This window comes from Bidens hawaiensis, unplaced genomic scaffold, assembly GCF_021521415.1.
Source record: "Bidens hawaiensis isolate Kalapana, Puna unplaced genomic scaffold, B.hawaiensis_p1.1 tig00013539_1, whole genome shotgun sequence".
NCBI classification, from domain to species: Eukaryota; Viridiplantae; Streptophyta; class Magnoliopsida; order Asterales; family Asteraceae; genus Bidens; species Bidens hawaiensis.
Window position 1 is genome coordinate 306,681 of NW_027492149.1, and position 60,948 is coordinate 367,628.

At 37.6% G+C, this 60,948-nt stretch overlaps 2 protein-coding genes and 1 long non-coding RNA gene across 3 annotated transcripts; all 3 read left to right on the plus strand.

The window, feature by feature from the left end:
* The first annotated feature begins 22,646 nt into the window (after nucleotides 1-22,646).
* On the plus strand, nucleotides 22,647-24,345 carry LOC143544355 (uncharacterized). Its single transcript, XR_013137242.1, has 4 exons — nucleotides 22,647-23,295; nucleotides 23,380-23,481; nucleotides 23,833-24,157; nucleotides 24,216-24,345. It is a non-coding gene; the product is annotated as an uncharacterized LOC143544355 (long non-coding RNA).
* Nucleotides 24,346-30,571: 6,226 nt separating this feature from the next.
* Nucleotides 30,572-38,245, plus strand: LOC143544371 (uncharacterized). The gene is made up of 18 exons (XM_077036494.1): nucleotides 30,572-31,082; nucleotides 31,626-32,169; nucleotides 32,621-32,860; nucleotides 33,030-33,121; nucleotides 33,307-33,517; nucleotides 33,691-33,872; nucleotides 33,965-34,162; nucleotides 35,143-35,258; nucleotides 35,359-35,452; nucleotides 35,555-35,611; nucleotides 35,695-35,829; nucleotides 36,255-36,323; nucleotides 36,754-36,867; nucleotides 37,020-37,181; nucleotides 37,251-37,379; nucleotides 37,526-37,627; nucleotides 37,736-37,815; nucleotides 37,900-38,245. Exons 1-18 carry the CDS (start codon nucleotides 30,579-30,581, stop codon nucleotides 38,192-38,194), a joined length of 3,324 nt encoding a protein of 1,107 aa, XP_076892609.1. The 5' UTR covers nucleotides 30,572-30,578; the 3' UTR covers nucleotides 38,195-38,245.
* Nucleotides 38,246-40,623: 2,378 nt separating this feature from the next.
* Nucleotides 40,624-46,150, plus strand: LOC143544372 (pentatricopeptide repeat-containing protein At2g41720-like). The gene is made up of 10 exons (XM_077036495.1): nucleotides 40,624-40,976; nucleotides 41,784-41,956; nucleotides 42,041-42,146; nucleotides 42,813-43,922; nucleotides 44,016-44,121; nucleotides 44,188-44,392; nucleotides 44,479-44,611; nucleotides 44,698-44,802; nucleotides 45,579-45,696; nucleotides 45,780-46,150. Exons 1-10 carry the CDS (start codon nucleotides 40,629-40,631, stop codon nucleotides 45,827-45,829), a joined length of 2,454 nt encoding a protein of 817 aa, XP_076892610.1. The 5' UTR covers nucleotides 40,624-40,628; the 3' UTR covers nucleotides 45,830-46,150.
* The last annotated feature ends 14,798 nt before the right edge of the window (nucleotides 46,151-60,948 follow it).

Genomic DNA, 60,948 nt, shown 5'->3' on the forward strand with positions numbered 1-60,948 from the left:
TATTTACAAATGTGGTACCAACTATGAGTCATACTCCTAGGCCTAAGATAGGGGTGTGACATATTCCGCTTAAAGTCGGGGTGTTACAGATTGGTATCAGAGCCGTGACTATAAGATAGGTGATTAGACGTAACGACCTAGTATAGTTATAGTTTATTTTTAGGGTCCCGATTGCATGTATACTCTATGTGTTATGTGCCCGCATCTTTTAAGATTTTTCATATGCTTCAAGTATATTTATAATATTTTATAACGTCACATGTACACTTACTCACAAACAAACTCTAAGGCTTATGCCTAAGCAATTTTGAAATCTTTTATATTTTTCTACGAATTTTTAATGTTTAATGTAATAATTCATGTTTCGATATTTCGATTTTTCGTTGTCATTAATGATGGTTTCACGTGACGGGTATGTAATAGCTGGAAGGTTACACTTGTTTTTTTTTAAACCTTGAAACCGAATTATTAAACCTAAGGATAAGCGATACGTATAAATCACAATCAACCGCGAGACCTGGTTGCTTACTTGGAGGGTTCAGGAAGGTGCTGAAACTTATTAGGCCAAAACATACCATACCATACCAAACTTCATACGAACTACTACTTTAAGTTATCAAACGTGATTTTTCCTTTGTGAATAGAAAGTGGTTTCATCTTACTCTTAAAAATTGCATACAAGTCACGGTGGTATATGCAATGTATGATTCCGAAGACTCAATTGTTTATATTATGGTGTTGATTGAAAATTCAAAAAGTCATGGTAATACATGAATAGTCGAGTTTTCAATTCGTTTTCTTTAGTTATATATTCATTTATTATTATGGTTTTAATTGAAAATTCGAAAAAATCACGGTAATACATAAATAGTCAAGTTTCATTTCGTTTTCTTTATTTATATATTCATTTATTATGGTTTTAAATGAAATTTCAAAAAGTCATTGTGACACATGAATAGTCGAGTTTTCAATGCGTTTTTCTTTAGTTATATATTCATTTATTATTATGGTTTTAATTTAAAGTTCGAAAAATTATGGTGATACATGAACACTCAATTTTCAATTCGATTTTACTGTTTATATAAGTTTCTATTGAGATACGAAAATCTATCGTGGTTCATGGATATTCTGATTTCAAAGTTGATATAGTTTTAATTCTATTATTTATGAAATTCTTACTGAATTGTGAAAACTCATGTTGGGTCATGGACATTTCAAACTCAAATTCAAATATTGTTTCATGTAACTTTATTTATTTATTTATTTTATGATTTATACAGAGTAATTAAGATTTCTGAATGTTTCATGTAGTGTTTCTTTTGGTTGGTAATTCGAATTTGATATTTACGTCCCGTGCACACAAATAATTTCCGCTTCGCAGCATGTCTTCTCATTTTCCTCGACTTCGCCCTCGAAACTTAACCCGTAAAGTGACAGCCCAAATTTTCAAGCAATAGGCAGTCGTTACCCCACCATGATGACCCATATGCATCATAACTCATCAACACCAATGACAACAATAATCACAAACACCAAATCTATGTCCTAACCAATCTCAAACCCAACACAAACCCAATATACCCAAAGCCAACCGAACAAAAAAAAAAGCCTTGCACATAACACACAGCCTTGGTATAGCTCGTTATACGTCACCACTTAATCACCTCACAATATCGAAATGCTTCCCAAGACCCATTACTCAACCATTTACCACACCTTATGTCTTACCATATGCTCATGTTGCGAGCCTATTACATTATATTGGCCCAAACACACCAACAATTCTCAGGAACGCCTAACTTGTGTTTTGCCATGCAATACCCTAAACCGCATTCACTGGCCACTTGAAGCTCACTCTTAGCCTTGCGCCAATACTTAGTCCATTCCTACTCATCAAACATACCAATTTTTTTTTAAAACCACACATGTTTCTCTACATTCATTTCTTTATGAATACATTACACTTATAATTTCAAATCATCGACTCTTTTAATATATCTAGTTCCTTTCGTGTACTTTGAGTTGACGAGAGGCATAAGCGATTACCTTCTTGCGTTGAATTAGTACACATCCCAAGCCGGAATGAGACGCGTCAATAAAGACAACAAAATCCTCAGTACCTTCTGGCAAGGCCAGTATAGGTGCTTGGGTGAGTTTTTGTTTAAGTATATCGAATGCCTCTTGTTGCTTCGCTCCCCATTCATACTTGATATTTTTGCGAGTCAAAGAAGTTAGGGGAACAACAATTCGGGAAAAGTTTTCAATGAACCTACGGTAATAGCCGGCCAAACCTAAGAAACTTCTGATCTCGGTTGGCGATTTTAGGATCTCCCACTTAGAGATAACTTCAATCTTAGCGGGATCGACTTGAATACCGTTGACGTTGATGATGTGACCAATAAATTGTACCTCGTGTAATCAGAACTCGCAGTTTGAGAATTTAGCATACAACTTCTCGGTTCTAAGAATTTCAAGCAAAGTTCGGAGATGGTTTTCATGATCATCCTTTGACTTAGAATAAATTAATATGTCGTCGATGAATACGATCACAAATTTATCCAAATAAGGCTTAAAAATTCGGTTCATCATGTCCATGAACGCAGCTGGAGCATTAGTAAGTCCAAACGGCATGACCGTGAACTCATAATGTCCATACCTTGTTCAGAATGCAGTTTTCGGGATATCTTCGGGTTGAACCTTGAGTTGGTGATAACCGGAACGACGGTCGCTTTTAGAAAAGAAACTAGCACCTTGAAGTTGGTCAAAAAGATCATCGATTCGAGGGAGTGGATAACGGTTTTTGATTGTGACTTTGTTTAACGCACGATAATCGATACACATACGCATAGATCCATCCTTCTTTTTGACGAATAAGATTGGCGCTCCCCATGGTGACGAACTCGGTCGAATGAAGGCTTTCTCAAGCAGCTCATCTAGTTGTTTCTTTAATTCTTTCATTTCAGTTAGAGCGAGACGGTATGGTGCCTTTGCGATCGGAGCAGTACCGGGAATAAGATCGATCCTAAATTCTAATTCGCGATCGGGAGGGATTCCGGGAAGTTCATCAGGAAAGACATCAGAAAAGTCGGAAATGACAGGTACGTCCTTTATCTCCTTTGGCTTTGATTCTTCAGTGACGTAGGCCATGAATGCTAGGCATCCTTTATTTAAACATTTGTTAGCCCTAATCATGGAAGTTATGCTAACTTGGCCAGCGTCTTTGTCCCCTTCAATTTGAATGGTTCGTTTATCGGGGGCTTGAAGTTCAACGGTTTTGTTATTGCAGATGATACAGAATGGTTGTTGGATAACCAATCCATACCAAGTACAATATCAAAACCAGCAAGTGCCATTGGTAAGAGCTGGATAGGCAGAATATAACCAGCTAAATGAATTTTTCCGTTTTCAATAGCTTCGAAGATTTTAACGATTTCGCCACTAGCAGTCTCGACGCCTAGAGTTTTATTTAACTTTGTTAAAGGTTCATTTAATAGACTACAAAAGCTATAATCTATAAAACTCAAATTGGCACCCGAATCAAACAAAACTCTAGCATAGGTGTCGTTGACTAGAAATGTACTAGTAATGGTTTCCAGCATGTCAGCGGCCTTTTTTGTGTCGAGTATGAAGACTCTAGCATTTCCCTTCTTGTTCTGGCCACTTCCACCCGCACCACCAGTCGTGGGTTTGTTCTTTGGGCACTCGAAACTCAGATGTCCCATCTCATTGCAGTTGTAGCACGTCTTCTTCTTTTTCCATCAGTCAGCGGCAGCATGGCCCGGTCTTTGACATGATTCACACACGGTGATTGAGGCATGTCGGCATTGCCCTCGGTGGAATTTTCGGCATATCTTGCAGAATGGAGCGTTTGAGTTGAAGCCAGATCGTCCTTGGCTTGAGCCTTTGCTTTTATAGTTGGCGCCTCCACTTGTTCTTCCTTGAGCGGTTGTTGTTGTAATCTTCTTGTCCACTTCTTTGTTGCGGATCATTCCACCCATCAAGTAACTAGCTAACTCCATCGCGGAGTCGGCAGTTTGAGGTAAATGAGACCTCACCATATCGCGGATTTCCCACGGCAGTCCCCAAATATAGCGTGTAACTTTCTGGGTTCAGGATTAACCAGCTGGGGAACCAAACGACAATACTCATGAAACTTGGTGTTGTATTCTCTAAGATTTGTCCCCACGACCTTGTGATTAAGAAACTTAGTTTGGATTTGGTCAGTTTCATGCATGGGACAAAACTTTGCCATTATCATCGCCTTAAATTCATCCCAAGAAAGATCGTATAGAACTTGACATCCTCTACTCAAGATTAGTATGTTCCACCCCTCCAGCGCTTCGCCTCTAAACATCTGTGCAGAGTATTGCATCATTTCTTGTCGCGAACACTTGCTTATTATGACAATAGATTCCATTTCCTCAAGCCATCTTACGGTTGTGATAGCTCCTTTATCTCCATAAAATTCCTTTGAGCCGAAATACTTGAAATCTTTAAAAGAACAACCTCCAATATTCAGTTTCTTGAATTCTTGGTGGATTCCGCCTTCAGCATTCGATTCATGGACACTTTCTTCGATATGGGAGGGTTTTGGATGAGACTTAACGGACTTAGGGGAAGGATTAACAGATTGGGAATGTTTGGAATGTTTTGATTGAGATCTTGCCATAGATTCTTCCCTAACCGCATCCTATATCATCTTTTGTATTTGACTCATACATTTTTCGGGGATCCGTTCATCTTGTTTATTTATGGGGTCTTTCCCCTTTTCTTTTCTTATTTCTTTTTCTTTTCGAACGTTCTCAATGTTGTTACTTTGTTCAGTCATTGTTCTTTTTCTTTTTCAATTAGGTATTTATATCTGAAATTTTAACAAACTTTCCTTTATTAAACATATATTTTATTTCTCATTCATATATATATCACGAAAGGATATATATATTTATTTTACAATACATATATATATATATATCGATAAACCTATCTTTACATAAGAATGCCTCAACGTTCTTTATTACACTTTTAAAACACATAACACATACGATTACATTACACACACAACTTCTCCATCACATTCTTCTTCCATCTTCAATATCTCATGAACTTTCTCACCACTTTGGTTAACTTGTTGCATTTGCGAAGAAGCGTCTCTCCCATCTTCTTCTTTTTCTTCCCGTCAACAGCCATCTTTTTCCTTAATTCATCCGACTCATGCAAAGCGCGGTCCAAGTGTTCCTCTTGTGACTGCGGGATTTCGTTGGGGTATCCATATCTCGGAGGTGGGTCGCGGTAACCCATCGTCACCATGTCGTAATGATTTCTTGGTTCTGGATACGTGGATGCTGTCATGTCGGATGCATAGTGGAAGAAAGCTTCGGCAGCTTTGTTTTGTTCTCTAATCTCATTGGCTTGCTCTTCTTTCGTCGGGATTACGCCTTGAAAAGATGGAAAACTTGATGAAGCTTGATTATTGAGTTTCTCGAGGTATTGAACGTAGGGGTCAACAGAACCATAGCTTGCATTTTAGGAAGTGAGTGATTCCTCCATCGGTGTTGATTATTCGTTAGGATTATCAGGGTACTCTTCTTCCGGTTCTTCCTCAGATTATTATTCTGGATCTTCCTCTTCCTCCTCAGGTTCCTCTTCTTCTTCAGGTTCTTCTTCTTCCATATGCTGGGTGGTCTCATTGATCATTGGGGGCATTTGGAAACTTTCATAGGGCATCATCACTCTCATCCTGGGTTTGCGGGACGACCCTTCATCATTGTTGAGTTGAGAGTTAAGTTCATTGAAGGTAGAGCTTTCGGTATGCCATCTTCGTTGATCTGAGTGGCATTGCATCCAGTTGGAGGATGGAGACCTTGGTTCTTCTTTGATTGGTCGATTTGAGAGGAAAGCATAGGATGGGTGAGGATTTGGTGGTAAATATGTTGGATTGCTTGATGGGTAGTAGGGTGGTATCTCCGATGGTTGGTATGTGGGAATCTCTGATGGATAGTATGTGGGAACCTCAGATGGATGGTACATGGGTATTGTTGGTGGGTGGTAGCTGGAGTGTCTCAGTGGTTCTATTCTTTGTTTCGGTGGGCTGTCGGGAACATTTATGGGTTAGTGTTTGCTTCTGGGGTAATATACGGGTTTGGTTAGATCATGTTCTATGTCTTGGTCGAAGTATGCTTCATAATAACCTTCACTCATATTGTCCTCGGGGAAAGGTTCTGCGATTCCAGCCTCTTTAGCCTTGCGCACAAAGTTTTCCATCATATTCTTAAATGACATCTAACAACTTGGGTGGTTTAGAATGAGGAGGGAAAGAAAATGTTTACCAGCCTATCTTATCTCTATTTTAAATAAACAATTAATTCATATACTTTGATCGAAGCTTTGGTATTATCTTGTAATACCTAATTCGCTAAGATCGATGGCTCTGATACCAACACTTGTCACACCCCAAACCATGGCCTAGGCATATGACACATATGTTGGTACCACATTTGTAAATAAATCAGAGTTACGTTTAATAGCGGAAGACTTTTATAAACTTGTGGATTTAAAGTGTAATATTTACATTACAAAAGACGGGATTATAAAATACCCGTTTTAAGTTATAACAAAAGTATTAACTGTTTTTAGTTACAAACCACCATTTTAATAGATTAAGTTTTATACAAAATAAATCCGAGCCATCGGATATCTTTTGAGCACTTCGTTCCTCCAAGCGCTAACTTTGGTCACCTGCAAAATGTAAGAAAATATGTCAGCAACGAATGCTGATGAATATGCTGACGCTAAAAATATTTTCTTTACTTAATCACCCCTCGGGACTACGTAGGTCCCGGCCCAACGTGGCTTAGGAATAATCAAGTTAAAAAATACAATTTATAAACTCAAGTCTCTATACTTGGTTCCCCCAGCGAAACACCACAACGTTCAACTAGTTGAATGCCTATACGTATACACAAGGTCATACTCCGCGCAGGTGAGCGTAATTGTGACCAGGTGTGGTGTGCCCATCACATATGAAAGGATCCAGAAAAATGTACACTATAGCCTGAGGCCAGTATTTATACCCTTGTTTATAAATGTTTTAGAGACACTTAGTCTCACGTAAAGTTTTTCATATAACACGTTGACTCGTTTGAAAACAAGTTTGTAAAAGTTGGGGCGTATTCACCTTTTGATTTGGATCGGTTTCAATCACCGTCTGAGGGTCTTTCCCTTTGCTATCTCACACCTATAGTACGAGTATAACCAATTGTTAGTCGGATATACAATCCAGCTTAAGATCTTTAGTCTTATTTTATTAACTTTACCTCGATGAACCTTTAGTTCAAAATCTCTTTTACTTTAAAACCTTTAGTTTAAAAGTAATTTATACACCTTTAGTTTATTTATAAAAAAACCCACGTTTCTTCTTCTCTAAGAAACGTATTCCTTTCTTTATTATTTAAGAATAGTTATTATTATTTAAATAATATTTTCATAACAAAGAATATATACTTACATATATATATATATATTAATATTCATAATCGTATCTTTTGTTCCTTTCTTTATTATGTTTACTTTTCTTTTGTCGAGGTATCGAGTATAACCTCGACTTAAGGTTTAAGCCTTTTATAATATTTTATTATTATTTTCATTGGCATTATGCCTATGCCTACCTTTGTTGGCTTATGGAAACCCTAATGATTTGAGCAGCACTCCAACACCGCTTCACTTTCCTTTCCTTCTCGTTCAACCCTTCTTCTTGTTTTCCTTTCTTTGGCACGCCAAACGACAAACGCCAAAACTTCACCACTTGTTGACACGCCTTACGAGATTCACCATCTTGACATCGATATATAACAAACATCTTCTTGGTCGATACATCGGTGGAGAGTGGTAAGAACTTCTAGGAAACGTTGGCACGGAAATCGAGGGATCGGGACAGGTTTATCGAGGTGGATCGAGGGAATGGTTATGAACTTTTAGTGTGATGCTAGAGAGAGAAAGAGATACAGATTTTGGGATGTGTTTTGTGAGATCCTGTACTTGTTATATATAGGCAAAACTTGGAAGCCCTTCGCGATACGCGATGGCCTCCTAGGCACCCTTCGCGTATCGCGAAGTAGCCCAAGACAGTCACCATATAGGTCTGCCACGTGGCACCACGTGGCAGACGGTGTGCCACGTGTTGACACGTGGTGGACGATGTGCCACGTGTCGGGACACGTGGCAGACTGCGTGCCACGTGTGGACACGTGGCAGAACTTGTGCCAGAGGTGTCAGGCCACATCATCGCGATACGCGACGACGTTCGTTCAACAGCGATCGCGTATCGCTGTTGACTCCTTCTAGAACCGTTTGACCAAGCCCATCGCGCTACGCGATGGTTTGTAATTTTGTCCCGTCGCGTATCGCGATAAGACAAAAAAACAGATTTTTATTTTTAAACCCTAAGGTTTGGAATTTTTGACATTTTTGATCCTTAGACTTTGGAAAGTTATCAATTTGAACTCGAAATTTTTCTTGATGTTACACATCTATTCTTGACCCACATTATTCCATTTACTTATTGCAATGTTAATGACTTTAATATTTCATTCATTATGTTTATCATTTTGTGTTACTCTAGAGATTTGTTTATTTTATTTTAACTTCAATAGTTTCGTTTATTTTTTTTTAAACCTCAATAACATCGTTTATATTGCTTTAACCTTAATAACACTATTTATTTCGTTTTAAACCAAATAACATGGTTTATTATGTTAAACTTCAATAGTTTAATTTATTAATTTTTACCTAATATTTTCGTGTAATCCTTGACCCCAAGGGTGTAACATCCTATTTTCTGATTTCAGTTAATAAACGAAATACAAGTTATATTGAGACGGGTTAGTGTTGGGTTAAATGGATATGGGTTATGGACTTGGGCTATGAAAGAAAGAGGAAAGGACCATGGGCTTAAGCCCATGATCCATAATTATATAAGTCATAAATGCCCATTAATCATTCATTTCACACATTCCATACACCTCCCAAAACACACACTTAAGCTCTCTCTCTAGCCGAAATATAGAAGAAGAAACGGATCCCGACCCAAGATATGATAGTATTTTGTTGTATGAGCTTAAATCCGTTAGTTATGGTCACGAAATGACGAGCCAACACCGTTAACCCGTTTAAGTCGCGAGATCCGGGTAGAATCGGGTATAAACCGAACCTAAGATGAGTTTATGGATCACCCTAGCTCAGATCTGGATCGAACGGGACGAAAAACGATGAAAAACGGTGTAAAATGGTGAAAATTCGTTTTTCCGGTGAGATTTGGGTTTTCCGGCGATGGCGGCACCGGAAAGGCGGGTGGTACGAGGTTAACATGTCAGATAATGTTTATGACATTCTCGGACCTAACCCTAATTCGTTAACGAAGAGTTAACGAATTAGAGGTAATTCGTCTCGTAATTCGTTAAAGTATAACGAACCAGCCTTAGTTCGCAACCAGATTCGTCAAGGAAAAAAGGATAACGAATTAACCACAGTTCGTTATAGAAATTCGTTAAAAGGAGATAACGAACTAGAAGGTTCAGTTCGTTATTAAGGTCCAGTTCGCTATGAGGTCCAATTCGTTAAAAGGGGCCAATTCGTCATAAGGTCCAATTCGTTATGACAAACCAATTCGCTGAAGAATCCAGTAGCGAACTAGAAGTTTACTTAAATGACAGAATGGTCCCTAGACTTAGAGAAAGAATGATTTAATTACAAAGAGGCCCTTGAACTTTTAAGTGGCAAATTAATTAATGATTCAAAATGCTAATTGAAAATGTGATAAGCCAGGGGCTCTACCCCTTGGACCCTGCTAGGGACTGCCGCCCTTAGACCCCCCTGCCAGGGGCGCTGCCCCCGGACCCCCGTTCATTGAGGTTATAATTATACTAGAAACGCGAGATGAGTAATGATAGTTAATTGATGCATGTAATTATTATACAGTTAGCCGTGCCCAACTAAAGAAAGGAATAACAATTAACGGTGAACGTAACCGACTTCGGGTGAGTTTCTAGCCCCACTTCCTTATTATGTTTTCGGGGCTGTGTGCATACTCGATGTGATAGTTAATACGCTTACCTTAAGTGGTAAGCGTATGCCTTGTATGATTTATTTATGATGATTGCTTGACGATGCGTGAACGATCTTCAGATATTTCATGTACCGTCAGGTGATAGTTAATGACATGATTGATATGTATGATGTATGAATGAGGTATGTATGAATATATATGATGTATGAATAATGTATGTATGATATGTTGATGGTACGTGAACGCTCTTTGGAGATTGCACGTATTGTCAAGGAGAGTAAATAAGAACAGGTATGGAAGAAAGGGAGACCGGACCCTAATAATATCTGAGGATGGAGGGTACCGGACCCTAATAATATTCGAGGATGAAGGGAGACCGGACCCTAATAATATCCGAGGATGAAGGGTACGGGACCCTAATAATATCCGAGGCATGTAGGGTGAAATGCCCTTTATAATGTAAGTTTATCTATAAATGTGTATGGATGAATGGAGTACAGGTTAAGTATGTAATGCGTACCTTCGGGCACGTATATATGTATGCATGGTTGTAAAAATCGCGCCAAGGCGCCGAGTACTCAATGAGTAATCCCCGAGTAATCCCCGCCTATGCCGAGTTCTTGGTGAGCCATCCCCGAGTACTCTCCGACTAACCCCGAGTACGCACCGACTAAGGCCGAGTACTCCCAACTCCCCAGTCGACCGCCTAGGGTCCGCCTAGCGACTTTAGCAACCATGTATGTATGACAAGTAAGTTATGTGATTAACTAGAACTCACTCAGCGTAGCTGACTTTTAGTATGCACACAGCTGAGTAGGATGAGACAGCTGGCTTGAAGGGAGACACAGGGCGGATGAATAAAGAAGCTGGCATCTGAAGATTTACTTGTTAATGTTGAACTAAAAGACATGTTTTAAATTATGTTTTAAAGACAAGTTGAATGTTTGTAACGACTGTTGATGTTTTATGTTATTCCGCGAAGTTTTTTAATTAACTATGATATTTAGAACTGTGTTTATGAGTAAATCCAACGTCCAATGTGAGGCACCGGTTACGGGGCCTTACAAGTTGGTATCAGAGCAAATTTCGAGAGATTTAAGCATCCTACATGCTTAGACTCGAACAGAGAATGAGATTAAAGTAAGAAAAGAAAGAAGATGCCAGTACAAGAATGCCATGTGTCACTCAAGCAATCTAAGTAAAGATAAAGTATGTGATTAAATTCACATGCAAAGTATAATGATGAGTGGATGTTTGCGTAATTGCTAAATAAAGAATGTATGAATGCTAGCTTAATGGCTAGGGATAGGAGTATGTGATAATATGAACTGCTTGGTTTTCTAATTGCTAGAATTAGAACTGGCACAAATAGACTCATAAGAGGAAGTGTATAGGACACGGAAGGTAACGTGAGCATCTAATCACATCTGGCCACTGTTATTACCTGTTAGCCTTACTATCCTTGTACTAAATGGTTCCTTAAGTGATGACGTTTGTGTTTCCTTATAGAATACGAATGGCTGGAGCTAAGAAAGTTGATGGAAAAGGAGGGCGTACAGGACGTCGTGGTAGGCCACGTGTTGCCCGAGAACCGTCAGTAGAGGCAGCCACTAACAATGAAGGCGAAGGAAGTGCAGCCGGTGGAAATCCGAGAAACAACGAAGGGTATCAACTTGACCCTGCCGTTCAAGCTGCCATTGCTCAGGCGGTAGCAGCTGCTGCGAAGAACTGGAACCCTGAAAAGTCTGCTGAGAAGTCGGGGGAAAAGAGTAAGAAGGATGACGAGGAGGAGAAGGAGGAATCAAGTATGGTTAAGTCGGTAAAGGTTGATGATAGGAAAAGGGGCCGTGGTGGATGCAACTATAAGTCTTTCAAAGGCTGTGATCCACCAAAGCTAACTGGCTTGGGAGACGCAATCGCTACTCTCCAATGGATAACCGCGATGGACAAAATTATCCGAATTAGCGAATGTCGTCCCGACCCAGCTGTGGGGTATGCTACCCAGTCACTCGGTGAGGAGGCGATGTACTGGTGGGAGAGTGTTGAACAGAGGAAGACCAGGGAGGAGATCTAAGCTATGCGGTGGGATGATCTAAAGGAGTTGGTAACGAAGAGGTTTTGTGCTGATGAGGAGATTGAGAGGGTTGAAATGAAGTTCTTGAGCCTAAAGGCTGGTGAGATGACACACCGCGAATACACCACTGAATTCAACCGCCTGTCGAGGCTGGTGCCAGACATGGTGAACACTGAAGCCAAGCGGATCAAGTGTTACCTTAGGGGACTACCGCATAAGGTTCGCGCCTTGGTCAAGGCTGGTAGACCGGGTACTTTTGATTCTGCAGTAAGACTCGCAGAAATGGTTTATGACGACTTGTCGGCTGAGGGTGTGATGCTGGAAGAGAAGAAGGATAAGAGATGGGTCGCTCCTGTCAAGCGCCCAGTTATTCAGTTATGGAACCCTAGGGACAAGAAGCAAAAGGTGTGGGGGAGAAAGACATGCAAGACATGTGGGAAGGTACACGGTGGCGAGTGAAAGTGGGGTACTGGTTCGGACGTGTGCCACAAATGTGGAAAGGCTCATGGTGGAGAGTGCAGGATGGGAAAATGCCTGCTATAAGTGTGGGAAGATGGGGCATTATGCTAATGAATGCAATGCAAAACCCGCATGCTATAAGTGCGGTAAGACGGGTCATTTTGCAAGGGAATGCACGGAGGGGGAAGCTGGAGGTAGTGGGAAGAAAGATGCTGATCAAGCGAGGCCGAGGACTAGGGCCTACATGCTGACCCAGGAACAAGCTAGACAGGTTCCTGATGTTGTGACCGGTACGTTCTTAGTAAACGGTATTTCTGCTTCAGTATTATTTGATTCGGGTGCGAATAGAAGTTTTGTAGCTATGGCATTTAGTAACCTAGCTAAAATGAAATGTTGCCGAGTGTTTGAAACCTTCGTAGTAGAAACCGCTAGTGACACCTCGGTGAAGGTAACGAAAATGGTTAAGAATTGTAAGATAGAATTAGAGGTACATGAGTTCCCTGTTACCTTGTATGTTATGACCTTAGGAGGGTTCGATGTAGTTCTGGGAATGGATTGGTTATCCGAGTATGAAGCTCAGATAGTATGTAAGAGTAGGATAATAAAGCTAAAGTCCTTGGATGGCAATGCGGTGACGGTTTATGGTGATAAGGAAAGTTCAGGGTTTAACGTCATTTCGATGATAAAAGCCGAAGGGTTATTAAGGCGAGGGTGCGGTGCCTACCTGGCGTATGTTGTCAACGCTACGGCCGAGACGAAAGAAATGAAAGATGTTCCTATCGTGTGTGACTACCCAGAATTATTTCCTGAGGATCTTCCGGGATTGCCACCGGAGCGAGAGATAGAATTCCAGATAGACTTAGTACCAGGAGCCCAGCCCGTCGCGAAAGCGCCTTACCGTCTAGCGCCGTCCGAGATGAAAGAACTGATATCCCAACTGCAAGAACTCCTCGACAAAGGTTTCATAAGACCAAGTGTTTCTCCTTGGGGCGCGCTAGTGTTGTTCGTGAAGAAGAAATACGGAAGTATGAGAATATGCATAGACTATCGCGAGTTAAACAAGCCTACGGTAAAGAATAGATATCCTTTGCCAAGGATTGACGATCTGTTTGACCAACTGCAAGGGTCAAGTTGGTTCTCACGAATAGATCTCAGATCAGGCTATCATCAGCTGAAGGTGAAAGAGGCAGACATCCCTAAGCTAGCGTTCCGAACGCGGTATAGACACTACGAGTTCCTCGTGATGTCATTCGGTCTAACAAATGCTCCTGCAGCATTTATGTATATGATGAATAGGGTGTGTCAGCCAATGTGGGATAAGTCGGTTATTGTCTTCATCGATGATATATTGATTTATTCAAAGAGCGAATCTGATTATGCTGAGCATCAGAAAGAGGTATTGGAGACTCTGAAGAAAGAGAAGTTGTATGCTAAGTTTTCGAAATGCGCGTTCTAGTTGCGAGAAGTGCAATTTCTAGGTCACGTGATTAATCCTGAATGGATTACCGTGGACCCAGCTAAGATTGAAGCGATAACTAATTGGAAAACTCCTCAGAATCCGACTGACATACGAAGCTTCCTAGGGTTAGCTGGCTACTATAGGAGATTCATCGAAGGTTTCTCCAAGATAGCTGCACCGTTGACCGGTATGGCCCGAAAGTCGATAGTATTCAGTTGGGGTAAGTTTCAAGAAGAGGCTTTTCAGGAGTTAAAGAAGAGACTCACGCAAGCTCCAATCCTTGCTTTACCCGATGGTGACGAGGATTTGGTTGTCTGAACTGATGCTTCGCATCGTGGGTTAGGTTGCGTGTTGATGCAACGAGGAAAGGTGATAGCTTACGCGTCTAGACAGTTGAAGGTCCATGAGAGTACTTATCCGACGCATGATTTGGAGCTAGCAGCAGTAGTGCATGCTCTCAAGATATGGAGACACTATCTGTATGGTACTAAGTGTACCATTTACACAGATCATAAGAGTTTAAAGTACTTCTTCGAGCAGAAGGAATTGAACATGAGGCAGAGAAGATGGCTAGAATTGATAAAGGATTACGACTGTGATATTAAGTACTACCCTGGTAAAGCTAACGTGGTCGCCGATGCGCTAAGCCGTAAGAATGAGGAAGTCATTGAAACAGTAAAGTCATATCAGCTAATTATGAACTCAAGCTTACTTGAAGAAATCATCAAGGTGCAGTCTGAAGTGTTGGTAGATGAAGGACTAGTAAAGAAAGAAAGGATTTTTGGTCAGCAAGACGAGTTGATGGAAAACACGCATGGAGTTAAGACTAGGTTTGACCGTATGTGGATTCCACGCCATGGGGGTCTCAGAGGTCGAATCTTAGATGAAGCTCATAAGTCAAGGTATTCGATTCATCCAGGAACTACTAAGATGTACCAAGATTTGAAACGAGACTATTGGTGGCCGGGAATGAAGAGCGATGTCGTAGATTATGTTAGTAAGTGCTTAACTTGTTTACAAGTCAAGGAAGAGCACCAGAAGCCTTATGGGAAGATGCAACCGCTAGAGATACCAGAGTGGAAATGGGAACACATCACCTTGGATTTCAAAACTAAGCTACCCCGTACAGCTAAGCATCATGATACCATCTGGGTGATTGTGGACCGTTTGACCAAGAGTGCTCACTTTCTGCCTATACGAGAGGCTATCTCGTCAGAAACGTTAGCAAACTTGTTCATTAAAGAGGTTGTATCTAAGCATGGAGTACCGTTATCTATTGTGTCTGATAGAGATACTCGTTTTACTTGGAGGTTTTGGAAGAAGTTCCATGAAGCCATGGGGACAAGATTGAACATTAGTACATCGTATCATCCTCAAACAGATGGGCAGTCTGAAAGGACGATCCAAACCTTTGAGGATATGCTACGTGCTTGTGTTTTAGACTTTGGAGGAAGTTGGGACGATCATCTGCATCTGGCAGAGTTCTCTTATAACAACAGCCACCATTCAAGTATTGGTATGCCACCGTTTGAGATGTTGTATGGAAGACATTGCAGAACTCCAGTATGCTGGGGAGAGATTGGTCAGAAGGAGATGGGAAGCCTAGAGGTTGTGCAAGAAACCTCCTCAAAGTTCGATCAGATCAAAGTGAGAATGAAAGCTGCTCAAGACAGACAAAAGTCGTATGCTGATAAGCGGCGACGACCGATTTTCACGTTGGTGACAATGTGATGCTTAAGGTCTCGCCTTGGAAAGGAATTATATGTTTTAGGAAGAGGGGAAAGTTGAGTCCGAGGTACATTGGACCGTTTAAGATTTTAGATCGTGTGGGTGAAGTAGCTTATAAGCTGGATTTACCTGGTGAGTTAGAAGGAATTCATTCAACCTTCCATGTTTCTCATCTAAGGAAGTGTCTAGCTGATGACACGTCTCACGTGCCATTAATGGACATTGAGGTTGATGAACAGTTGAATTACATTGAGCTAACGATCGAGATAGTTAATCGCAAGGAAAAGCAACTCCGACACAAGGTTATACCCCTAGTGAAAGTGATATGGAAGCATCGCAAGGGATCGGACGCTACATGGGAAGCTGAGGAAGATATGCGCAAGTTTTATCCAGATTTGTTTATGTAATAGTTAGGTTTTGGGGACGAAACCTCTTTAAGGAGGGAAGACTTGTAACATCCCTTTTTCTAATTTCAGTTAATAAACGAAATACAAGTTATATTGAGTCGGGTTAGTGTTGGGTTAAATGGATATGGATTATGGACTTGGGCTATGAAAGAAAGAGGAAAGGACCATGGGCTTAAGCCCATGATCCATAATTATATAAGTCATAAATGCCCATTAATCATTCATTTCACACATTCCATACACCTCCCAAAACACACACTTAAGCTCTCTCTCTCTAGTCTCTCTCTAGCTGAAATATAGAAAAAGAAACGGATCCCGACCCAAGGTATGATAGTATTTTGTTGTATGAGCTTAAATCCGTTAGTTATGGTCACGAAACGACGAGCCGACACCGTTAACCCGCTTAAGTCGCGAGATCCGGGTAGAATCGGGTATAAACCGAACCTAAGATGAGTTTAGGGATCACCCTAGCTCAGATCTGGATCGAACGAGACGAAAAATGATTAAAAACGGTGTAAAACGGTGAAAATACGTTTTTCCGGTGATATTTGCGGTTTTTCGGCGATGGCGGCGCCGGAAAGGCGGCTGGTACGAGGTTAACATGTCAGAGAATGTCATAGACATTCTCTGACCTAACCCTAATTCGTTAACGGAGAGTTAACGAATTTGAGGTAATTCGTCACGTAATTCGTTAAAGAAGTATAACGAACCAGCCTTAGTTCGCAACCAGATTCGTCAAGGAAAAAAGGATAACGAATTAACCACAGTTCGTTATAGAAATTCGTTAAAAGGAGATAACGAACTAGAAGGTTCAGTTCGTTATTAAGGTTCAGTTCGCTATGATGTCCAATTCGTTAAAAGGGGCCAATTCGTAATAAGGTCCAATTCGTTATGACAAACCAATTCGCTAAAGAATCCAGTAGCGAACTAGAAGTTTACTTAAATGACAGAATGGTCCCTAGACTTAGAGAAAGAATGATTTAATTACAAAGAGGCCCTTGAACTTTTAAGTAGCAAATTAATTAATGATTCAAAATGCTAATGGAAAATGTGATAAGCCAGGGGCTCTACCCCTTGGACCCTGCTAGGGGCTGCCGCCCCTAGACCCTCCTGCCTGGGGCGCTGCCCCTGGACCCCCCCTTCGTTGAGGTTATAATTAGACTAGAAATGCGAGATGAGTAGTGATAGTTAATTGATGCATGTAATTATTATACAGTTAGCCGTGCCCAACTAAAGAAAGGAATAACAATTAACGGTGAACGTAACCGACTTCAGGTGAGTTTCTAGCCCCACTTCCTTATTATGTTTTCGGGGCTGTGTGCATACTCGATGTGATAGTTAATACGCTTACCTTAAGTGGTAAGTGTATGCCTTGTATGATTTATGTATGATGATTGCTTGACGATGCGTGAACGATCTTCAGATATTTCATGTACCGTCAGGTGGTAGTTAATGACATGATTGATATGTATGATGTATGAATGAGGTATGTATGAATATATATGATGTATGAATAATGTATGTATGATATGTTGATGGTACATGAACGCTCTTCGGAGATTACACGTATTGTCAAGGAGAGTAAATAAGAACAGGTATGGAAGAAAGGGAGACCGGACCCTAATAATATCTGAGGATGGAGGGTACCGGACCCTAATAATATCCTAGGATGAAGGGAGACCGGACCCTAATAATATCCGAGGATGAAGGGTACGGGACCCTAATAAATCTGAGGCATGTAGGGTGAAATGCCCTTTATAATGTAAGGTTAGCTATAAATGTGTATGGATGAATGGAGTACAGGTTAAGTATGTAATGCGTACCTTTGGGCACGTATATATGTATGACAAGTAAGTTATGTGATTAACTAGAACTCACTCAGCGTAGCTGACTTTTATTATGCACGCAGGTGAGTAGGATGAGTCAGCTAGCTTGAAGGGGGACACATGGCGGATGAATAAAGAAGCTGAAATCTGAAGATTTACTTGTTAATGTTGAACTAAAAGGCATGTTTTAAATTATGTTTTAAAGACAAGTTGAATGTTTGTAACGAATGTTGATGTTTTATGTTATTTCGCGAAGGTTTTTAATTAACTCTGATATTTAGAACTGTGTTTATGAGTAAATCCAACGTCCAATGTGAGGCACCGGTAACGGGGCCTTACAAAGGGTTTGTTATATATTCTTTTTAGTTTGGATCCTTAATGTTCATTTTTCTTGATTTTTAAGTTTTCATATAAGAATTTCTTTATTTATCTTAAAACCCACACAATGGGACAGATTATGTAGACCATCCGACGATAAAGGTAATTATGGGTCGACGCGTAATTATCGAAGTCTTCGCATGGAAAACATAATAAGTACGGCTGTGTGGAATAACTCGGAACTTGGAATGATTTTGGGAAACGGGACAAATGAAGTATGATAAGAGCATGGTGGATACGCCGATGGTACATCCTATATATAAGTGCCCTTTCCATACATCCCATTTGTGGCGTTTTTTTTAGTCATTCAAAGATCAGGGTTATTAATTTGTTTATTTGTTGATTTTATTTTTCACATATATATAAAATTTGTTAAAACTTTTAACAACTCCATGTAGTAGTTGTTTTCTTTTTTTTTTTTAATTTAATTTCAGGACGAAATTTCTAAAAGTTGTGAATCCTGTGACATTCGTCATTTTTGAAAGCCAAAAACCCGACCCATTTTAAAATTTGACATCTTTCGGATCTTCATTTATTAATAAAATGGTGAATTGTTTTTGTATTTATGTTCATGATGTTGTTTAGGTTTATAATGTTGTTTTTATTATTTTTGATGTTACAAATTTAATTCTAAGTACTATATTATTTTTCTTTAATCAATTGAGTCAAAGACATTTAATGGGTTTAAACATTCAATTAGTTAAAATCCATGATTCCAAGCCTTATGACTAGCCTCTTGACTAGCCATCAAATTAACTCACTTGACCTTGTTATTAACGATTTTGAGCCTATATAAAGCTCACTCATTCTCTACATTCCTTGCACAACTAATTTACACTCAAAATTATTCATGCTTGTCAATTTTTTCCAAGTCTCAAGTTTGACTTTCAAAAGACAATTGCTCAAGAATTATTGTTTTCTTCTTCTTTTGTGATACAATCCCCAAGTAATATTTATTTCTTGTCATTACGCATAACGATTGTTTCCATGATGACAACCCAAACGACATTCATTGAGACATATCATCCTGCGTAATTGACTTGTTTATGTTCGGTTTATGAATTTTATGTTTAAATGTCAAGTTTTATTTTTACAAACTAATAATCAAGAACAAACATTTTTTTAACATACTACTTCATATTTTTCAAATTATGTTACTCACAAACCCGGACTCATCTAAATTGTTCGGTTGGAACAAACCCGACTCATCTAAATTAATTAATATTTATTATAACCCTTTTGTTTTTCTAAGACTAAAATAAATTAACTTAACAAATCAAATGACCAAAAGCCTTTTTTTTATAAACCCAAAAAATATATTTTTTTTTCTTATAAATTGCTTTGCCATAAACCGAACGTCCTCGCCAAATTTTTTTCTTTACGCAACTTATTTTTAAGCCTAGCTATTTATTTATCTAGGGCCGTTCGTTGAACCGAACTTTGTCGGTTCACTCGTTTAAAGGCATTTTCGCTCTCGACTCCCTTACTTAACAAGTGAGTTTTTCATAACCCCTTTTAACTCTTTTAATATTTTTGGGGTGTAGCATGTCACAAGTTTTTATTTCGTTAGTTATGCGCTTATTTACAAAAAAGATTCACATTTATCGTACATGTTAATATTATTCTTGCATATTGTTTATGATTATACTTGAACTTGCTTGCAACATGTTTATTGTTTTTATGATGGAAGTTACGCAAACGCAAACGCATACACATAGTGGGAGGGTCCGACGGGACGTACCTGCGCCGTCTAACGTTTCGACTTCGGTTGTTTACGTAAGGTGGTTCTCATTTCCCCGACTTCTACGGCTTCGGCTGAATGAACGGGAGGACGACACTATTTGATTTCATTTACATTATGTTTGAATGTTTATTGCATGACGATTGTTGAATCACATATTTAATATATATTTATATACGCAAAAACTTATGAAAACTCACCAACATGTGTTGTTGACAAAATATATTATTTTAAACGTGTGCAGGTTGATACGATGAAGTGATAGGACAAGAAAATTAGCTATATCATAGGATTATTTCAATGAATAATATTTGCTTCATTTAGATGTGATGTTCTTTTTCTCATTATCATACTATTTGTGTACTTGTGACATTATGAAATAAAATAAATATATTGTCACATTTAATAGTGTTATGAGCTTATGAGTGATCTGTACGTTGCACCCGGGCATATTCCGCTTAAAGACGGGGTGTTACAGTGGTGGCGGCAGAAGATGGTGGTGGTGGTGGCGGCAGCGGACAGAGAGTGGTTGTGGTGGCGGACGGTGGTGGTGAGTGGTGGTGGTGGCGGACAGTGGTGGTGTCGGCGGACGGTGGGTGGTGGTGGTGGCGGACGGTGGTGGTAGTGGACGGGGATGGTGGTGATGGACGGTGGTGGTGGTGGTGGGTGGTTGACGGTGGTGGTGGCGGACGGTGGGTGGTGGTGGTGGCGGACGGTGGGTGGTGGTGGTGGACGATGGTGGTGGGTGGTGGTGGCGAAGGACGATGGGTGGTGGTGGTGGTGTTGGACATTGGGTGTTGGTAGGATGTTAAGAAGTGTGAAGAAGTTTGAAGAAGTGTGAAGATGTTGGATATTAGTTTATTTTTTAAGACCATAAAAGCAGTTTTCAGATCTTTTTTTTAAACAATCTGTCTTCAGAAGCTTATATCTGCGCGCCTGCAGACATGAGCTTCTTACAGATCTTTGAAGCAAAAACAAACACAACCTAATAGTTGCAACATACCTTCTTACAGAGAAATGCCCCTTATTACGAATCTCTCTCATACGAAATAACAACTATACTACCAAAAGAGAAACTACTATTAGTCTTAAAAAGACTGTATCCGTCCTTCACTCTTAACCTGGGGAGAACCATTTTCATATAGATGGATCAATGATGGAGGAGAATAATAATGAAGGGGGACGATGGGGGCAATGTCTCATAGAATATACGGCAAAGAACATCTCTCAGCGGAAAATGGCTAGGGTTATTTAGAGAAGACATAACTTAAAAATTCTTTTATTTCCCTCTTAAAAGTGAAGGGAATCAAGAATACTGGTACAGTACCGATACTAGTATCATACCGATATTGTAACCGTATCAATACCAACTCGATATTATGGTACAATATTATTTTCCGTCTGTTAGTATTTGGTACCGGTTGAAAGATGTAGAGCTTTTATTGGGAATTAGGTACCGGTATTCGTACCTTTCTTTTTTGTCTTTCTATAAAAATTGATTCGATTTATGGGATATTTTGCATGTGTTGGTTTTCGTATTGTGGTTTATTGATTACTAATGAATTTGATAATTTTTTTTTAATTTCTTAATTACCCTTAGTTACAAATGAATCTGATTTAACCAATAGAGAATAGGAAAAAAAATCGTAGTAGTACCAAATGGGTATCGTGCCGAAATGCCGGCACGATTTTACGAACCAATGCATCCAGTTTTGCTCAAATTCGGTATTCGTATTTTTAGCACTAATATTGTACCGATCTCTTCCTTATTTTAGAATTTCAATAAACATAAGCTTTGATCGGAATTATTTTAATTTCAATTTCTTTTAATCCTTGCAAATTCCATAAACCAAGCGTGTCTAAAGTTGATGCGATGCCACCGATATGGTCGTGCTAAGGAATGATGTGGAATCTGGTAACGTTTTGCATGCATTAAGATCTTATTTAGTTATTTGATGCATGTTATTATATATTATATGGCCAGAGAAGAGTGAACTTCAATCTGAGTCATAGAAAATACGTACTGACCATTGATATTAATACGCAGTTGCATGAGTTTATCCTCCATCCATCCCCACTCTCCCGGTGATTCAAGCATCTCTCTCCTCCTCACCCATAAAACTTCCCCAATCAATCAGTTTTGCCAACCCAGGAATCATTCATCCTCGATATGCGCCCGAGACATTTGTCGGGCGGTTCCAGTGAAGTGGTGGTTTTTTCCTTTTCAGTCAATTATTTTTCCTCTGATTGGATCGACGGTGCTGTTGTTACTTGAGGTTCCAGCTCTGGTTACGGGAAAGAATGAGAAAGATGAGGTTTGGTTTTTAAACTAATATATTATGTACTGCACACCAAAAGTTACTTTGATAAAGCGTCTATCGGAGAACTTTATGTTTCTGACTGTTATTTAATTCTGTGTTAGCAGAGAATTCACCGTCAGATTGCTCGAATGGACGACTTGCTGCTTGCTTCCCCCATCATGGAGTCTATATGATATCCAAGGCTACATCCACTTAGTCAAGTTAGTGCAATCTACAAAGGGTTGCTGATGGTATATACATATTCTATATTGTAGTGTAAACATTAAATGTTTGTTTACTTTTGCTTCCACTATGTTAAACGGGTAAAAAAGATTGTGTTAAAACAACCGGTTTGTTGGTTGGCACTCAAAGCAAGTTCTTAGCTAATACTTAATAGTAATAAATAATACAAGGTATGTAAAAAAACGTGTTACGTGTGATAATGGATAATATTGTTGAGAATATTAGAGAATTTGGTTGGGTCTAAACGGGCTGGCTCGGGTTTACTATTTACGCTAGCTTGATTTCACCATTAGTTATTTGGAGTCTTGATTGTTACAAGTGTGTTTGTTAATGTTCGATTTTACCCGTTCACTGCAGGTCTCTACTAAGGTTAAGGCAGTGCATCGAAGTCAGTGATTTTGGTTCTTGAAGATTAAGGTGCGATTTTGTTCCCACGTAATTATAGAAAAGTATATATATTTTACCAGTCTCAAATGATTTATCTTACATTTTTTTAGATTAGCCAAAAGTGTTCTTAGGTTGTCAAAGAAGGAAATCAGGAAGGAAAAGGTCATAGCAGATTGAAAACTCTTTGGAACCAGCTATTATCGATCAAATAGGCATGAAATATAATTATACAGGTTATTTTTTCAAAATTCAAGTTTCACAAATCTCCTTTATTCATCTCAAATCTAATAATTTTTGAACTTCTTCTTCAATTACAGTTATGGTATTTGAGATGGCCGTTTGATAAGGATTAAAAACCAACTTGGTGGTTTCATAATAGTAGTTTCAAAACCCATGTAACTACCCATTATGATTTTATGGTGAGTTTTCAATCTGAATTTCTTAACCCCAATTCGTATTACTTTTGTCTTCATCTAATCGCAGAACCATTATGATGTTACACTTTGATAAATTTTCTGATTTGCGTATATTATTTAGGATTTCAAGTGCGGATTTGTATCTGGATGATGACAATGGGGCTGCATAAGATACATAATCCTGCTACAAGTTAAAAGGTAACCCGTTTAACAATCGAAATCAACTTATTATTAACAATCAATTCAATTAGTTATTTTGTTGAATTTGATTGAACATGAGTTTTGGTTGTAACAGTTGCTGATTATTATTATTATTATTATTATTATTATTATTATTATTTTTGGAAAATGTAGGAATTTGCAGCATGACTTTCGCGTTAGCAAGACACGGGCCCGTGGGAGATAACACACATCTTCGACTCGGGTAGTCAGCACCAACGATTAGGTTTCTCTCATATATGTAGCGACAGGTAAAATGCAACGGTTTATAACTTTTTTGGTCAAATGACAACTTTTCAACTAATGTGTTTCAATTTTCATTGTGTTTTTTAATAAATATTGATTTTAATAGCAACTTAAGTTTATTTTGTTTTTCTGTTTCAGTCACTACTATTAAATTGGTATTGTGTGTTTAATTGGGGCGTGTACCAACACAACATAAGTTTGGAAAAACGGGCGGGTCGGGTTGGGTGACGGGTCAAAACAGGGTCGGGTCAGACCGGGTTTGGTTAAGCGAGTTAGAGTGAAAATGAGCTTAAGTCAAAACGGGCCACTTTTAAAAAAAAATCAATTTAGTTCATGTCAAGCCGAACCATTAATTTTTTTATTTTTTTTTGGTTAGGGTGCAACCTACTTAGTTTACTATTCAAGTAAAAGGGCTTCTCTCTATTATGGACATTATTTTTTATCGTGTTATTATCTATAAATTCCGACTATTATGTAATATTGTTATGTATTGTTCTCTGTTATTATTATGTTACATTATACACCTTTTAGTTGCACGCAAAGAGAAGTCGGCGCTTAAAGCTGTGATAAAATGCATCGAAGAATACAAACTTAAAGCCGAGTTCCAAACCGAGAATCTAAAGAAGGTCAATATTTCATGTATGACTGCAAAGGGTATTTTGGTCTAAAGTTGAAAAATGGGAAGACGAAGCGAGTAGACTGCAAAGGGTATTTCATGTTTTACTTTCATTTTATCAATGTCACGTTATCTTTTATGCTACAGTACAAAACGAGTTGAAAAATGGGAATACGAAGCGAGTAGATCATAATATGGGCTAAAGTTTGACTTCAGGTCAGTAGGGGCCAGTTTTGGAATACACTGTTTTGGTTAATTTGGATCAGAATGCGAGTCAAGTTTCCTTTTGATAAAGGTCAATATTTCATGTATGACTGCAAAGGGTATTTTGGTCACAGTGCAGATTAAAAAAAAAGCTTCTGGTAGGAAGATACAATTTATGTTTGTATTTGACAAACAGGGAAGGTGTGTTAATGACCCCCGTTTGATGGAACTCAAAATTTTAAAGGTTCAAACCCGAGGATGCAAACAAAAAACAAGACTTGCCTGCACATAGATATCTTGTGACCAACTACTTATATACCCTAAATATAAAATTTTGTAGCTTTTGGCACGCTTATGTTTAATGCTTAAATCAAAGTATTTATGTTCTTTTGTGTTAAGTTGCAACACTTTTGTATGTGAAATTCAAATATTGTTATGTAGTTAATTTTATGTTTGTTGATATTTGATTGTCTAATAATTTAAAGGTGAACATTTTGGAAGTTTTAATTATATTAGTTTGGAAAACCCGGACTAGGATGATGAGTATAAACCAGTGTAAATTATATATTATATGGCCAGAGAACTGTGAGGATGGTTATTAGCCATAGATGATTACTGAGATTAAATCCTAGTTGTATAATATAACTCAAATGGCAGTTTTGCGGGCGGTTACCGGAGTTTTCACCCCCTCTTTTTTCGTCCATGTTCGTCGTGTGTAACCTCCAACCTAAATCTCTGTCTGCACCCAATTTATCCCTCACTTCCTCTGACATCGTCCTTCTCAATTCTAATGGAAGAAAATTAACATTCTCGCCGGTAGCTACAGGTATTATTTAATTGAGTCAATCAGGTAAAAGAAAGTTTCTTGATTTCGAATTCATTGAGTTTTGATTATCAGATCTTTGTGTTCCGATTCGCCTGAATTTGTGAAATTTGCAGCTGTTGCCGATTTGATCTGATCGCCATCGGATTCGGTTAATTTGTCTTTCTAGGTCTAATTCACGTTAAACTATCAAATTATGTGGATTATGAGGTTTAATTTCGTAATTATTGAGTTTTAAGATCTAATTCAAGGTGGAATAATATAATTAAATGTCAATTAATTAATTCTAAGGGTTTTTTTATTAAGTTTTATTTTTTTAATAGGAATTTTGAAATAATTATGAGGTTTATGGTTCTGTTATAAGGTTTATTGTATTTATGGATGAGGGTTTTTTTTTTGGTATGCTTCAAGTGGGAATAATCATAAACCAGCTTTGAAGAATTTGGTAAAACTAATAATGATTTCTTATATATATCTGTTGTTGCGGGAATTTAGTTTCAGCCCTTTAAGCTTCGGCCACAACAAACAACTGATTGATGAAATGCTTGAACCGAAACTTACTTCAACGAATCTATGGTATTGTTTCACATCTGCAAAATTTCAACTAACAAAACATGTAGACTGATTTTTATTTTGTAATTGATTTTAGGCATTAGAGATGTTTTGAAGTTTACTCTCACTTTCCCCATCATATTGTAAATGATTTATGCCAATCAAGGATATAACTATTTATTCAGTTTCTGACATTAATAATTCACATATGTTTCTATTCCAGGCTTATCACTAGCAATTGTTTGATTATTAGTGCATTTAACATATATATGAATAGAACTTTGTACTTCACATATTTAATCGCATTAAACATATTTGCAGGACTACTGTATGAAAAGAAAACTACCCAATACTTGAGTTATCAACAAAGGTGCCACTGAAATAATTTATTTGAGACTTAATCTGTTGATTAGTCATTTATTTATTATTTTTACTTCTCTTTTTTTCATTAATTTATTCCATGTTAATTTGATAATGAAGGTGCCACTGGAAATAAGAAAACGCCACTTCACGTTTGAATGATATTCGAAAAAGCCGCATTAAGCCTCCAAAATGGTTTAGTCGGCCGTGCTTGCCTCCTTGGAGATGGTATATCATTAGGACCGACTTGAGTCAAAATATTTTAGTATTATTTACCCCCTACGTTAATGTTGTTTCCCCTGTTTGGTTGATTTAGTATTCTGACACAACTGTGGCGCCTTGTACTTTTATCTAGGCAACTAGTGGAGTGGCTAAAATTCATCAAGGCACGCTTAGTGGTAACAGCCGAGCAACAAGTAAATGTTTTGTTTCACTAACAGGTAAAAGAAAGTTTTTTTGTTATTGTGTCAACTTTAACCCGGTCACGGGTAAAGTTTTGCTTCTTAAACGGGTTATGAAAAAGCCTTTTTGTCGGACACATTTAACCCGGTAACGGGTCAACTTTTTGTTTCATTCATTAACGGGTAATTACAAGTTTTCATTATCGATCAAAATTGATCCGGTAGCAGGTCAAATTTTGTTTAATTAACAGTTTGTGGATGCAGCATCAGGTAACTAAAACTACTAAATCAAGTCTCAATAAAACAAGACAACAAATGGGGTAAAACTTAGTTGGTGCCCATATTCGTGAAAATATGCATATACAATCAAATATTAGGCACACATTTGTTTTGTATAAAATGTATATAACTCATCATGCAGGATTATTAATAAAAGTTACCTTATAAACATTGCTTCTTCATGTATATAACTGGAAACCTATTTTCTTTTTCTAAGTGTCCTGTGTGATATTATTGGTGATGTTAGATTGTTAGTTATGAAGAATTACGAGCTTCTGCCTGCGATGTGGAACCAACATTCAGTCAATTGTAAGTTCATTAAAGAATCACAGACCCAATTTTCCAATTACTAAAGATTGGCAATTAATGAAGTTAACATTTACGCAGGTCGATCAAAAAGGAATTTGCTTAATTCCAAGTTGACACGCACACAACCCGTGTAACCTGAAGAATTTTAGGAAGGGGTTCAGTTTGATTCTTGCATAAATGAGTTGCTAATGAGACAAGCAGCGACATGGATACTGATTTCTAAATTGCAGATACATAATCCCAAAACAGAGTTCCTTCTACATGGAATGATTTATGTTTTCTATGTATCTTATATATTAAACAATATGGTATTTCTCATCAAGAGAATGGCGTAAGAGATTTTAAAAATCGGGTCGGGTTGGCAGGTCCAACCCGACACGAACCTGAACACGACTTGAAACCTGGTAAGCAGGTCAAATTTTGTTTAATTAACAGTTTGTGGATGCAGCATCAAGGACAACGGGAAGGCGTATGAACATGCAGCGTTAGACGAGATACCACTGTTCATTCGTCTGTTTCGTTATTATGCTGGTAATCAGTGGTGGATGTAGAAATATTGGTACTTTATAAGTTTGGTAAAACGGGCTGGTCGGGTCCGGTAACGGGTGAAAACAGGTTCGTGTCACACCTGGTTTGGTCAAGAGAGTTCGATTGAAAATGAGCTCAAGTCAAAACGGGCCACTTTTATAAAAATCAATTTAGTTCATGTCAAGATGAAGCATTAAACGTTTTTTTTTGTTCTGGTCACAATAGGCACGTTGGATTGGGTGTTTGGTCAAAACAGGTATGAGTGAAAATATGAAATGAGTTCGTATGAAAATGGGCCACGTAAAAAAGAATCAAAATTGGATCAGGTCGACACTAAAAAAAAGCCAATTTGGGCCGAATAGACCCAATATCTCAAATGGGTTATGGTTAAATAAATATTGGGCCTAATATCTAATAAAAATATTAAGATTTGTATCTATTTTATAAAAAAAAATTAAAAAATATAATATATAAAAGAAAGAATTTTTATTAAAAATACAGTTTTAGTTTTTATTTTCAGCGGATACTTATCACACAAGTCCACTATCTCCTACAAAGTTGGGAAGTGGAGATGAGTCTGAAGAGGGTCATGTGCCTACTAAAAGGACCAAGTATGGTAGGGTTGACAATCATGTTGATCTTGACTGAAGATGTCGTCGCTTAATGTTTTTTTAGAAATATCATGATGTATCTGCACTTATGTTCTTGAGTCAGTTGTTTCAGTTTCCATGCATGCTTTGTTTTTCTTTATCTTTTTGTGTTTTGGTGTCGTTTAAACTATGTAACATTTTCATTAACATGGTGAATTATGTGACTCTTGCATTTCAATTTTATTGTTAATATATGAGTTCATTGAAGTAATTTAATTTTAAACTCTAAAAAAAGGTGAGCATAGTGCATCCCTTTGAAGTAATATATATATTTTTTATTTGCTATTCCCGTGAATCCGTAACTCCCAAAATGTGTTGGAAAGTAACCAAACGGTCACATTTGTTACTAAATTAATTAATGTAATCACATTTCTAAGTTGATATTCTCGTCCACCGAACGGGTCAACTACTAGTTCAAGATAGAGAAATAGAATCATAAAAAATAAAATTCAACTCAATACATTGATTGAAACTATCCACGTCAATTTTGGTCAAAAAAAAATGAGCAAGTTGTTGATGCGTGCTACAGAAGAATTATTTTAATAATGTTAAAGCTATTATATGATATTTATTAAAACATGTCTCTCATCTAATACGATTTAATGTTTTCAAAATTAGTATAATCAAATTTAGTGTGATTATAAAAATGAAGTAATAATGTTCACTCGAAGAGACAGGGGCTGTGACAATGAGGGTGGGCGGCAACGGTGGGGTTGTGGGGTAATGTCATAAATGGCGGAGCGACCAATTGGTGATGGCTGCAATGATAGGTCTAAATTCGCTTATTATGTTTTTGTTGTCACTTGCCACTCCAATTCATTACAAATTAAAGAGTAGATTGCTTTCTTGGTTCACGTGGTTTACGTCCAATTGCCCTTTCGACCCAAGATGAAACTTTTGTATGAATGAAGCTGACATTTACATTTGATTGTGATTTTGGTCTTTTAGACTAAGGGGCTGTTTGTTTACATCTGAATGGAACCATTCCGATGTAAACATCTGATTTATTCAGACTTCAGACTGTTTGGTTCCAAACAAAAAAACATCTTAATGGTTAAAATTAGGTCTGAATCATTCAGAGTTATTGTTGTTGCTGAATGAGACAGAGGTTCATTCAGATCTGACTCATTCATATATGAATGAACCAAACAGTCCCTAACTCCATCCACTATCTCCCGTTAAGATAATGGATGGAGTTAGCCTAAAGCTCAAAACCACAAACAAATTTAAACGTTAGAGCCAGATTGATGAAAGACCATTTTACTAATGAACCCAATCAGGTTGACTATTCAAAACGAAATGCCTATCAAACATCATGTTAACCAAATAACATTTTCTTAAATAATTAGAGGGACAAGAAGGATTCATTTAAATTAGTCTAAGTGTAGTGAGCGATAAATATGGGGTGTCAAAGACAATAAGGGGCGATAAATTTATTAAGTTACAACATTTTAATTTTTAACCATATATTTATCTAGTTAAATATAAAGTTGTAATCCCTTAACTTATGGCTTAGTGGTAGAAGACTTGGGTTTTCAAGTTGAGACTCAACTTTGATTACCACTTGATAAAGGACTTGAGCTAGGCCTTGCGATGTTGTCTGTTCGGATCCCGAGCCCACCCAGGTTTTCGTCCCACCGTATGTTACACCAGAGAGAGATGCTCTTGTGGTGCACAACAACTGTCAGGTGGCTCAAACCAAACTCTGGATTTCGTTTGAGCCTAAACAAAAAAAGAAGTCAGTCGTTTTAAAAAAAATAATATAAAATTGTAAAATTTTACGAACCAAATGGGTCCAAAACTAAATAACCCGTCCGGAAATGAACCCGGTTCAGACTTCAAATAGTCTCCATGGTTTAAAACAGAAACCCCTCATAAACCCTAAACTGGAATTAATCAATCAATTCAATTCAATGAAGAAACAATCCGCCGGAGACTCACCGGAATCCTTCACCGGAGACTCCGACATATGCCAACAACTCCTGGACCGTTACGGCAAGTCCGCCGCACCTCAACACCGCCACCTCTGCGCCACCGCCGCCGCCACCCGCTCCATCATCCAATCGGAGTCACTTCCTCTCTCACCTCTCTCTTACTTCGCCGCCACAATTGAAACTCTCTCCGACACCTCAAAATCAACTAATGACGCCGATGCAGTGTCGGCGTTATCGTCGTTTTTGGCTATTGTGTTGCCTTTGGTTCCAGAGAAGTCTATTGCGACGTCTAAGGCGGCCGAGGCTGTGGAGATTGTTGTTGAGATGATGGAGAGTGGATCCGAGGGGTTGTCGGTTTCGACGGTTAGGGCGTTGGTTAAGTGTTTGGGGGTTTTGATGGAGTTTTGTGATTTGGAGGATTGGGAAGCGGTTAAGTTGGGGTTTCGGATGCTTATGAAGTATTCGATTGATAAGCGTCCCAAGGTATGAAGGACAATGAACTTTTAAGTATAAAGTATTAACCAAATAATTATGCATAACATGTTATAATGTATTATGTTGGGCGGTGCGGTACAGACCAGTGATTATTCTGGATTAATAGGGATTGATTGGATTGAAATTTTATATGTAACATTTCAAACTTATACTTACCCACACACAAGTTTTTTTTAAAAAAGTTATATATAGTTTTTTGAATTTATTAATTAGATTGGATTAGTAAATATAACCTTTTCAAATTCTTTCAAAGTTTTTTTTACCAATTTTGACCGAAGTTTGACTGATTTATGACGGAAAGTTGACTGATTTGACCGGTTACCAATTATTTGAAATCGCATCGCCAGCCCAGCGAGTAGTGATTTATTTCCGCTTAGAACTGATCTTCAGACGGATGTTTATGTTAATTACTATGCATAGTTTGCAAACATAGCGCATAGTCAAAGCAACAAGTATGTCTGATTTGAATTCTTGATTACTCTTGCTCTTTAGATGACATTGTGAATTGTCGAATTTGCCTACATGTTGCAGGTTAGAAAGTGTGCTCAAGAATGTGTTGTGAAGCTCTTCAAGACTTTTAAATCTCCTCTTGTGATTAAAAGTGCAAGCAAGTTGGTGTTAACTTCATTTAAAACTTTTATGTCGTCGGCAGTTGAAATAGTTGCCTCAAAATCTGTAGATGGAGGTAAAGATGATAGTTCATCGAAAGGTGAACACTTGGAGGTTCTTCATATGTTAAATCTTTTGAAACTTCTGGTCCCTTGTTTGCCAAGCAAAGTGATATCAGAAGCTGTTATAGAATTACAGAAGGCTATAAGTGCCAAGTTCTCAGCATTAACGAGGCATGTTTTTGATCTTATGGACGACATACTTAAATTCTTGGAAGCTGGATCTATGATTCCCAATACTGTAGAAATTGTCGCAATACTTTCAAGTTATATATCTAAGAAACAGAATCCAGTGGACACTATTTTTTCTGCGGCAGCGCTACTTGATACTTTTCTTACCAAATTTCAAATCGGAGACCCAACCAAATGGAATGATCATTATTCATTAATCATCGGGTCTATAGCAGGTAGATAGACATCCTTGCTTGAGATTATTGTATTTTATGATTTAACTAAGTTATGATGGGAACAATGTATTGGCAGCCTTTTAAATTGTAGCATTGAACAATGTGATGTTAACTCATGAAGATTGTCATTCATGGTACAAGAAACATCAGTTTAGATGCAATCATGCAAATGATACTAGGATACCCATACAAGATGTTACCTTTAGCAAAATAATAAAATTTTACAATTAAAGAATGAACATGGTAGAGTATAACAGATATGTGCTTTCTCTCTTGGCTTGTTAAACTATTGCTTGTTTAGAGGCTTGCATGACTTTAGTGCTTCTTGTGTCGTGAATCGATGCTTTATATGTTACATAAACACTTCTCAACGGAATATAAGATGTATTTATGGATATGATAGTCGCGGATCTTTGCAGTACTTTTAGTAACTTTGTGTTTGTACTTTCAGGTCTTCTGACATCTGAGTCAACTGCTATGAAGGCTTCAAATATTTTAAAAGAAATGATTAACCATCATATTGATGTAGAAGTCCTTTTGAGTTCAGAGACTGATGAGAATAATGTTGAGTCCAAGGCATCAAGACTATTGAAATCGCTCTGTGATACACTTCTTAAGGTTCTATACTCCAATAAAGGAATTCCAAATGAGCATGCTTTGGCTGTCATCTCTGTTTTATTTGTCAAACTTGGTATGTCCAATTACTACTTATGCTTGTTGCAAATGATACATTGATACTCTGTTAAAGACATAACGGTCATTGTCATTGTATTGTTTATACTTACTATGTCTCTTTTATTGGATACTTTTTTATTGTTATAAGTTTTTGATACATATCTCTGTTTTGTTTATAATTTTAGGGAAGAGTTCTCATATCTACTTGGAGAGTTTACTTCTGAAGCTCGCCACTATTATGACAGCTACGACTGGAAATACTTCTGATATAAAGCATGTAAGCTTCTTTTCATAAGTATTTGTTTTCGTTTGTGGAAACACACACACACATTTTGTTTACGGAGATTGAAAAAATAGTTCTTTGTGATGCTACAGGCTTCTAGGATTTTATATACTCACAGGCTGTATGTGTATTGCATGGATGCCATTTTATTAATATAATGTTATGTTTTGATATCACAGCTTCACGAGTGTATGGGGTCTGCTGTGATTGCTATGGGGCCAGAGAAACTACTTGATGTGTTACCTATTTCCATTGATGCCAAAGTTCAAACCTGCTCAAATGTTTGGTTGATACCTATTTTGAAGGAATATGTTGCTGGTTCATCATTGGGATTCTTTATGGAGAACATAGTACCTCTAGGTGAATCATTTCAAGAGGAGTCGCAAAAAGGTACTTCCTCAAACCTAGATTAATTTAGGATTGTTGTTTTTTGGTGTTTCACACATTAGCCATAAAAGATTATATTCTAAGTGTAATTTCCTTTTTTTCTTAGTATAACATCATGAACTCTATGAAGGGTAATTGCAGGGAATATAACTTCATTATGATTTCTTTTTTACCAGTTAAAAAGTCAGTAATTGGAGGTGAACTGCAGACTTATGCCAGTGGTTGCTGGGGATTATTGCCGGCCTTTTGTCGCTATCCAACCGACACACACAAAAAGTTTCGATCTTTGGTGAAACTCCTTATTCCATGCATCAGAAAAGACGCTTTTATGCTTGAGGATATTGCCATTGCGGTGCAGGTAATGTCTCAATTTGTTTATGGTGTATTTTTAGCTTTCCTCTCCACAAGTTTTATTTACATTTGCATGCTTGCTTTGTATATACTATATAGCTTCTTGTGAAGCAAAACAGAAGTCCCGTTGGTGCTGATCAGGGTGATGACGAGCATTCCAAATTTCCAAAACTGAGTTACTCAAAAAAAGTTGCTTCTAAAAACATTAAAGCTTTGGAATCATGTTCAGAGGAGCTGCTCAAGGCTTTTACTAAAGTTTTCTTCAAAGTGTCGACGAAGAAACGTGTTTTTGTGAAGGTTATGATTGTTTTTTCCTTTTTTAGGTTTATCACTTCACTAACTTTTTGTTTACTTTCGTTCTATATTTTCTATAATTTGGTAAATTTAGGAGTTTCTATGAGTGTACTTATGTATCCCAGCATAGTTGACTTCTAAGTTAAGAGGATACAAGATTGTGAACATGTTAAGATGAGATTATGGTCCTTTAAAACTCACTTAGGAAAATAATTAGACATAATGAATAGAAAAATGAAAGCTTAAGTATCATTGCGCAGGTGGAGGATTGAAAATGAGGACACAAGTAATCCTTATGGATAGTTAAGACTAGCAAGGATACTCTCAAGTAAAAGTTACCGTGTGATAAGATTTGGGTGCTGATATTTATTGTATGATTTGTAAAAACTTCATTATTCTATTGATTTGATGTTAGATTTGGGTATATATGTACACAAATATACATGCATAAATACATCCATACACACTTGTATTTATACGTAACCACACGAAAACAGGTTTCGTTATGTTTGACATATCGCATGTATATTATAGCATAATCAGAGGTTAACTATACAATATAAGTTGTAAATTTTTAGGATGATTTGATTTAGTTTTTCTTGTATGCATATTTAGTTTCTTTTGTTACTTTGACACTCGTTTCTCATGCGTACCTATTTAAATTTCGAAGCAAGTCTTGTTGGCAAATTGATTCCAGACCTCTACGTGCTAACACACATTTCTTACAGATAGGAGTACTGTTTTCTGTTATCTTTCTGGGTAGAAAATGGAGACATTAGTTTGTTAAACGCCACTTTTAGGACGTTAATGTTTTTTCTCTTTAATATGCTGTACCATCTGTTTTTGCGCATACCCTCATCTTCTAAGGCTTACCAAGACAGAACTTGTTAAGGATATTGAGTGGAACTGTGAAACTTGCTCCCAAATGTTGGTAACCGTTTTTATACATTGCTTTCTCACTTTATATGCATTTCAATTTCCAGGATACCATTGGATGCTTGGCACTAATCACTGAGTCTGCGACAATAAAAAAGATCTTCATTTCATCAATTAAAAGATTGGAGCAGAAGGTTTCTGTAGATAAAGTAAATGCAAAAAGGTATCTTTTTATTTTGCATATCAATGGTGGTGAGTTATAACTGATGACATGTGTTATATACTTATACAATGAGATATATGCCCTTTTTGAACTTTTCCAGGTGTCTTATCCTTGAGCTAGCATCATCAGTTGTTGGAGCAGCTGGCTTGGATTTAATTGATCTTATATACAACTTTATCAAGCAGAGTTTGCAGGTGTGCTAATGACCCAGTGTTCTGCAACTTTTAATATGTTCTTTCACTTGTAATCAAAATTTCAGTTTGCCATGCAAGTTCTATATTTCTATTTTGGTGTAGGAAGAGGATGAAAACATCCAGAGGGAAGCATATGCCACTCTGTACAGAATTTTGGAGGTAAGTAAACAACCTTCAGTATATTTTTATTTAGTTACTGTTCAGGAGATTGATATCTTTTTGGTTTTGTTTAAATTGTTTAGGGATCTTCTAAGTTCTGCTCTTCAAAGTTTGAGGAACTTACCGAGTTAATACTTGGTTTAAAGTCCCCTGATAATGTTACTTCACTTAGATGGCGACTTTCCTGCTTCAAGAACTTGATAATTCACTCAATGGAGGTTCTATATTGCTTCTTTATGAAGCTTTTTATATCTGCTTTCAGTTTTCAGTTATATTAGATTGAGGTTATATAACCTAATTAACTATAAGACTCTGGGCCATAGTTACTTGCAATTCATTCTGAGTTGACCTGATTTAAACAACTTGTTTGTCAGCATCTTTTTTTCTAAATAAAACGTTATAGTTGCATCCTTTGAAGTCCTTAAGCAACGTTCCTTTTTTATTTAAGGAGTCACTTAGGATATGGTCGAATGTATGGTAGTATTTTGTAATGCAACAATTATGCTGCTAAGCTGGGTGGCCTTATTTATGCATGCACGTGTCGAGTTTGAGCTCTTTTGTGCAATTCGCTCTAATAGTTAATTGTTTTACATACCATGCGAAATTCAATCTAATAGTTTGCTTTACTGATGATATTCTGTAGATAGCGTTGGATGAAGAAAACCCATATGGTTTTCGTATGCTAAATGAATTTATAGTGACATTGAAAGATGTAAGTTCTTGTTCTTCAACTAACTTCTCCTTTTTAAGATTTTATTTTGTTGACGGAGTTGTCCATATTTCTTCTGTTTGTAAAATAATCGCACACCCCCATATTTTTTCTACTTAATTGTTTTACAATATCTACCTTATTTGTCTGCATGTTACATGGGCAAATTAAGAAAACAAAGTTAATAGTTAAAGCTAATTATAGGACAAAAGTTGATTATTATTTAGTTAAAAATAATCTATTGCTTTTGTTTGTAATTAGCTGATTATGGAAGGGGTAATGTAAAAAGCTAGATGGGAGGATAGTTTTACACTTGTATTACATTGTCACATGTGTCTATAATTCACCCATCATAATTTCTTTCTTGCTTTGCTTTTATCTACCTTGCACTTTTAATAAATTCTTATATATATAACCTACTTTTAATCTCCAGGGCAAGGAAGAAAGTAGAAAAGTTGCATATGACATCCTTCTCGTGACAAGCTCTACCTTGCAAAAAGCATCATCCTCACTCGAGAAAAGCCCTTATTATGAGTTTGTCAGCATGGTAATCACTTGCTTTATTAAAAGTAGCTTAAAATATCATATCATTCTCTTTTGTTTAGTGTGATAGTTATGAAAAACATATACGTGTTTGCCTTATTTACTCATTTAATATTTACTTCTCATTTTAACTATTGGCGATACACAATTCTATAGATAATGGGCTACCTCTCTGGATCATCTCCTCACATAAAAAGTGGCGCTGTCTCTGCGTTATCTTTAGTGATCTATAACGACTCAAAGATTTGTACTTTGATGCCTGATCTTGTCCCGTCAATCCTTGAGTTGCTGCATAGTAAAACCATTGAAGTTATAAAAGTGAGTTAAATAATATTAGTAGTGAGTTTATATTTGATTAATCTAACTTTATTTGTTTTTTCTTTCCAGGCTGTTCTAGGCTTTCTCAAGGTGTTAGTTTTGAGTCTTCAAGTGAATGACTTGCAGAACTTTCTATCTGACATTCTAAGTGGACTTCTGCCCTGGTCATCTGTTTCTCGCCATCATTTTAAATCCAAAGTATGTTATATTCATTTATATTACCACAAAAGACGGCATTAAGTAGTTTTTGTAACTTTAATTGTTTATAAAATATGATACTGGACATTTTAAGACATGTGTATTTGTTTGTAACTCTGTTGGTATTATTGTTTTTGCAACTACAGGTAACAGTCATCCTGGAGATTATGATGCGAAAGTGTGGTTCTGCGTCAGTCAAATCTCTAGTGCCTGCTAAATACCTAGATTTCGTGAAGGATGTCTTTGAGGTATACGTTTTCATGGATTTTTGCTATGCTAGCTTAATGACCCAAACGAATAACAATTAACATCTCTAGCAAATAATATTAATCTCATCAAAGTTGTTAAATTTACAGAACCGTCAAGGCAAAACAAATTCCCAGGAAACCGACGCAACTGGAACAGAGGCGGGACTTTCTGAAACAGCCCACAACAGGTCTGACTTCATAAACTGTGTTTTTCTAAACTCGGTTACTTTGTCATTGTGCTAATATGATTTACTTTTTATTGTTGTTTTCAGTAAGCCAAAGTTTAAACCCAAGGCTGCAGGTAGTTTCACCAAGGAGGAATATTCAACAGATACTCGTAAGAGAAAGAGGGATGATAGGAACCACTCAGACAAGCCTAATAAATTTTCACCTCGAGGGAATAATAGGACGAAGGACGTAAAACGTTCTGGTTTTGATAAATCAAGTGACCGTCCGTCACAAGGTGGTTTTAAAAGAAAAAACCCGAGTTTTAAAAATGATAATAAATCAGGTGGGAAGAAACAGAAACAGTGGAATAAAGGAGGCAAGAAAAATGCATCTGGTTGATTATGCAACTTAATTTTTCAATATCTGAGTTGCACTTGGTCTCATTTTGAGGGAAGGCCAGAGACACTAATGGCGCTAACGGTCCGTATTGCTCATAGCTCGTATCTTACCATGTTTACTTGGGATATAGCGCTTAGTTGATATATTTTTCGATTTCTGCCTATTTATATGGGAATGGTGTATGTAGCATAGTTCTGAAAAGTAAACAAAATTCAATTTATGTGAGTGTAGTGCCATTTAAAATTAATCATTCAAGTTCATTTGGTTTTTGTAGTCAACTATGTGTAAAAGTTAAAAGGGTATGGGAATGACTACAGGAATGTCTATGGTCTGGGTATGCGATCGGGTGTCTATGGAAATGAGATGCGGTGTCGGTGTTGGTGTTGGTGTAGGTTAGGTTATATGTATGAGATTGGGTTGTGAGTAAGATCCATATCAGAATATGAGTGGGTTTGGTGTGGGTGTGGCTGAACACGTTAATAATTAGGCGTTGAGCTTGTGTATCTTAAATGCTATGTTTAGGTTGGATTGTCTAAAAAAGTAAAAATGGTGTATTTCACTAATTATAGGCAGGTTTCATTTCATGTGGAGGATGTATTCCTTTTTTTTTTTTTTTCATTCTCAGTGTTTGATTGTAACGTGTTTACAACCCGCCAACATATTTACAATCTGTCAACTCATTTTGACTTGGAAACTCACTATATCATGCGTATGTATACGGACAGTGTTTATTTAACATTTATTAAATTATGATAGATTTTTTACACAAACAAGTTATCTTCAATTCTTCATGTATATTAATTCCAACGAACAACCCATCAAAACATTGTACAAGTATGCAAACAAGATCGTGGGTATCGTTTTGTTATTCAAAACAACAGCACTTTAAAAGTCTATTTTTTTCCTTTAACCAAACTATATATCACACGCCCTGCTTGCGATACGCACAAATAATGTATATATATGTAAACCCTTGGGTGGGCAAAAGTAAAATTGCACTAATTTTGACGTTATTTTACTAATCTTGTGAAAATAACGTTAAAAGTGGCGGAAGGTTAATCAGGCATCATGTGGTGGCGTTGATAGCCGAAAGACAACGGTACATGCACCAATCAGCCGGTGTCCCGATGATTGTGTGTTATGCGTCTTATGTCCAAGGTTTGATGCAAAACTACTATCGAGCCGGGGGTCTCACCAGAAGTAGCCTCTCTATCCCTATAGGGTAGAGGTAAGGCTGTCTACATCTTACCCTCCTCAGACCCTACCATAGCTTTGCTATTGGTGGGATATACTGAGTACGATGATGATGATGACTTCTTCTTGAAGCCTTTGCATATAAAAGACATTTCTACTTTAGTGTTCATTCTTTTAGTTTTTGTTGTTCGTGTGGCCTAAACTTCATATATGTTTTAACATAAAATTAAATACAATTAAGACTAATTAACAAATATAAATAGGATTATCAACGCTACACACACAAATTTTTACTAATCAACCAGTTATTATTATCAAGTTCTTGTTGTTATCAGTACATGTCTGGCACGACACATATACGCTTGTCTAAGACACACATACACCTACATATATTTAGTAAAAAACTATGTAAAATCAGAAAAATTATTTAATCATTCAAAAATTCAACGTGGAAAATAATAAAAGTAATTTATTTAAACTTGGTACAAATAAAGTGGGTTGAGTTATAATAAAAATATTAGTTTTTCTATGAAGGATAGGAAATAATCTTGTCCATTCAATTTAAAATTGAATGGTTGAGATTAGATTAGAGACATCATCAAGTGTAAAACAAGGGTAAGGGCATAATAGGGATAACACATTTGTTGACTTTCTCTCTCCACATGCAAGCCACATGTCAAATTCCCCCATCACTTTAAAATGTCCATAACATTTTTATACGACATTTTTTTTCAAAACAATTTCACCATAAAAACGAGTGTTTTTTATCTTTTATATGAGTACCATATTGCTTTATAAATATAAAAAAAAATTCGTGGGTTTATACAATGTGTGTTTTATCATAATTGTGTTTTACAAAATTGTGGTATACAATTATGTTTTATTTTTTCATAGTGTTTTTTGCATTGTGTTTTTTACATTGTGTTATTTAATTGTGTTTTTGTCACTGTGTTTTTATTTTCATAGTGTTTATTCTATTGTGTTTTTTAACATTGTGTCTTTTTCATTGTGTTTTTCATAATGTTTTATTTTCCGGCGAAATTTCCAAAGACTTTTCCGGCAAGGTGGTGGCGGTGGGCGGTGGTGGTTGTAGGAAATAAGTGAAAATCTAAGTGGGTTTTTAAAATTAAATTAAGTGGGTTTTCAATATTAAGGTATTAGATCAAACTTTTATTTATCTTTTCTTAAAGTAACTAAATATCTTCTATTATCATCTTCTTCCTGTTGCTCAATAATACTCATGGAGTCTTCCTTACAATTACACACTCACCTCTTCACACCCACAAAACCCAAAACACAAACAAAACCCTTAACAGTCCGATGTTCCAACAACACCAAGAAACAAGTGGGCTTCGTGGACTACGACAAAGGAGAACGACAGGTTTCCATCCTCGTACCCGGTTACAGGAACTCCGATTTGCCCAAACACATCCGGACACGTGTCCAGTCGGACCGGTTTCAGAAAGACTGGGCAGTTTCAGAAGTGGTTTCAAAGATTTTGAAGCTCAGTCAACATGATGATATTGTGGGCTTGCTTAATAGATGGGCTGGTAGATTTACACTAAAGAATTACCCCATTCTCATTAGGGTAAGTATAAGTAACATTATTATTATTATTATTATTGCAGTAAAGTTGGAATCTTTGTGCATGTGTTCAAGAATTGTATGCAAGTTCGGATTTTTAGGTGTATGAATTATGGTTATTGTAGAAAGTTTTGATTTTTATTAATCATAGTAAGCCAAATCTTTAATTCCCAGTTTTTTTTTTTTAATAATTGGTTCAACCCATTTGGGGGCTAAGGGTATTTCTGTAAAAAAAATGAAAATTCTTTGCTTAGACGGTTCACTATGGGCACGGAAGGGAGCGCCTTCGACCCTGCACACCGCCGAGGGGCGCGGAGAGAGAGAGGGGGGGGGGGGTTTGACAACGACCGTCGCTCTTGTTTTATTTTGGTGGGCCCTCATATTTTCACTCTCTCTCTCTATACATATATATGTATACATATATTGGGGCGCTCAAGGGGCTTTAAAGTTTAAACCACAGTGTGACGTTATGGAGAAGGGCTTCGAAGCCTCATTTCTTATGTGGCGATGACGTGGAGGGGCTTTAAAGCCCCTCCATAGTGAACAACCTTAGGGTTCTACCATATGAGAATATGATGGCATACATTTTTGTATATTGTTTTTGAATGGCACAAGATAATGTAATTTAAAGCAGAAAATTCGAGAGATTGGGAGATGAGTGAGTTGTGATCGGAGAGGAAGAATCGAGTGCGAGTCAAACATAACTTAAATCTTTTTTGTATTGTGTGCTGTTGTTAAATGATTTGTTATTTACTTATTAGTAATATGTGAAGCTCAGCCTCATTCTTGTGCTGTTGGTTTGTTAGTGTAGGAAATTAGCGAAACAGGGTCTCTTGAACATAGCAACCAAGTTTTCAAGTGGATGAAAAATCAGAAGAATTATTGTGCACACAATGATATATACAATATGATGATTAGGTTACATGCAAGGCATAATCAGACTGATCAGGCTCGCGGTTTGTTTTTCGAGATGCAAAAATGGAGGTATGATTTTGTTATCATATTATAATGATTATGTCACTTTATTCGATGTTAATAACGTTGTTCTTGAGTTATAACTTGTTTTAGGTGTAAGCCAGATGCTGAAACTTATAATGCTCTCATAAGTGCACATGGTCGAGCCGGTCAATGGCGTTGGGCAACCAATATCATGGAAGACATGCTTCGTGCAGCTGTGTGTATCTGTTTTCTTTGTTCATAAACTATGTTTATATTTCGTTACTTATTTTCCATTCATCAAAATCTACCCTTTAAGTAAAATGTTTTAAACAAAGGTGGCAATTTTAATTTATTACTTATGAAAGGGTCGATTCGTTCTATGTTTTTTATATCAAATGGGTCATACCTAGGGTTGTAAACGAGCCAAGTCAGGTTGGGCTCGGGCTTAGCTTGTTTATCTTAACAAGCTGAAATGTTGAGCTCAAGCTTGGCTCGTAAAAAGCTTGAGCCGGCTCGTTTGTTTTTAATCTTTTTACACATATTGGTGTATATGAGAAGGAAAAAAAATATTATGTCACACACATAATGCATAATTAATACAATACGAAAATTTTAATTTATATATTAAAATTTGGGTTATACTTTTGGGTTATAATTTATATATATTAAAATTTAGGCTTTAATTTAAACTAACCAAGTGGCGAGCCAATGATCCAGCTAGCGAGCAAGCCAATGAGCCGAGCTTACCTTCGCCCTGGCTGGACTCGTTTACAAACCAACCCGTTTTGACCCGTTACCCAAACCCACCCTTTTTGCCACCTCCGGTTTTAAGTTTGTCGCGGGACATTTTCTTTATTATTGTTGAATATCATTTCATTGAAGTTTTTCTTATACATTACAGATTCCTCCAACTCGCTCAACATACAACAACTTAATCCATGCTTGTGGATCAAGTGGAAATTGGAAAGAAGCTCTAAAAGTTTCCAAAAAAATGACAGAAAACGGAGTCAGGCCCGATTTTGTAACCCACAATATCATTCTATCCGCCTTCAAAACCGGGTCACAGTATTCGAAAGCGTTATCTTATTATGAGTTAATGAAAGGAACAAATATTCGTCCCAATACAACCACTTTAAACATTGTGATCCATTGTCTATCGAAACTTGGACACTTCGAAAAGGCAATTAATATTTTTCACTCAATGAGGAACAAAAGATCACAATGTGATCCGGATATCGTGACATTCACAAGCATCATTCATTTGTATTCGGCTTCAGGTCAAATCGAAAACTGCAAAGCTATTTTTGACACAATGGTTTCCGAAGGCTTTAAACCGAATATTATATCGTATAACGCACTTTTAGGTGAGTATGCTTCACGTGGTATGGATGAAGACGCGTTAACGGTTTTTAACGATATAAAGAAAAACGGGCTTCGGCCCGATGTTGTGTCGTATACATCTTTAATCAATGCTTATGGAAAATCACAGCAGCCCGAAAAGTCACTGGAAGTGTTTAATAAGATGAAAAAGAATAACTTGAAACCGAATTTGGTCACTTATAATGCGCTAATTGATGCATTCGGGTCAAATGGTTTTCTACCCGAAGCTGTAAATATGCTGCATGAAATGGAGACTAACGGGGTGGAACCGAATATTGTGACGATTAGTACTTTGTTGGCAGGTTGTGGGCGGTTTGGTCAAAAAGTCAAGATTGACTCAGTTCTCGATGCTGCTGATTCACGGGGGATACGTTTGAATACCGTCGCTTATTATTCTGCGATAGGGAGTTATATGAACATAGGGGAATGTGATAAAGCTTTAGATTTATATAAGTCCATGAAGGAAAAGAACGTTAAACATGACTCAGTTACATTTAACGTGTTAATTAGTGGTTGTTCTAAGATGTCAAAATACACTGAAGCCGTTGACTTCTTTAATGAAATGATGGATTCAAATATAAATATATCCAATGAGGTTTATTCTTCTATGATTTCAGTATATAGTAAACAGGTAAATTGTATAAAGTTTACACCTTTATTTCACTTTTTTATTTTTTTTTATTTTAAGCAAAATGGTGTATGATTTCACAATCTTACATTATAGGGTCAGCTTGTGGAAGCAGAATCTTTATTCTTGAAAATGAAGATGACACGTGGCGGTCCCGATGTTATTGCATATACAGCAATGCTGCATGCTTATAGTACTGCAGGTAATGTTTTCACATTCAAAGATGCAAAACCATATTAAACGTTAATTAGGTAATTTCATATTGCAGGGAAATGGGAAAATGCATTTGCAGTATTTCAAGAAATGGAAATGAAGGGTGTTCAGCCCGATCTTATCGTGTGTTCTGCGTTAATGTGGGCTTTTAATAAAGGAAACCAACCCGATAAAGTTTTTGTTGTAGCTGAATTTATGCAAGACAGAAAGATACCAATGAATGATAGCATTTATTATGAAATGTTGTCAGCGTGTAGCATGTAAGTTCTTTAATTTATAATATAAAGGTGGATTAGTTTCATATAACTATATAAGTGAATTTATGATTATTAGTTTCATTTAACAGTTTACAAGACTGGCGGAAGACGGTTGACCTAATTGGATTAATGGAGCCATCATTCAACACAATTTCGGTTGGACTTTTGAATCAGCTTCTGCATTTGGTTGGAAAATTGGGGAAAACCGAGACCATGATGAAGGTGGTTGACTTTAATACTAAGTAAAAAAAAGGCTAACTTTGATAATTTGGCCGGTCGATGTCATCTGTCTCGTTTGTATAATGCAGGTTTTTTATAAAATAGTGGCAACTGGTGCTAAAATTAACAACTCTACTTATTCAGTTTTGTTAAAGAATCTTTTGTCTGCTCAAAATTGGAGAAAGTACCTTGAGGTAATCACTAATCTCCTTAAACTTTATTTATCATTTTCTTAAACTCGATGTGTAATATTAATTACATTTAAACTAGCTGTGGCAAAACGGGTCGGCTGGTAACGGATCAAAATAAATTTAATCGGTAGGGGTGTGTATGAGTCGGTTTTGGGCTTTTTGATAACCGTTTGGTTTTGTTTTTTACGATGGATTTTGTTTGTTGTTTTCTTTTTCCAGTTTTACCATATGGGCTTAAAAGTTTTGGGCTGAAAAATTGACCCGAAATAATAAATTTGAACCTGAAACTTCGGGCGAAAAAAATGATCCAAAAATGTGAATTTTAGCCTGAAACTTTGGGCTGAAAAAAATGACTCAAAATAATGAATTTGAGCATGAAATTTTGGGCCGGAAAGAATAGACCCAAAATAAAGAATTTGAGTTTGAAACTTTGGGGGTAATTATTCTTGTTGATTAATAAATAATTGATTATTACACATTTGATCCAAGTTTTTGGCTACACACCATATTTTAGTTTATTATAAAATTACTTAAAATTGGTTTTTTCGGTTTGGTGTTTGGCTGAAAGCAAAACCGAAAAACCAGTTTTTCCAACACATAAAACCAAACTGTCACCTTTTTATTGGGTTTGGTTATTTCGTTTAGGTTATGTCAGTTATTCCAGTTATGGTTCGGTTATTTCAGTTTCTGCATATCCCTAGTTGCCGGAATGGACCCTTTCTGAGTAAACGTATTTAAAATGACACCTCTAATTTAAAACCATCGCTCTTATTTAACAGGTAATGGAGTGGATGGAAGATTCTGGAATCGAGCCGTCATTTGATACGTATCAAAATATACTCGCGTTTGCACAAAGCAGCGGCCGTGAATTTTCTGTTGTGATACAAGATAGAGTTGGTATGCTTTTTTCTATTTTCTTTGAATTTAAAGGTCCTGAACCGGGTCGGTGGTTGACTAAAAAAATTTTGTTCAATTTGTAGAGTGCCTGAGAAGGAAGAACATGCCTATAAGGTCTCAACAGATGAAGTAAAAATGATGCTTTTGAGTTAGTTGTACAGTCAGCACAATGCCATCTGGAAAACTGGAATTTTGATCATTTGTAAGTGATTGAAGGTGCAAGCTTGAACCTTTATAAGTTCTCTGGACACTGACCGTTTGAACCATAGAGGTGAGACCGGTTACGTTTGGGCACACCCGTCGGACCCGGTGAAAATGATGTCTAGGATGTTGGATGGACTCAGGATCGCATGGCGTGACGTGACGGTCTGATACCGTTTTTTATCGTTACATGTAATCTTGTAAATTTGTATAACTTGAATTTATTTAACATATAGAGAACTAGATTGATATATGGATAGCATGATATTTTTAGCATGGCCAATGACACAAATTACATATATGTTTGATAATATCTAAAGTTTACAACATACTGATCGGCTTTGTTTTAACGAGATTATTGATAATTGAATAGAAAACGAGTATTTGTCGTAGCTGCATCGCGCAAGTTTCCTGTTTGCTAATAGTAAAATATCAACACATGAACCTAACCGGACCGACATAAACGAACCTAGCAGGAGTCAGGACGCACGTAAACGGATTTAACCGGACGAATACATTACTGGATGTTCACGAACACTGTTGAACGTTTCGTGTTCGTTTTGTAAGCTCATCGAACCAAGTTTTCGTTTTCATGTTCGTTCATTTATTAAACAAACGAATTTTCACAAAACGATTCATCGGATGTTCAGTTCGTTTAATGCCCTAAATTTATAGCCGGTCTTTAAGCAAAAATATGATTTAAAAATTTTGTTGGGCGTTTTAGGGGATTTTTTTTCTTATTTGTTTTATGAACGACTAATTTCTTTTTACTTTTTTTCGTGTGTGGGACTTAAACCAAAGTCCGCCCAAACTCAATCAACCCAAGGTCTTTAACCAATTGGCAGGGTTAATTCTAATTCCCTAAATTATTGCCGTCGTATCCGATTTCTGATAAAAACTTCATTCATGGTTGAGGAAGATTTCTTGAAGGTTGATTGGATAGGGTTTTATATTATATTATTATAGTTTTTATATCAATTTTCAACACAATTTTAAAATTTTTATTTAAAATGTAGATTTAATATCGTTTATTTTGAAATTTTGATGTAAATATCTAGTGGTTTGTTGGGCTTTTGTTGTGACTGGTGCAAACGAAGCTAGTGCGTATCTTCAGGAACATAGAAGGTTCACCCTATCTGAACAACATTTAATTGACTCTGACACAAGCGGTAAGTTCAACTAAGGATTTACTTCAAAGAGGTGAACTTTACATTCGAAAACGCTGTTACTTATGCTCAGTGTAAGGGTAACACCTCAAATAGGTTATCTACAGTTATAATATCGCATACGACTTAATTTACAACCCAACTTGTAATTAAAATCCAATTTCTCCATCTTCCACCTTTACAACCCAACGTAACCCCAACTTTTCACTTTCATTTATAGTCCAACCCAACCCATTTTTTTATTTACATACATCTTATTATGTTTAATTTTTTCTATATGATTTATTGTAAGTACTAGTTCTTTTAAAACATTATTCTTTTACATATATATAATAAATTAAAATTTAAAAAGTTAAAATAAACATACTTTTTGAAAGTACTATGTTTTTAAATAAAGAAATCGTTTATTTCTAATTAAAAAATACATAATTTTGAAAGTACTTCCTTTTTAATAATTTTTTTATATCATAATATTAAAAAAAAATTAAACAAGACTGTGATTTTAGATTTGTTTAGAAAAGTTAAATAATATAAACTATTAAAAGAAATAAAAATATATGTAAAACTAATTCTATAGATTGAAAAAGAAAAAAGAAAATTAAAAAGGAGGCCACTAAGAAATTTTCATGTGGCAGTGAATTGCAAGTTACTGCGTTGTGACCCAGGTTGTTTGCATGGCCCGAGTTATGGAATTAAAAAAAAATTCAAATTTTCTTTTTTGTCCTTTAGTGGACATCCCAACTCAAGGGTTGTTGATAAATATGGTCTTATAAGACAAGAAACAACATTTATCAAATAAGGACAAAAGATAACACTATACATAAAAGGTGAGAATCGTATATGGACCACCACAAGGACACAACTGGAATATATATGATAGCGACATTACATGGTCCCTTAGAGACAACTAGAGCATCGTACGACTAGGTTGATGCGATGTATCATCTACAAATAGAGAGTCCATTGTTATAATGTGATATGTTATGAAACAACAAACTTTACACCATTAATTGTTCTTACATATATTCAATCTCTCTCATAATTCCCATAGTCTATTCAAACCTAGGAATTGATCATAACGCAATTCACACGGGGTTAGCATTTGCTTTAATATTGGCGCCATCCGATAAAAGAAGTTGAGTTTTTACGGTTTTTCGGCGCTTTTTTGGGAGTATACTGAGTATATCATGGCGTGAGTAAGTAATATACCTGAAGACAATGTGATGACGGAAGAGGAGGAGGAAATCGAAACAGAGAACGAGATATTAAGGGAGCTGAAAGAGGATTCCTCAAAAAGATCAAAGATCTCATGTTGAATATGAAAAAACAGCAAGAAAGAGAAGCAACAATGCACTCTATTCAGACCAATCTATTTAGCGCGACACGAACGTCAACCACTACAACTACAGTAAGGCCAACTTATCCTACCTCTTCAAATATTGTCATTAATACGCCATTTGCACCATCTAGCACTGTTTCATTACAAACACCCATGCCACAATCAAACACAAGATCAAAACATCTAAGCACCAATACACATGTTGCAACCTTTTTACTAAACACCTTTTCCCCCACCTTTTGGTGAACTATAGCAAATGGGACCACAAATGATACGCCCGTTCACTTGGAACCTGAGAATGAGACCAGAAAACTTAACACCACATTTTCCTCTAAACCAAACTTATTTTGGTTATACAACACCACCGTCGACAACATTTCAACAGACGATGGTATCAAACACTCATGCAGTCCCGATTGTCAATTTAGAAAAACCATGCAATCTTTAGACTTAACCATGCCCTATAAACACATTTTCTCTTACACGTAATTTGAAGTTCACAAAAAGAAATGTCAATGTTTTGGATAAAAATCTACTAAGGATAATGTATCCAAATCCGTAAAAGTGAGGTCTAGTGCTATGCTAATAATAACGGTTATATGAATGAAAATGGAGTGAACACAGTGATTTGTTGCGAGGAAAAACCCTTTGATCTTGTTCAGATCAAAAGAAAAAAACCCCGGGTGATGACAACCCGTCGATCACCAATTTATTAATATCAAAAAAGGGTTACAATGGTTGTTGAGATTAGATCGATGTTACAGTAGTAGTTAACGTGTATAGAGAGAATAGCGAGTTCTGCTCTAGTGTGTGTGAGTACAAGTGATATATCTAATCGATCATATCTCGATGTTTATAAAGAAAATAAATACAACAATAAGTCCTATCTATCCGCCACTATTCCACTAGTTTTCCAACGTGCATTGACCACGTGCTGGTAGCTTCCAGTAGCGAAATTTAAGGTGGACCAAGTCACATAGCCGTTACTTCTATTGAACAATAACATACACATATGAAACAATTTTTAATTATATTAACCTCTGAGGATCCTTGATCTTCGACATGGTTCTGAAGCTCTTCGGGAGGATAACTGATCCTGACATATCTTCAAGGATAATATATCATCAGCAGAGAAAATATCAGTCCTAAAAATTGCCCCCAAAATGGCGGGTGATAGTGGAACACAGCTGTCATTTTGAAATTTAAAACTTCTGCGAAAACTAGATGATGGGACGGTTTGCCAGATATATTTACCATTTGGCCCTGAGATAATCATAACCGCCTATATATGCCACCCTATATCTTTCTTATAATCACATATCCAAGCGACGCATCAGGTATCCATCTCTTTCTTCTCTTATTTTCTTTGTCTTTGTAATAATGTCTACTGTTTCGTCTTCTTCTTCCCCTTCACACCATTCCAACCAAGCATCCGACGAGTCTGGATTGTCTGAGATGCGACCACAAAACCTGATAGCAAACCCTTCTATCGAAATCTGCAAGCTAACAGACCCCGAAGTAGACGAACTTCGAGCATTGTTTACGTCGGGAACGGAGTTCCGTCCCTACGATGCCAGAATCCAATGCGACGTTTATTCTCAGATCTAGGTTTGTATGCTGGCTTGTCCTTTCTTGATCGGTTATCGCTATCCATTCCCTGACTTTACTCAAAGTTTTTTTGATTCCACAGGCATATCCTATATTCAGTCTATGCCTATGGTGTGGCGAGTTCTCAGCACTATAGAAAGAATCATCGAGGAACAAAAGATCGACTTCGGTCTTCCAGAGCTTTCACATCTATACACCCTTACTACCCACGGTCCTGCCCGATTCATCTTGAAATCCAAGCCTCGACAACCCCACCCGATCTTGAAAGTCACTTTAAATGATTCCTTCTAGAGGAATCAGTTTTTCTTTGTAAAACGTGACTCCATACCTGGAGGGATTGACCTTCCTTCAAAGTGGATTAGAAAGGGTAGGATCCTGGATCCTTAAAAATAGTAGGATCCTTGATGCTTTAATTTTAACTCTGAATCTTCTTTTTGTTTGCAGTGGACAACTTTGCTTCTTTGGGTAAGTTACCTGGTACAGAAGAGAAAACAAAACGGTTCCTTGCACTGGATACCGAGGTTAAAACCTTTCAAGCCCGTTTCATTGAAGCTTTCTGTGAAATCTCCTCGGGTTCCAGTATGTCAAGTAAGTCTATTACAGTAATTTTAAGGTAAATAAAATTAGTTAGAATACTTATCTGTTAACTTATCTTTTGTAGGCGCCAAGAAATCCCAGAAATCAGCTAACAAGTTTTCCTTAGAAGACATTAATTGTATGGTCACCGCCCCGGACATCAAGAAAGAAGCTTTGAAGGCAGCAACCAGTTCGAGCCCAAGACTGCAACGACTAGAGCTAAGTCCGCTGCTTCTAAAAGAAAGAAGTCCTTCGATCCCGAAACCTATTATGACACAGTCCTCTCTGTAAGTATCATGTATCCTGATATTTTGAATTTTAGGATCCAATATCCTTCTAACCCTTATTACATGGTTGTATACAGGCTATGAATGCTTTCAAAGAGCATTATGTAAATGTCATCAGCCAGATGAGTGAGAAGCTGTCAGGGCTAGGGAAAGCCGTGGTTGCCAAGGACAAAGCCATGATCCAACTCTCCAAGGACAAAAAACAGTTGGAGGATCAGCTATCCTTAGCGGAAACCCAACACCAAAAGGCAGTGAAGCAGGCTACAGACGAGGCTAAGATGTGGGCCGCTAGGTCGGTGTTCCAAGCACGGATTAAGATGGCGAAGGAGGCCGGTGATCCTGCTTTCGATAAGACGACCTGGGACGTGAAAAAGTGGAAGACTGCCCTGGAGGCTCTTGGTGGCGAAGATGATGAGGATATGGCTGAGAAAAACGAGTCCGGGACTAGTGGTGTCAAGGAGGTGGCTGAAGCCGGTGATGGAGAAGGTGCTGCAGAGGGTGAAGATGCAGCTTAAGTGGGCGATGAAGGATATAAAAGACAAGGCCCGAGCCCACTTTTTTGTTTGTGTTGATGTTTTTTAAGGATAATTTGGTTTGTAATAAACAATAGTAAGTAGGGTTTAAGGATCACTGATCCTCAAGACAATTCTCAGGGGTACCTAAGGTGGATGGATCCTCTGTTTGTGGGGATGAAACATTTGGTGCCTCTGACTTTTATTTTCCTGCACTTAAGAACAATTAGTAACCTTTACTTAACCTGGGTGGATGGTCCATCTTTAGTATGGTGAATTCCGGGTTAAGGATTTTGGATAAGTCCACGTGACTTATATTAATAATAATCCAAAACTTTTGGCTACTTGTTTGTTATCTGTTAAAAGCTTATTTGATATAGTCTTAGTCTTATTGAGAATTTGAAGAAATGATTCTGAGTAAAATTTTTAGGATAGGATATCCTTAAGAAAAAGCGATTATAGAAATTTTTGGACATAATATCCTTAGAAAAATAATTAAAAATTTTAGGATAGAATATCCTTAACAAATAATTCAAAGATGTTAAATCCTTAAACGAAGGGATATATAAGGATCCTAGTTAAACCAATATAAATTTAAAAGTAGAAACCATACCATAAGGTCTAAGTAGACCTAAGTTACCGTAAGTATTGAACCTTCAGTGATCCTTGTAGGAATAAGCTAAGGATTTTGAATCCATAAGTATTGACTCTTGCTATTGTACTTAGAACATCTGTTGCAAAGAACTTATAATATTAATTGGGGTTAAACCCGTTAAGCTGGGGACAAGCTCAATAATAAGCTAGGGACAAGCCCGTGCAACTGGGGACAAGCCCGTGTAACTGGGGACAAGCCCAAACTGGGGACTGGCCCAAGGATACGGATGTCAACTGGGGACTCGCCCAAACCGGGATTTAGCCCAAACGTGAGTGACGTGAAAACTACAAAACCTTAGCTAACATGAAAATGTTAGAAACCTTTGTCTTGAGATAACATGAAAACATTATAAACCGATGGTATGGTGCGTCTACCATAAATCGTAGGATCCTCCATATAGCCGAAGACAACGAAATTGTCAGCCACTAAGCGTGTACTGGTCCCGCTGCCCCGGACTATACGTTGGATAGCGTGCGCTCCAGGCGAGAGTGTAAAAACTCTAATTTATAAGAAAGATGAAAACCTTTAAACCTTAGGGGATATGACCATCGGGGGTCATATCCAATCGTGGGCTAGGCCAATGAAAATAGTAAAGTACCTTAAATATAAAGGAGATGTGGCCAACCTCTTGATCATTGAATATCTTACTAATCGTCCTGCATTGTTATTTAAAACTTGGAAAACACATGTATTAAGAATATGTTATCCTTAAATAAGCAAAGATAAAAATGAATAAATGATTAGATATATATTACCAATTTTAGGATCCTTGATCCTTTAAGGATACTTGATCCTCAGAGGATACTTGATCATGATCAGAAAAAGTATTTCTTGAGGTGGATAGCATTCCATGCTCTTGGTAACCTGTTGCCTTCCATAATGAGCAAATGATATGCCACTTTTCCTGCTTCCGACTCAATCAGATAAGGGCCTTCCCACTTGGGTGCTAGCTTTCCATCAGCCGGATTTGTTGTATTTTGGAAAGCTTTTCTCAGGACTAAATCTCCTTCTTGAAATCTTCTGATCCTGATGTTCTTATTGTATGCCCCAGCTACCCTTTGTTGATAAGCTGCCATTCTGATTTTGGTTAGGTCTCTGAGTTCTTCAACAGTATCCAAGTCTTCAAGGAGGATTTCTTCATTGACCTCAGGATCACGGATGCTTGTTCTAGCTGTTGGCACCGCCATTTCTGTAGGGATAGCTGGTTCTGACCCAAACACTAATGAGAAGGTTGTTTGGCCCGTTGCATTCTTGGGTGTTGTCCTGTCAGCCCAAAGAACATAAGGTAGCTTTTCAGCCCACTTTCTTTTTCTGGATCCTAGCTTCTATTTCAAGTTGTTGATAATGATCTTGTTGCTTGACTCTGCTTTGCCATTATCTTGAGGATGCACTGGAGTAGAGTAATCATCTTGATGCCCCAGCTGTCACAAAAGTTAGTGGTTCTTTTCCCGATAAACTGAGAACCATTGTCACAAATAATTTCTGAAGGGATACCAAATCTAGTAATAATGTTCCTTTTATTGAAAGATATCACCTCTTTTTAGCAAACTTGAACAAAAGCTTCTGTCTCTATCCACTTTATAAAGTAATCAGTCATTGCAAGCATGAATACTTTTCCTCCTGGTGCCTTAGGCAGTTTACCCACGATATCCATGCCCCACTTCACGAAAGGCCATGATGAGGTTATAGGATACATAGGTTCTGCTGGTTGATGAAAGATGTTTGCATGCCTTTGACAAGCATCACACTTCTTTGAATACTCCATGGCGTCTCTCTTCTTTGTTGGCTAGAAATATCATGTTCTCAGAATTCTAGAAAACAAAGCTCTACCTCCAGTGTGATTACCACAATCACATTCGTGAAAGTCTTTGAGCACCTCTTGGATTTCAGAATCCTCGATGCATCTCAAGTATGGACCTGCAAGAGATTTTCTGTATAGCATATCATCTAACAAAATGTATTGTGATACCTTGAGTTTGAAGGATTTGTGATTTTCCATAGCTGGTATTTCTCCTGTTTGAATGTACTTCTTAATTGGGAGGATCCAGGATCCTTGGCTAGCTGAGGATAATGGATCCCAAAGTACGATCTGCTGTCAGTTGTTATCTCCCCAACTTCCTGTTCTCCTATTGTTGGCGAGAGTATATGGATGATTGGGATCTTCGTATCTTCTGGAATTTTCAAGGATGAGGCTAAATTTGCTAAGGCATCTGGCCCCAGCATTTTCTTCCCTTGGTACCTATACTATACTAAACAATTCGAAGGATTTTGCTAATTTCTTCACAATTTCTAAGTATTTGATCATATTCTCACCTTTTACGGTATAAGAGCCGTTAAAGTGGTTACTTATAAGTAAAGAATCCATATAAACTTGAAGATACCAGATCCTCATGCTTTTGGCTAAAAGTAAACCTGCTATGAGTGCTTCATACTCTGCCTCATTGTTAGTGGCTTGAAATGCACATGCAATGGACTGGGGTACTATGTCCCCCTGTGGCGATTTCAGTAGTATGCCCAATTATGTTCCTCTTATGTTGGATGCTCCATCTGTTAAGAGGACCTAAGGATCCTTAGTTTCTTCTAGTTGTTGGACTTCTAAATCAGCTTCCTTTTGCATGTCACTGCTGAAATCAGCCACAAAGTCTGCTGTGCCCGTGATTTGATAGTTGTTCTAGGCTCATACTGAATGTCAAATGCACTCAGCTTTACAGCCATTTGGCCATCCTTCCTGACAATTCCGGTTTTCTAAGCACATTCTTAACAGGATAATTAGTTCTCAAAATAATAGTATGTGTTTCAAAGTAATGTCTCAATTTGGTAGAAGCCATAATCAAAGCAAGGATTAACTTTTCTAAATGAGAATACCTAGATTCCGCATCTAATAGACTTTTACTTACATAATAGACGGGATGTTGTTCACCTTCATGATCCTTCACGAGGACTGCACTTACTGCATTTCCTGAAACAACTAGGTACGGATATAAGGATACTCCATCCACAGGCTTCATCAAAGTTGGTGCTGAGGATAAGTAATCCTTTAAGGCTTTAAGTGCAGCCTCATGCTTCTCTGTCCACTCAAACTTCTTGTTTTTTTAGGATGTCGTAGAAATCTTTGCACTTCTCGGAGGATCTTGAGATGAACCTGTTGAGAGTGGCTATTCTTCCCGTGAGCCTTTGTACGTCCTTGGCATTGGCAGGTGATTTCAGGTTGATGATGGCTTCAGTCTGCTCTGGGCTTGCTTCAATTCCTCTTTTAGTCACCATGTATCCTAGAAACTTTCCAGCCTTAACACCAAAGTGGCATTTTGACGGATTCAGTTTCATGTTATACTGGTCAAGGATATTGAATGCTTCTTCAAGATCCCTGAGGTGATCCTCAGCTCTCTTTGACTTCACCACCATGTCATCTATGAAGACTTCCATGGTTTTACCTAACTGATCCTTGAACATCATGTTGACCAGTCTTTGGTATGTTGCCCCTGCATTTCTTAGTCCAAATGGCATAGCAATAAAATAGTATATGCTGGTAGGAGTCATGAATGCAGTATCCTCTTGATCAGATGGTTCCATCTGAATTTGTTGAAATCCTGAAGAAGCATCCATAAAGGTGAGCATCTCATGTCCTGCCGTTGCATCCACCATGGAATCTATATGTGGTAACGGGAAAGGATCCTTGGGGCATGTCTTGTTTAAATCAGTAAAATCGACACACACCCTCCACTTTCCATTCTTTTTAGAAACAACAACCACATTAGCTAACCATCGCAGATATTTAACATCTCTGATCATACCGGCCTTGAGAAGTTTTTCAACTTCTTCTTGTATGATCGTGTTCCTCTCAGGAGCAAATTTCCTTCGCTTCTGATGGATGGGTTTAACAGATAAATCAAGGCCGAGCTTGTGAGTAATTATCTCTTTAGAAATACCTGTCATGTCTGAATGTTTGAAGGCAAACGTGGATTTTCTTCGTCTTAGGAAGGATATCATATCCTCCTCAATCTCACTGGGGATACTGGAACCTAGGAACACTTTCACATCTGGATCCTCGAGGTCCAAGGATACTTCCTTTAAGTCCTTCTCCCGAGCTTCCAGCACGTCCCGAGGATGTTGCTGTGATTGCTATGCCATAGTCTGCTTGGCTGCCGGCTTCATTGACGAAGAATAATAATTCTTGGCCTCCACCTGGTCACCATCTATCCTTACCACTCCCCAAGGTGTTGGAAGTTTAATGCACTGGTGGTAAGTGGAAGCCACCGCCTTCATTCCATGTAACCAAGGTCTGCCTAAAATAACATTGCAACAAGAAAGGTTATCAATAACACAAAATATTTGGTAAGAATTTAACCCTTCGATATATATTGGGAGGTTAATGTCCCCCAATGTCTTCTTGGTTTCTCCTCTGAAACCAACTAGCACTGATGTCCTCGGGATGATCTCAGAGTCTGGGATGTTCATCTTTTGAAGAACATCATGCTGAATGATATTGACCGAGCTCCCACCATCTACCAGGATCCTGCATACATAATGGTTAGCAATAAACAATGTGACAATCAAACCGTCGTGATGAGGATCTTGGATGCTTGATTTATCTTCTTCGACACCTTTTGCCGTCGTCAAAGTGGTGGATATAACCGGTCGTTCCCCGTTATCCAACTTGGTTTCCTTGGCAAGTCTCTTAGCTGCGGAGAAAGAAGTGCGGCATATGTCAGATCCTCCGGAGATGAAGTTGATTACTTGAGCGTCTGGTGGGGGCGGAGTTGCTTTTTGAGGAAGCTCTTCAGGATCCTGGATCCTTGACTTTTTTCTTCCTAGAAGCTCCTTATAGTGGCCCTTGCTCAGGAGGTATCCAATCTCCCTTCTTAAACTGATGCAATCATCCGTCATGTGGCCAAAATCATCATGGAAAGCGCACCATTTGGATTTGTCTCTGAAGGTGGTTGACTTTTCATTCTTTCGGGGCCACCTTGCTTTCTCACCTAGATCCTTCATGGCACAAAGTAAACCATGAGTATCTACTGAGAAGCAGTATTCTGAGATGCTTGGGTAGTCCTCATCATCATCTCCTTCTTCAACCGCTCGGACATTCTGATTATTGAATTTGGAGTAGGGTTTCGAGTTGTTGTTCTTGAACGAAAACCCTTGCTTCTTGTAGGGGGGTTCTTGTTTTGTTTGACTCCCCAGACGATCCTGGATCCTCTTGTCATCTTCCAACCGGATAAATCTGAGTGCCCTGTTTCTGACTTCATCTAAAGACCTGCAAGGAGTCATCACAAGATCATCATAAAAGGGGGAGCCCCTCTGATGTCCCATCTTGAATGCTTCAACAGCAGTAGCCATGTCAAGATTAGGGATTTCCAGAGCTTCCCTGCTGAACCTCGTGACAAAATCCCTAAGGGATTCATCACTAGGTTGGATAACTCGGTATAAATCACTAGTTAACTTCTCAAATTCCCTACTACAGGAAAATTGACTGTTGAACAAGTTAACTAAGTGTGAGAAAGAAGTAACCGAAAAGGGAGGAAGACTTAGCAGCCATTTTAGCGCGGATCTTGTCAGTGTGGATCCGAAACCTTTGCATAAACAAGCTTATTTAAGTCTCTCAGGAATAGGATTGATCTCCATCCTTTCTCTGGACTGAGCTACATGATCCTCAGGATCAGTAGTCCCATCATAAGTCTTCATGTTGGGCGTCTGGAATCGCTTTGGGATTTCAGCATCACAGATAGGTGGAGCAAATCTGGATAACTTGTGGCTCCCTTCTGGTATCTTGGGAATCGGACGGACCACCCCTGGTACACCGGATATCATATCTTTTAGCTTTTGTAGTTCCTTAGCCATAGCTTGGTTGATACCTGCATCCACCGGGGTGGCAGCAGTGGTTCTTGAGCTCTGGAAGACTGGCAGCTGTGTTTTGCCTCCAGCAGTGGTAGGTCGTGGTGCTCCCGTGATTGGCGGAGGCATCGGCGGCAAAGTCCTTGATGAGATAGGAACCGTAGACGGCATGGTTGATGAAGCAAAGGTTGATTGAGAGGCCATTGATAGTAATATAGGTATGAAAAGGTTGAAAATGATAGGAATAATATGGATTATAGCACCAATCGCCCCACGGTGGGCGCCAAATTTTTTTGGATAAAAATCTACTAAGGATAATGTATACAAATCCTTAAAAGTGAGGTCTAGTGCTATGCTAATAATAACGATTATATGAATGAAAATGGAGTGAACTCGGTGATTTGTTGCGAGAAAAACCCTTTGATCTTATTCAGATCAAAAGAAAAAAACCCCGGGTGATGACAACGCGTCGATCACCAATTTATTAATATCAAAAAAGGGTTACAATGGTTGTGGAGATTAGATCAATGTTACAGTAGTAGTTAACGTGTATAGAGAGAATAGTGAGTTCTGCTCTAGTGTGTGTGAGTACAAGTGATATATCTAATCGATCATATCTCGATGTTTATAAAGAAAATAAATACAACAATAAGTCCTATCTATCCGCCACTATTCCACTAGTTTTCTAACGTGCATTGACCACGTGCTGGTAGCTTCTAGTAGCGAAATTTAAGGTGTACCAAGTCACATAGCCGTTACTTCTATTGAACAATAACATGCACACATGAAACAATTATTAATTATATTAACCTCTGAGGATCCTTGATCTTCGACATGGTTCTGGAGCTCTTCGGGAGGATAACTGATCCGGACATATCTTCAAGGATAATATATAATCGGTAGAGAAAATATCAGTCCTAACAGCTACCTACCAAAATGAAGATGCCCAATACCTTCGACAAGTACGGCGACCCAAGAGATCCAAATGACCGCGTGTTTTCATTCATCATTGCCGCAGAGGTAGAGGGTTGGTTGATGCCATCCTTGTGTCAAAAACACTAACTGGGGCGGCAAGACAATGGCTTGACAAAATAGCAGTAGGTAGTCTAGATAGCTTCAACGATATGCAAAGGGCTTTCCTAAAAACTTCCAACTAAAGAAGAAAGATCGCCAATTCGCATATATCACTCCACAACATTATTTTTTTTATGTAAATATCTAGCGGTTTGTTGGGCATTCGTTGTGACTGGTGCAATCGAAGCTATTGTTTATCTTAAGGAATAGAGAAAGGTTACCCTATACGTACAACACTTAATTGACTGTGACACAAGCGGTAAGTTCAACCACGGATTTGCTCCAAGCAATCCCTACAAAGCGGTGAACTTTATTTTAGAAAATGGTGATTACTTATGCTCAGTGCAAGAATAACACCCCAAATAGGCCATCTAGAGTTATAATATCGCATACGAGCTTATAAGACAAGAAGGTAGCATCTACCAAATAAGTACAAAAGAGAAGCCTATGCATAGTAGTTGGAAAATTGTCCATGGACCACCGCAAACTGGAATATATCTAAGGGTGGATCTAATTGCAAGCATTACGAATTACGAAGGTCAAAAAGAAGATGAGTGGGCCTTAGAAGAAATGGAAATGAAGCATCGGTGGCTGACATTTACGCTACAAATCTACGCTGCAAACTCAATCCCTGAAAGGCAAACACAAATAAAATAAATCTAATTGTTATGTACACCACGGATTTTGGTATACCTAACAATTCTATTGTCATTGTTGGATTGGGCGTGTGGGTGAAACTGAATACTGGCTATGCCCCAACAGTTGGGGAGCCAAATGGGGGGATGATGGTTATTTCCGCATGTGGGAAAAACACAGTAAATGCTCGTGGAACCCACGGAATCACACTTTGTCGCTTTGCCCGCATCTTGTCAAGAAATTAGCCTTTGGAATTAGGTTTCGGTTTAAATTTTGTATTGATTATTAGGTACTTTGCAATCGAGATAATTGATAATCTGTTTACAATAGCAATGGGGTTAACTGGTACTTCGATTTTAATACAGTAGTATGTATGGTTGTGTGATTTTTGACATGTTAATGATAAGGATCAATACTTATATGATTATTTTGTTTTTAGTTTGGTTATAGTGTGGTAACATAATTATTTAAATACGCGATTCCTTTGGTCATGTCACGAAGAAAGCAGTATTGAGGTTAATGTGGTTACATAATTATTTAAATATGTAATTCCATTGTTAAGCATATCATCAATATCGAATGAAACAAGTTCTTATCATTCGTCAACACAAGTTTCTTACTGATCTACGATATTACAAGATGCGTCGTTGAATATGTCATTTTATCTTGATATCAGTGATTGTGAGAGTGATGTGAGTTATGCAATTCTTTGTTTGAACGTGCGCTTATAGCGTCATTAATTGATGCGTGTAATTGTTATACAGTTAGCCGCGCCCCAGTTAAATAAGGGAGTTACCATTAACTCTGAAAGGAACCGAGCCCAGGTAAGTTTCTAGCCCCAATTCCTTGTTATGTTTTCGGGGCTATGTGCATACTCGATGTGATTAGTTAATACACTTACCTAAGTGGTAAGTGTATGCCTTATATGATTTATGTGATAGTGATTAAGAATGTGAATGAATGCTTGTCGGTACGTGAACGATCTTCGGATACGGCACGTATCGCCAGGAAAGGTGAGTTTTATATAAGGTGCATGAATGATACAAGAATGATTCAGAGTATGTATGAAGTTATAATAAAATGTATGTGTAAAGAAGTGAATGTATGGTTGGATAGAAAGAAGGGACCAGACCCTACCAATATCTGAGATAGATGGGACCAAACCCTAATAATATATGAAACAGAAGGGACCGGACCCTACAAATATCTGAGATAGAAGGGACCAGATCATAATAATATCTGAGATGGTAAAGATAGTTATGTATATAGTATGAAAGTATGAAAGAATGTATGCACGAAAGGAAGCTAAACATGTAAAGTATATAATATGCATCTTCCGATGCGTATATGAAATTAAGTGTATGTA

Coding starts and splice junctions, on each gene's coding strand:
- LOC143544371 (XM_077036494.1), top strand. CDS start 30,579: ATGAAGAAACAATCCGCCGGAGACTCACCGGAATCCTTCACCGGAGAC. Junction 33,518..33,690: donor TCAAGAGGAGTCGCAAAAAG/GTACTTCCTCAA, acceptor CTTTTTTACCAG/TTAAAAAGTCAGTAATTGGA. Junction 35,830..36,254: donor TGATAATTCACTCAATGGAG/GTTCTATATTGC, acceptor GATATTCTGTAG/ATAGCGTTGGATGAAGAAAA.
- LOC143544372 (XM_077036495.1), top strand. CDS start 40,629: ATGGAGTCTTCCTTACAATTACACACTCACCTCTTCACACCCACAAAA. Junction 42,147..42,812: donor AAGACATGCTTCGTGCAGCT/GTGTGTATCTGT, acceptor TATACATTACAG/ATTCCTCCAACTCGCTCAAC. Junction 45,697..45,779: donor TGTGATACAAGATAGAGTTG/GTATGCTTTTTT, acceptor TTCAATTTGTAG/AGTGCCTGAGAAGGAAGAAC.